Source organism: Natator depressus, chromosome 28 (genome assembly GCF_965152275.1).
Source record: "Natator depressus isolate rNatDep1 chromosome 28, rNatDep2.hap1, whole genome shotgun sequence".
In the NCBI taxonomy this organism is placed as follows: Eukaryota; Metazoa; Chordata; order Testudines; family Cheloniidae; genus Natator; species Natator depressus.
The window spans coordinates 1,991,559-2,059,680 of record NC_134261.1 but is presented as its reverse complement, the minus strand read 5'-3'; the positions used below and the strand labels follow the sequence as shown (position 1 = coordinate 2,059,680).

Here is a 68,122-nt window from a genome sequence, read left to right as displayed (position 1 = left end):
CCTGCTCTAACACGAAAGACCCCACTCCCCTCCCGGAGCCGGGGAGAGAACCCAGAAGTCCTGGCTCCCAGCCCCCCCTGCTCTAATCCACCAGTCCCCATTCCCCATCCAGAGCCGGGGAGAGAACCCAGGAGTCCTGGCTCCCAGCCCCCTTTCTAACCATTTGACCCTGCTCCCTTTGCCCATGAGTGTCCGGGAAGGGGGCAGAGCCGGCCGCGGGCATGACAGGAGAGGGAAGATTTGGGGGTCCCCCCTTTCCTCTGACCCGTGGGGGGGAGGTGTCACCCCGTCCCCCAACCCCTCACCCCTGTCAGTCCCTGGTCCCCTCCCTGCAGCCGGGACTGGGCGCGATTCCGCCCTCCGCCGCTAGGGGGCGCTTGATCCCTACCCGCCGCACAATGCACCTGCCAAGCCAAGGCGGCCCCCGCTGATGGGGAGGGGGGCTCGGGCCTCGGGGGCGGGGGGGCGCAGCTGGCCCCGGGGCTGCCGGGACTGGGCCGGTTCCAAGAGCAAACAACCAGCGCTAAGAAAAGCAGCTGGTTACCTGGGAGCCGGAGGGCACGTCACAGCCTCCCCCCGCCCCCCGGCTGTCCCCATGGAACCCAGGAGTCCTGGCTCCCACACCAGCCCCCACTTCCCTCCCAGAGCCGGGGAGAGAACCCAGGAGTCCTGGCTCCCAGCCCCCCCTGCTCTAACCACCAGCCCCCACTCCCCTCCCAGAGCAGGGGAGAGAACCCAGGAGTCCTGGCTCCCAGCCCCCCCTGCTCTAACCCACCAGCCCCCGCTCCCCTCCCAGAGCTTTGTGGAAAAACCATCACCTAGACTCTCAGGGCCTGAACTGGTATCTGTAGGCAACACAGCGTCCCCAGGGGAGTGACTCCAGATTGACACCTGGGTGAGTGTGGGGGAACCGGCCCCATTGGAGTGACTGCGGAGCGACTCCCGCTTGGCACCGGGGTTAGTGCGGGGGAACCGGCCCCAGTGAAGTGATTCCCGATTGGCATAATGGGGTTAGCGAGGGGGAACCGGCCGCAGTGGAGTGATTCCGGAGCGACTCCCGCTTGGCACCGGGGTCAATGGGGGGAACCGGCACCAGTGGAGTGACTCCCGCTTGGCACTGGGGCTATTGAGGGGGAACCGGCCCCAGTGGAGTGACTCCGGAGTGACTCCTGATTGGCATAGGGGTTAGCGAGGGGGAACCGGCCCCAGTGGAGTGACTCCGGAGCGACTCCCGCTTGGCACCGGGGTCAATGGGGGGAACCGGCACCAGTGGAGTGACTCCCGCTTGGCACTGGGGCTAGTGAGGGGGAACCGGCCCCAATGGTGTGACTCCGGAGTGACTCCTAATTGGCGTAGGGGTTAGCGAGGGGGAACCGGCCCCAGTCGAGTGACTCCCGCTTGGCACTGGGGCTAGTGAGAGGGAACTGGCCCCAGTGGAGTGACTCCCGCTTGGCACTGGGGCTAGTGAGAGGGAACTGGCCCCAGTGGAGTGACTCCCGCTTGGCACTGGGGCTAGCGAGGGGGAACCGGCCCCAGTGGTGTGACTCCAGAGTGACTCCTGATTGGCATAGGGGTTGGCGAGGGGGAGCCGGCCCCAGTGCAGGGACTCTGGAGTGACTCCCGCTTCGCACTGGGGTTAGCGAGGGGGAACCGGCCCCAGTGGAGTGACTCCGGAGTGACTCCTGATTGGCATAGGGGTTAGCGAGGGGGAACTGGTCCCAGTGGAAAGAAAAGGAGGACTAGTGGCACCTTAGAGACTAACCAATTTATTTGAGCATGAGCTTTCGTGAGCTACAGCTCACTTCAACACTTCATCACGAAAGCTCATGCTCAAATACATTGGTTAGTCTCTAAGGTGCCACAAGTCCTCCTTTTCTTTTTGCGAATACAGACTAACACGGCTGCTACTCTGAAAACTGGTCCCAGTGGAGTGACTCCTGGTTTACACCAGAGAGTATCAGCTCCGGTCCCAGGCTGGGGCACGCTCTGTTTGTCTTTCCCAGCCCTGTGGGACTGCCCTTCAGCCCCAGGCCTCGGGGCCAGACCTCCCGCAATCCGGATCTGGTGCGAGGAATCCAGAGCGGGCTGGGCCCGGGGGAGGCGGCTCCAGCCCCAGCCTGCCGGTGACCCGGGCGCAGGGCGGCAGGTGAGGTGCTGGGATCCAGCTGGTTTTATTCCTCTCGTCCGGCCTCTGCTCCCGGCGCCGTGGGTCCAACCAAGCCGGCCCCGTCCGGTGCGAGGCCCTCCCCCTGCAGACCCCACTCCCCTCCCAGAGCCGGGGAGAGAACCCAGGAGTCCTGGCTCCCAGGGCGCCCCCTCCCCCACGTGCTCTAACCACCTGACCCTACTCCACTGCCAGAGCTGGGAGAGAACCCAGGAGTCCTGGCTCCCAGCCCCCCCTGCTCTGACCCACCAGACCCCACTCCCTTCCCAGAGCTGGGGAGAGAACCCAGGAGTCCTGGCTCCCAGCACCCCCTGCTCTAACCACCAGCCCCCACTCCACTCCCACAGCTGGGGAGAGAACCCAGGAGTCCTGGCTCCCAGCCCCTCCTGCTCTGACCCACCAGACCCCACTCCCCTCCTCCCTGCCCCGGCTGACCCATGGCAGAGACAGACTGGACTTTACCCCACTTAATCCAGAGGCCGCTGGGCCCGTCCCTTGGACACACACCCAGGGTTGCGTCATTGGGCCGTTTATTGTGGCTTTGTTGTTCAGGGTTTTCTTGGTGTGTGTTTGTGTGTGAGGGGGTCCCCTGGGTCTATGGGAACCACCTGCCGGGCCCTGTGTGGGGTGCTGGCCTGTATGACCACAGCCCCCCACCATCGGGGTGTCCCCACTGCCTAACAGTGACCCCCAAATTCCTCCAGTATGCTGAATTTCTTCTGCCATATCCACACAAAAAGCCAGAAAGCCCCCCCCAAATTCATTCCGCTCTTCCCCCAAAGTCACCCAGACCCCCCCCGAACCCTCACCCAACCTATTCCTCTGAGCCTGCCCCCAAACTCACCCACAACCCTCCACCCACAGCCAACACTCTCAGTCCCCCAAGCCTTCCCCCGCGAACTCACCCAGCCCCCCAAACACTTCCCCCAATCTATCCCTCTGAACCTGCCCCCAAACTCACCCAGTGACCCCCCAAAACCTCCTCCAAACTCACCCCCAACTTTCCCCCACAGCCAACCCTCCTTTGTCTCCTGAGCCTTCCCCCCAAACTTGTCCCAACCCCCCCAGAACCATCCCCCCAATTCACCCCCAGTCCCCCAAACCTTTCCCCCCCAGGGACCCCTGAAAACCTGTTCCCAAAACTTGCTCCTTTCTCTCCCCCCGCAAACGTACCCCCCCAACCCATGGTCCATCCCCCCCAATCTTGCTCCCAGGCTGACCCTTCACCCCCTTAAAATTTAGCCCCACCAAGATGTTAAGTGAATTCCCCCCAGCCCCCCAACATCCCTCCCAACTCAGGCCAGCGCCTCTCCCCCAAAACTGCAGCGGAACCCCCCCAAAACTGCCCCCCAAACTCCCGCCAACCCTTCTGGCCTTTCCACCCAAACCCTGAGTCAACCCCAACCCCGCACTCCAAATCTTCAGCTGAAACCCCTCAAAATGTGACGCCCCCCCCAACAACACCACCGACCTTCCCGACCCTTCAGCCCCCAATCTGAATCTCGCCCCCTTTAACCTCCCAAAACCCAGAGCAAACCCCCAGGCCCTGGACCCCAAAACTTCAGCAGCATCCCCCAGCCCCCGGTCCCTTGTCAGCTGCGTGCCCGGCCCATGTACCGGGAATCTAGGCCAAACTTGTTTGTCCCGGAGGAATGCGACTGATCCAGGCGGGCCCGTCTTCCTCCATAAACCAGCTATTTCCAGCCGGCTGAATCACACCGGCGGGGAGGGGGGTGCGGTGTCGCTTGTGTGGGTCGGGGTTGTGGGGCCGGAGCCGGCCCTTCCCGGGGAGCCGGCCGCGGGGCGGGTACTCATGGAAAAGATGAGTCGCCTTCAGGCAGCCTCTCATTAGCCCAGTTTCGCAGGTGGGGAAACCGAGGCACGGGGAAACGGTGAGAGGTGGCCAAGGTTATGCAGCTGAGTCAGGGCGGAGCTGGGATTAGAAACCAGGAGTCCAGGCTCCCAGGCCTGCTGCTCTACCCACCAGACCCCACTCGCCTCCCAGAGCCGGGGGGAGAACCCAGGAGTCCTGGCTCCCAGCCCCCCCTGCTCTGACCCACCAGACCCCACCCCACTCCCCTCCCGGAGCCAGGGAGAGAGCCCAGGAGTTCTGGCTCCCAGCCCCCCTGCTCTACCGACTAGCCCCCACTCCCCTCCCATAGCCAGGGAGAGAACCCAGGAGTCCTGGTGCCCAACCCCCACCATTACATCACATAGCTCAGCGTAGGATGGGCTGACCCAGTTCCCCCCTGTCCCCAGGAGTGAACCCAAAGCCACCTACAGGGCAGGTGAGTTTCCTCCCCACACAACCGGGTCAAATGCCGAGTGGCTGATTCCCCGTGACTCAGACCAGCCGGCGCTCGTCCCGCCCCCCCTTGCTGGGTGCCGCAGCGGCTCATGAGGGACCACCATGGGGTTTAGAAGGCACCCTCTGGGCCCACTCCCTTCTTGGAGACAGGATAGAACCCAGGCGTCCTGGCTCCCAGCCCCCCCGCTCCCCTCCAACCACGAGCCCCGACAGCTGTGTTTTATCATGTAACCCAGATTCCTGGGTTCTGTCTCCTCCTCCCCCATATCATGGACATCTACCTTCTATCCCCTCCCTCCGGATGCCTGGGTCCTTTCCCTCCCCTGCACCCACACTTCCAGATCTGGGGCTCTGCACCCCGCTCTGGGTACTTTGCCTTTCTCCTTCACCTCCCCGGATGCCTGGGTTTGTCGCCCCCCTCCCCACCCCTCTCCTGGACACCGGGGTCCTATGCCCCCACCCCCTGCAGAGATGGGGGTGGCTGGGGAGGGATACACCCTGCGCAGTTTGGGTGCCTGGCAAACGGGCCTTCCTGACCCCTTCCCTGGTGGAGCAGGGTGCATGGGCATGAAAGCCATGGTGCTCCAATCCCCCTCGATCCCGTGCCGGGTTGGGGGGTTCCCAGTGGGAGCCAGGACTCCTGGGTTCTCTCCCCAGCTCTGGGAGGGGAGTGGGGGCTAGTGGTTAGAGTGGGGGGGCTGGGAGCCAGGACTCCTGGGTTCTCTCCCCAGCTCTGGGAGGGGAGTGGGGACTGGTGGGTCAGAGCAGGGGGGGCTGGGAGCCAGGACTCCCGGGTTCTCTCCCCAGCTCCGGGAGGGGAGTGGGGGCCATGGGGGGCTGTGGGGGGAAGGCCGGGGAGGAGGGAAGGGGACAGAGGAAGATGAGGGTGCATTTGCCCCATGACTACGCAACAGCAGGCTGGACCAGTTCAACCAGTTTGGTACCACGAAGTGGGGGGCTCAGCAGTTCCTGGATTCTTCAGCCGGGTTTGCCCCGACCTTCTCCCGTGGGGGGCCTAACACCCCATAGATTCCCCTCTGTACCAGCCCCCCACTTCCATACCACCTTAGCTCCCATCCATTTCCACACACAAAGGCTGGGAGCCAGGACTCCTGGGTTCTCTCCCCGGCTCTGGGAGGGGAGTGGGGACTGGTGGGTTAGAGCAGGGGGGGCTGGGGGCCAGGACTCCTGGGTTCTCTCCCGGCTCTGGGAGGGGAGTGGGGGCTGGTGGGTTAGAGCAGGGGGGGCTGGGAGCCAGGACTCCTGGGTTCTCTCCCTGGCTCTGGGAGGGGAGTGGGGGCTGGTGGGTTAGAGCAGGGTGGGGCTGGGAGCCAGGACTCCTGGGTTCTCTCCCTGGCTCTGGGAGGGGAGTGGGGGCTGGTGGGTTATAGCGGTGGGGCTGGGAGCCAGGACTCCTGGGTTCTCTCCCTGGCTCTGGGAGGGGAGTGGGGGCTGGTGGGTTAGAGCAGTGGGGCTGGGGGCCAGGACTCCTGGGTTCTCTCCCCAGCTCTGGGAGGAGAGTGGGGACTGGTGGGTTAGAGCAAGGGGGGCTGGGAGCCAGGACTCCTGGGTTCTCTCCATGGCTCTGGGAGGGCAGTGGGGGCTGGGGGTTAGAGCAGGGGGGGCTGGGAGCCAGGACTCCTGGGTTCTCTCCCTGGATCTGGGAGGGGAGTGGGGGTGTCAGAGTTAACTCCCTCCCTGACCTTAATGATAAACCTTTGCCCCAGTTTCACCTTTCCTCAGGCCACGCCTCCTAGCAGACAAGGCCACACCCCTTCCCTAGGCCTCGCCCAGACACCTTAAGGCCCCGCCCTCTGAGCAGAAGGAGCCCCATGTCCTCTGGCGGTTCCCCAACCCCCCCCCCAGCTCGCACGGGCGTCCGCACCCCGAATGGGAGATGGGGGGCGAGCGGTGGCTTCGTTCTGGGGGAGGGGGGACCCTGGCGCAGAGGTGGAGGGGTCGCTTGCGACGGTCCCGGCCACGCTATGGGGTCCCTGGTGAAATCTAAGGGGAGGCCCTGGATGGAGGCCAGGGGAGCCGTTCCGCTCCGTGGGTCGCGTCCTTCAGGGCTGAATGGGCCCCGTGTGTCCCGGCCCCCCGATCTTATCGGCCCGGCTCTGTCCGCACCTGCTCGTTAGCCGGCAGCTGGCCACGGGCCGGGCCTCAAGGACAGACCCGGGGTGAGCCCGGGGTCAGGGCTGGGGGGGCTCGGACCCCGCCGGGGGGTGCGGGGGGGGTCCTGGGCCCAGGGCCGGGGGGCGCTGGCACCACAAACTGTGCTGTTCGGCACGGCCAAATGGTTCATCCACGCAGCCCCACACGCAGCCCCCCCTCCACCCAGCCCCCCCATCCTCCCAGCCCCCCCCCATCCGCCTGTCCATCCACCCAGCCCCACACGCAGCCCCCCCATCCACCTGTCCATCCACCCAGCCCCACACACAGCCCCCCTCCACCCAGCCCCCCATCCTCCCAGCCCTCCCTCCATCTGCCTGTCCATCCACCCAGTCCCACACGCAGCCCCCCCATCTGCCGAGCTCCCCATCCTCCCAGCCCCCACTCCATTCAGCCCCCCCATCCGCCTGTCCATCCGCCCAGCCCCCCCTCTGCCCAGCCTCCCCTCCATCCGCCTGTCCATCCACCCAGCCCCACACGCAGCCCCCCCTCTGCCCAGCACCCCCTCCATCAGCCCGTCCATCCACCCAGCCCCACACGCAGCCCCCCATCCTCCGAGCCACCCTTCATCCATCCATCCACCCACCCAGCCCCACACCCAGCCCCCCTTCCTCCCAGCTCCCACTTCATCCATCCACAGTCCATCCACCCAGCCCCACATGCAGCCCCCCATCTGCCGAGCCCCCCTCCATCCGTCCGTCCATCCGCCCAGCGCCCCCTCTGCCCAGCCCCCTCTCCATCCACCCAGCCCCATACGCAGCCTCCCCTCCGCCCAGCCCCCACTCCACTCAGCCCCCCCATCCACCTGTCCATCCACCCAGCCCCACACACAGCGCCCCTCCGCCCAGCCCCCCATCCTCCCAGCCCCCACTCCACTCAGCCCCCCCTCCATCCGCCCGTCCATCCACCCAGCCCCACACGCAGCCCCCCATCCTCCCAGCCCCCCTTCATCCATCCATCCATCCACCCAGACCCAGACCCAGCCCCCCATCCTCCCAGCTCCCACTTCATCCATCCACAATCCATCCACCTCCACCCAGCCCCACATGCAGCCCCCCATCTGCCCAGCCCCCCTCCATGCACACACAATCCATCCACCCACCCCACACACAGCCCTGCATCCATCTGTCCATCCATCTGTGCCCAGATGCCGCCATCCATCCATCTGTCCCCCCACCCAAACCTCCATTCACCCAGCCCCATACGCAACCCTCCATCCATGTGTCCATCCATCCGCTCCCCCACGCAGCCCCGGGGCCAGCCCTAGACAGTTTCCTGGCCCTGCCCACACCCTTCCATACGTCCCGAATCTGTTCCCTGGAGTTGCTTCGGATTTCCAGTGGGCCTATTGCTGGCTGGTGGACGGTGGTGTGACTCCGGACGTGTGTGTGAGATGGGGGGTATTACACCCCCTGTTTCCTCCCCACCCCCCCCGGATTAGAGGAGCTGCCCCTGGCTCGCTGACGCCGCGGCGCTCGCTACAGGTAACGTGCACCTGGCCCTGGACATGGCCGCTCCAGGTGACACACCCCAGCTCAGCACGACGAGGTGACCCCAGAGCCAGGGCGGTGGGGTCACAGCAGCTTTGCAGCGCGGGATGGAGCGCGGGATGTAACGCTGGGTAGCTACCCACCCCGCCACCCCCCCATCTCCGGGCAGAGCCCTTCATCCATCCATCCGCCCACTGACCCATCCATCCATCCCTTCATCCACCCACCCACACATCCATCCATCCATCCGCCCACTGACCCATCCATCCATCCCTTTGTCCACCCACCCACCCACACATCCATCCATCCACCCACCCACCCACTGACCCATCCATCCATCCCTTCGTCCATCCACCCACCCACCCACCAATCCATCCACCCACCCACCCACTGACTCATCCATCCATCCATCCATCCCTCCACCCACCCACCCACCCACTGACCCATCCATCCATCCCTTCATCCATTCACCCACCCACCAATCCATCCATCCATCCATCCGCCCACCGACCCATCCATCAGTCCCTTCGTCCACCCACCCATCCATCCGTCCATCCCTGGGCAGAGCCCTTCGTCCACCCGTCCACCCACCCACTGACTCATCCATCCATCCCTTCATCTACCCACCCACCCATCCTTCCGTCCCTGGGCAGAACCCTGCGTCCACCCACCCACCCATCCATCCATCCCTTCGTCCACCCACACATCCATCAATCCATCCATCCATCCAACCATCCACCCACCCACCCACTGACCCATTCATCCATCCCTTCATCCATCCACTCACCCACCCACCAATCCATCCATCTGCCCACTGACCCATCCATCCGTCCCTTCGTCCACCCACCCATCCATCTGTCCATCCCTGGGCAGAGCCCTTCGTCCACTCATCCACCCACCCACCCACCCACCCACTGACTCATCCATCCCTCATCTCTACCCACCCACCCATCCCGCCATCCGTGGGCAGAACCCTGCATCCACCCACCCACCCATCCCCCAATCCCCAGACAGAGCCCTTCCTCCATCCACCCATGCATCAATCCATCCACCCACCCACTGACCCATCCATCCATCCCTTCGTCCGTCCACCCATCCATCCGTCCGTCCCCAGACAGAGCCCTTCGTCCACCCACCCACCTATCCATCCATCCTGTCATCCACTCACTGACCCATCCATCCATCCATTCACCTCTTCATCCATCCATCCATCCATTCATACACCCATCCATCCCTTCGTCCACCCACCCATGCATCCATCCATCCATCCCTTCGTCCACCCACCCACCCATCACCCCCACCCCTTCATGCACTCACACATCCATCCATCAATCCATCCCTTCATCTATCTATCTATCTATCTATCTATCTATCTATCTATCTATCTATCTATCTAACTATCCCCATCCACCTCATCTATCTCTCTATCTATCTATCTATCCCTCCCCGCCACCTGTCCCAGGGGTGGGACCCACCACAGGGGATATCCCCCTTTCCCTGGGGGGCAGGGGGGAGGGGAGACTCCCCCCACCTCGTCTCTTGAAGCCCCGCCCCGGGCCGGCCGCAAAACCTGAATGAGCCGCCCCGCCCCCTGGGCGGGCTCATTTGCATATGCATGAGCGCCCGGTGGGGCGGGGCCTGGGGAGGGCTGAGCGGAATAAAATACCCCCCCACCCCTCACCACCCCCCCTACACGCTGCCTTGCTCTGCTCACCATCAGCTGCGGAGCCGGCGCTGGGGCAGCATCTCCCGGGTGTAGCTACGTATCCAGCGCCCCCCCCGCCAGCCGCCTGCCCCCCCCAGCTCCTTCCTCCGCCAGGGGATCTAGGGTTCCTTGCTCCAGCCCCCCCAGTTCTGCAGCGCCCCCCCCCACCATGGCTATCGAGAAGGAGAAGAAAACCTGCGGGCAAGTCATGGCGGAGTGGCGAGAAGCCATCTGGAACCCGCGCACCCGCCAATTTATGGGGCGCACCGGCAGCAGCTGGGGTATGTGGCTGGCCTGGGGGGGGGGCCGGCTCTGGGGCAGAGCCGCGGGGGGTGGTGATTGGCGTGTTAGCCTTTGAAAAGCAGGAGAAGTGTGGGGTTTTTTTTGGGGGGGGGCGCTGAGCTAGGGGGAGAAGTGGGGTGTCGTTACCTAATGCCCTTAAAAGGAGGGGGGAGCTTGATCTAGGGGGAGAAGTTGGGGTGTCGCTAGCAGGAGCTCTTAAAAGGAGGAGGACGGGGGGTGGTTAATATGGGGGAAATTTGGGGTGTCGTTAGCAGGTGCCCTTAAAAGGAGGGGACGAGGGGTGGTTAATATGGGTGAAATTTGGGGTGTCGTTAGCAGGTGCCCTTAAAAGGAAGGGGCCGGGGGGAGGTTAAGATGGGGGAAATTTGGGGTGTCATTAGCAGGTGCCCTTAACCCTCCCCAATCCCCCCTCCTATCTAGGGGCAATAACCGGGGGTGTCAGGAGCAGGTTGTCAGGGGGGCTTATTGGGGTGTCCTTGAAGAGTCCGGAAAGGAGGTGGATTTGGGGGGGGCTGTTTGGGGGCACAGTTCTCTGGGAGGATGGGCGTCATGACCCAAATCTCTGTAGAAAGTGGAGTTATTGGGTGATCCCTGGGGTGTATTTTTTTGGGGGGGCTATGTGCCTTAAAGTGGGGGGGATTATTGGGAGGGGCTAGGATTGAAGCCCTTCTCATAATGTTTTGGGGTGTTTCATGGGGCGGGTAAATGAACCCATCACATGGGGGGGTGAAGGAGAAAAATTGGGGGGGCTATGTTCCCCGTCTCCCTCAAAGAAAATCGGTTGCCCTTATCTATGCAGTACTAGGGGGGGCTGTGGTGATGGGGGGGAAGAGAAGGGGGCTGGCCTCTGAGATTGGTGTGGGGCAGAGACAGGGCTATATGTGGGGCAGGGGCTGGGGGGGCGGGTAATGCCCCCCCATGCCCTGTCTCTATCAATCCCCCCCCCGAGTTTCACAGTGCTGCGGTGGACAGGGCTGGGAAAAGTAGGTCAGCTTTCTGTAGGAGCTGGGTGAGTCTTAGCCCCCCCCCTCGCCCCCCGATCTGTCAACACAGCCCCTGCCCCATGCCGAGGGGGACTTGGAAGGGGGGGGATCACCCCCCCCATCTGGCATTAGCCCTCTCCCTCCAAAATTAGCACTCTTATACTCCCCCCTCCTACCCCCCCCCAGATTTTGCCCCTCTGTCCAGTCCCTCCCGCTCCCCCCCACACTTTGCAGGCCCCCCCTTTTCCTCCTGCACGTACCCCCCTGTGGCCTGACACCACTGCCCCCCCATCTATGGGAGTGGGAAGGGGTTGGATAGAAGGAGGGAACCCAGCTATGGGGGAGGCAGGGGGAGCTGTATGGAGGGGGGGCCCCCAGAACAGGGACCCCCCCACCCTGTCTGGATTAATTGCCCTTTTCTTTGTCCAAGGGTTTTTTTAAGTGTGTGTGTGGGGCGGGGGGGGGGAGTAGGCTGGGGATTCACCATTAATCCCGGCTTAGATTCACTGCAGAAGGCAGCGTCCCCCCTCCCTTCACTGCAGCAGGCCGGGGGGGAGGGGGGCTGGCGGTGACACTTGTTGGGGGGGGGCTGGGTTCCCATCTCGCTCTGGCTGGGGGATAATGTCTTGGCTTGTTGCATTGCGGAGAAGCTGGCGGCCTGGCGGACCGGATTGGGCTGGTGGAGAGCGGGGGTGTGGTGGGGGGGAGAGATCTGGGGGGGCAGTGGGGGGAGAGGACTTAGAGCAGGGAGGTCGGGGTGGGAGGAGGAGTGGGGAGGGACTGGCAGGGAGCTGGAGGGGGAGCTGTTGGAGTGGGGGAATATGAGGGGCTTTTGGGGGGATATGGGGGGCTGGTGAAAAAGGGGGGATGTGGGGGGTAGGTGGTGGAGTGGGGGGAGCTGGGGGTCAGGTAGATGTGGTGGAGTGGGGAGGCTGGGGGGATGTGGGGGGCAGGCGGCAGAGTGGGGAGATGGGAATGGAGGGGGGGCTGACTGAGCTTGTAGGGGGTGGGGGGGCTGGGAAGCGTGGTGGGGGAGGCTCTGGGGAGGGGGCTGGCAGAGGGCAAGATGTGGGGGGCCCCACTGGTACTTGCGTGTGACCTGCCTCTACCAGTCCTTGGGCTTAGGGGCTTTGAGCCGGCCTCTGTGCTAGCCAAGGGCTTTGTTTGTGGGGCTGGGGGGAACCCCTCTACCCTGCCGCCCTCCCCGGAAGCGCTGGGGTTAGGGTGGGGGCAGGGGGGTAGCTAGGAATATTGCACTGATTGCAGTGGGGGTTACTCCGGATTGACACCCAGGAGTAGCCGGGAGCGGTGGGTCATTCCCTGCAACCCATAAGGCATTAGAGATCGATGGGATTGCTCTAGATTTACACTGGGTAGTAGCTGGGTGCAATGCACTGCTCTGATTGCCCCCCTTGCATTTGGGTTACTCCAGATTGACACCTGGAGCAGATTACTCCGGATTGACACCTGGAGCAAAGCATTGCTCTGATCCCCCTTGTCTTTGGGTTACTCTGGATTTACACCTGGGAGCAACGGATCACTCTCTGATCTCCGCTGCCTTTGGAGTGACATTGCTTACTCTGGATTTACACCTCTAAGTAGAGGGGCTATGCTTTGCTTACAGTCACCTTTTGGGTTGCACTAGGGTTACTACAGGTTTACACCTGTTCATCTGGATTTACATCCCTCCCATGCTCGGGTGCTCCAGAGGGGCTGGGAAGTTGGGTTAGGTGCATTTCCATCAAGGAGTAGTTGCAGGCTGAGGGGGCCAGTTCTGTGTAGACAGACACCTGTAGATTTACAGAAGGGTTACTCTGGATTTACAATGGGAATAACCAAGGGCAGCTCTCCCATGCCTCCAATTTCAAGTTTGCAGCTGGGTTACTCAGGATTTGCACCAGGAAGGAGCAGAGGGGTCAATCACTATCCCTGTTAGGTTTACACTGGGGTTACACCAGGTTTACACCAAGCTGTAGGCCAGACCTACTCTGTTCTCCCTCACTTTCGGGTTTGCTCCTGGGGGAGCACAGGGGCTAATCTCCATCCCTTTTAGGTTTACACCAGGGTTACTCTGGGTTTACACCAAGGAGTAGCTGTGGACTAGAGGAGTTGATGGCCAACCCCTTTAGGTTTACAATGGTATTAATCTGGGTTTAAACCAGGGAATAGCTGGGGAGTAGAGGGGCTGATGGCCACCCCCTTTAGGTTTACACCAGGATTATTCTGGGTTTACACCAGGGAGTAGCTGTGGAGTAGAAGAGCTGATGGCCAACCCCTTTAGGTTTACACTGGTATTAATCTGGGTTTAAACCAGGGAATAACTGGGGAGTAGAGAGGCTGATGGCCACCCCCTTTAGGTTTACACCGGGGTTACTCTGGGTTTACACCTGGGAGTAGCTCAGAGCTACTCTGTTCTCTCACCTTTGGGTTTCCTCCTGCGCTCCTTGGGGCATGTCTCCCTAGGAGACACGCCGACCTGCGAGCCCTGAGGGCAGAGCGGTGTTGCTGGCTAGCCTTGGGGCTGTGCTGGGGATCAGGGGAGGGGAGTGTTGGGGGTGGGGATCAGGGGATCTCCGTCTCCCCCAGGGCTTTTCCCGTGTCCTGATTCCCTCCCTTCCCAATCCATGGGGCTCTGTGCAGGGGTCCCTGGAACGGCCCCAGAGTTCATTCTGCAGGGACACGTGGTCTAGGTAAAGTGTGGGGCGGTACTATTTAGGGGTATATGGGGGGGGTTGGGTCTGAGGGTATTGGGGGTATCTGGAGACTTGGAGGGCTTTTGAGAAAGGGATGGATCTGGGGTGTGGGGAGGGGTGCATGGGGGTACCCTGGCAGGGGGTGCAGTGTGGGAAGGGTAGATCTGGGGGTGCAGGGGAGGGATGTTGGGGTACCCTGGCTGGGGGGCAGTGAGTGGAGGGGTGCATCTGGGGCTGCAGGGGTTGGGGTGGATCTGAGGGGGAAGATTGAGGGATCTGGCCCCTTCCCCCCCATTTAGTCTGGGGAGGGGTCCCCAATTGGCTGAACCCCCCACACCCAGGCACCCAGCAGAGGGGAGTGCAGACCCCTGTGTCTGGAGGGTAAGCCATCTGCCCCCCACTTCCTTTGTGAGCTGGGGGACACATCCAAATTCCCCCCTGGGAACCCCCTATTTGGGGGGGTATGTGCCCAACCCCCTCCCTCCTGCACAAGGTTTGTCGGGGGGCAGGGGGGTTAGGCCATGTGTTGGGGGGAGGGGTAACTTCCCCCCCCCAATTCCCTTTATCTCCTGTCTAATTAACGGGAACAGGGCCAGCATGGGAATGTGGGGGGGGGGCGCATTGGGCCTCCCAGCCTAGGTGCTGGACGAAGGGGGGCTGCAGCCTGAGGAGGGGGGCAGGTGTGTGTGTGGGAGCTGTTGGCTTGTGGGGCAGAGTGGAAGGGGTCCGGGTGTCCACCTGCGGGGGTGGAATAAGATGGGGCGGGGGTGAGATCGAAGACTGAGGTAGGGGAAGTTTGCGGGGGCTGCAGAGGGGCAGGGTTGGGGGGGGTCACAGGAGGGCTCCCCTCTCCCATGTGGGGGCTCTGCTTGACCCCCCCCATTTTGTTCTCCTCTTCCTCCCCCCCCCTCGCCCCCCAGCCATGATCCTGTTCTTCTACCTGGTCTTCTACGGCTTTCTCACGGCGCTTTTCACGCTCACCATGTGGGTCATGCTGCAGACAGTGGACCCCTATATCCCCAAGTACCAGGACCGCCTCTCCGTGCCCGGTAAGGCCTCGTGCATAGGGGGGGGCACCCGGGGGGGGCAGCGTGCCCCGCTGCGCCTGCATTTTCCGTCGCTCGCATGCCCACTTGCCACCCCCACCTCCGGCCTGGGTTCCTTGGCCACGGCCCCCGGCTGGGGCCGTTGTGGGAGGGCGGGCCCGGGGGCACCCTCTTGGGCACCCCCCCCTTATTTTTATTTTGCAAGCGCGCGTGTGCGGGCCACGCACGCCTCTCCCAGCGGATCCTTCTCATCGCGGGCGCCCGGCTGCATTGGCACGATCAGGGTGGGAGGGGCGGCGCTGGGACGGCTAGTACTGCCCCCCTAAAGTAGAGCCCCCCCTACATCTCTCCCCCCTGTCCCCCCCCCCCAGGGATGATGATCCGCCCCAAAACAGACGCCCTGGACGTGACTTTTAACGTCAGCAACACTGAGACCTGGGACCATCACGTCAAGATGCTGAATGACTTCCTGGAGCGTGAGTTGGGATGGGGCAAACGGGGGGGGGGTCCCCCCAGATTAACCCCCATTGGGGTGGGAAGGGGGTTGGGATGGGGATGGTGGCTTCTAGATCTGGGGTCCCCCTGGGCCGCGGGGCGGCTGTGGGGGAGAAGAGGGGGGTGTCTGAGCACAGGGAGAAGGGGGGGGAGACATTTGGAGGGGCAATTGGGGGTGGGAGAAGGGGCAGGTGGGGCACGCAGGGGGGCTGGATCTTGGGGGATGTGGAGGTATGGAGGAGCAGATTTGGGGGTGAGAAGGGGGAGGGGGATTTTGGGCATGGGGCAGGGGTAGATTTAAAAAAAAATTTTTTTTTTTTTTTTGGAGGGGTTGTTTGGATGTGTGGGAGGAGAGAGCCAGATTTTTGGGGGGGGGTCGTGGCCCCCACCCCACTGGAGACCCCAACGTGCTTAGCTGTTGCCGACCCAGGTCCCCCCTCCCTCCCCGGCATTGCATCTGCCCCCTTCAAACCGCCCCCCTCCCCGCCACATCATGCATTAGCTCAGTTGTGCCTGACGGACCTGGAGGGGGGGGGTGTCTGTAGCCATGGCTGCCTGGGCCAAGGGAGGACGCCAGTGAATGGCAGACTGCAGGTGAAAGGCAGACCGCTGCTGCCCCCTGGTGGCAGTCAGCAGAGCCCACAACTTTCCCCAGCCGGACGTTGTTAACCTGCGGAACTCCCTGCCACTGGATTCTCCTCAGTGCTGTAACTCTGGTAGCTCCTTGGCACTCACCTGCTAACTTCCCCCCTCTCCCCCCCAGCCTACAACGACTCCATCCAGGTGGCCACCAACGACGCTTGCCGCCCGGGCCGCTACAATGAGCAGCCGGATAATGGGGTGCTGAATTACCCCAAGCGGGCCTGCCAGTTTAACCGCACGGCGCTGGGCGCCTGCTCCGGGCTCAACGACCCCACCCACTACGGCTACGCCGACGGCCGGCCCTGCATCCTCATCAAGATGAACCGGGTAAGTGGGGCCGGCGGGGGGCAGCCCGGCCTGGGGTTTGTGCCCCCCAAATTTTGGGGGTTCTCCCCTGCACTTTTTGTGACCCCCCCCCTTCCTCCTTCCAGGTCATCAACTTCTTCGCGGGGGCCAACCAGACCATGAACGTCACCTGTGCTGCCAAGGTGAGCCCCCCTACCCCCCACCCCGCTGCCCCCCACTTCCATCACCCCCTTTTCTCTCTGTTAACTCGTCTTCCTTGTCTCTCTCCGGCTCCTCCCGCCCACAGACGCCCACTTCCAAACTCCAGGCGGTAAGGGACGTGTCCGGGCAACGGGGAACCCCCACCCCTCAGGTGGGGGTGTCTGGGGGGGTCCCCAAAATATATACAGCCCTCCCTCCAGCTTATAGCACTCCCATCCCCATCCCATAGGACCTGGGGGAGCAGCTGGTTGGTTGAATGGGTCCCCATGACTCGTATCCTGAGGTGAGATGACTTCTGGTTGCACCCCTATTTTAGATGCCCCCCCAAATTCACCTTAGCCCTGCCTCTCCCAGCCCCAGAGCAGTAAATGGCTTTGCTGATCCCCACCAAACCGGCACCCCGAGTTGAGCAGATTCTCCCAACTGCACCCCGATTCGAGCTGCCCCCCCCCAAATTCCCTGGCTACCGACGTCTCTTCTCGCTACCTCTCCCTCTCGGCCACTTATTCACTCATTTCATCTCGCTCTCCTCCGCCTTCCGGGCAGCTGAACCCCGAGATGGAGCGCGCAGTAAGGACAGGAAATGGGGGGGGCTCCAGGCTCAGTGGTGGGGGTGGACAGGTGGCTAGGAAAATGAAGGGGGGGACATGCCGGGGGGGGAGTTTAGGGGTGTGGGGGGCTCTGAGGATGGGGGTGGGAAGCTGCGGGGCAGGCAGGGTGGATGGGGGGGCTAAGGCTGGGGGGATGATGGAGCTGGGAGAGGGGTTTTTTTGCAGGCGGGGGGGAGAGGGGAAGACCCCAATGGGAACGCGCAAGGGGATAGGGTTGTGGGGGACAGCTGGAGGGGTTCTGGGTAACCCCTGACCTCTCTCTCTCTCCTTCCCCCCCCCCACCAGAAAGAGGAGGACGCGCAGAAGCTGGGGGAGATGGTCATGTTCCCCCCCAATGGTCACATCGACCTCATGTACTTCCCCTACTATGGCAAGAAAGTCCATGTGAGTAATGTGGGGGGGGGGCTGGTCTCAGCTGGGGGGCTGTGCAGGACTGGAGGGTCCCTGATCTCTGCTGGGGGAGGGGAGTGGGGGCTGGTGGGTTGGAGCAGGGCAGGCTGGGAGCCAGGACTCCTGGGTTCTCTTCCCCGGCTCTGGAAGGGGATTGGGGGGGCTGGTGGGTTAGAGAAGGGGGGCTGGGAGCCAGGACTCCTGGGTTCTCTCCCCAGCTCTGGGAGGAGAGGGGGGGTCAGGTGGTCAGAGCAGGGCAGGCTGGGAGCCAGGACTCCTGGGTTCTCTCCCCGGCTCTGGACGGGGAGTGGGGTCCTATCCTCGGTTCCTGACCCACCGCCCTCCCCGCTTTAGGTGAACTACACACAGCCCATCGTGGCCGTCAAGTTCCTGAGCCTGGAGGCCAACACGGACCACAACGTGGAGTGTAAAATCAACGCCGCGAACATCGCCACCACCGACGAGCGGGACAAGTTCGCCGGCCGCGTGGCCTTCAAGATCCGGGTCAACAGGGACTGAGCCCCGCCTCCCCTCCCTTCCCCCCCCCCAACTTTCCCGGGGCTCCACCCCCAAATGGGCAGGGCTTAATGGAGGAGGAGGGGCCAGTTTCGTAAGGGGAGGAGCCCCTGGTACATCCTGGGAGGGGCTTGATGGAGGAGGGACCCCCTGGGATTTGATTTGATTTTGGGGTTGGGGGGGGGGTTGCTCTTGAAATCGTCCTGCCGAAAATCCTAGGATGACTAACCTGGCTCTTAGGCTGTTTTAGTGACCTTCCCCGTGGCGCACCCCCCCACCCAAAAACGTGCTGATTACACTGAAGGGTCTGGTACCACCCTACACCCCCGCACCCCCAAAACCTTTGGAATGCTACGTCGCTTTGATCTCTTCTAATGCCCTTCCCCCCCTTTTTTGGGGGGGGCAGCTCAGAGCCTGTGACACCCCCCCCTTCCCCTGCCCTTTGAAATCCCATTGAGATGTTTCCTAATATAATAATAAATGTATATAGATATTTTTTATATATATATATTAAAAATTTAAGGTACGGCCGAGACCTCTATTCTCCCCCCCGCCTCGTGTACCCCCCCAACCTGCACACTTCTGCCTGCTCCCCGTTTTCCAGCCCCTCCTCCCCCCCCCCCGCACCCCTACAGGAGCCATTGAGATTTGGTGTGTGGTCTTGAGCTGGCGGCCATTTTGTTTCCCTGACCGAGTAGGTGCCGGGGGTTGAGTTGAGGAAGGTAGGCCGGGAATGGGAACGACCCCAGGACCGTGGCCACCCGTACGGCGGCCACTGTCCTGGTAGGTTAGAAAACAAAATGGCTGAACAGCGGCGGCCCTATTGTGGGATAGCAGCCGTTGTCCGTGTCTCTTGGGAATCAAAATGGCCGCCATTCCGTCGCCAACGACGTGGCTGCCGTTGTCCGTGTAGACCGGGAATCAAAATGGCCGCCATTCCGTAGCCACCATTGTCTGTGTAGACCGGGAATCAAAATGGCCGCCATTCCATACCCAATGACATGGCCGTTGTCTGTGTGGACCGGGAATCAAAATGGCTGGACAATAGCTGCGGAATGTCAGCCATTTTGACCCCCTGCCCTGGAAAAGGGACATGGCGGCCATTGTCTGGGTAGGCCTGGAATCAAAATGGCTGCCGTTGGCTGTGGAAAAGTGGCCATTTTGTTTCTTAGCCTCTGCGGCAAAAAGTCTGGCCAACTTGACTGGGGCACATGGGCCAGGAAAGAAAAATGGCCGCCATTTTCGGCCTATGTTTGGCTCTGTCTGTGAAGAAACAAAATGGCCGCTGTAGTCAAAGGCTTGACCTAGCCTCTGAGGGATGGGCAGGCACCATTTTGAATCTTGGTATTCATGGCCAAAAGCTTGGGAGTGGAATGGTGGCCATCTTGGATTCCTGGCCTACAGAGCTGAGGCCACCATATTGGGCTGTAACCTTTCTAGCACCTTCTGAGTCGTACCCCGGCTCTCTACCCCTGTGACCCCTTTCCTCATCTTAGGGTCTGTCTTCCTCTTTTAATGTACAGTTATTTTTAATCTGTCTTTTCGCTTCACGCGGCATATGCACTGAGACAAGACTTGCCCCCCCACCCCCGCCTCCAGCATCCTGGGAAATCCCTTGCATCCCCTTAACTCTGCCCTAGAAACAGCTGATGCCAACTTTGCCTGTAATAGATTCCTGCCTGGTCTCTCGTCTTTTCTGCTGCTGTCTGTAAACCACGAGAGAAACCATTCCCTTTCATTTGGAACTGGAAGTAATTTTTAAAAAAATAATTAAATCCCTCTTTTCTCCCAGCCCATTTTCCTGGTGCTGCGTCCTTGAGATCACTGTATGAATGAAATAACTTAACTCCTTTTTGCTTTTTAACCTTTTTTTATTATGCTGGCTCGTTTTTATTTGCAGAATTATTTAATTGCCTGTATCGGATCTACTGTAAAAGATGAGGAGAAATAAAAAACAAACCACCCTTAAAAACTATAGATGGTAACCGTGTTTAATTTTCAACGTGGAACGTTTTATGGCCGGTGGAACTCACCGCAACAAGGTACGGATATAAAAGCCCATGTGCACTTAAGTTGGAGCCCAGTGTAATTTGTCCCTTGCTAGGGAGGCAGTGCGGCCTAGTTGAGGCCTCGTCCTGGATCTGTGACTAGGCAAGTCACTTTCAGTCTACGTGCCTCAGTTTCTCCATTACCATCCTGGAGCCCCTTTTGTAAAAGCACTTTGAGATCGGCTGTTAAGCGGAGCGAGGGATCGCAAAATTAAAATAATTAAGAACTTATGGTGCTCGCGTCTGTTACCAGAGTCTCTGGGCACTTTGTGGTCTTTAAATTGGTTTGTCTTCCCGTGAGGTAGGGAGGATACAAACCCCATTGGACAGAGGGACTAATCATTTTTAGCCTTTCCATACCTCAGTTTCCCCCAAGAGCCAGACTGGAGCCACTGTGGTTTCCCCCGGCAGCTTTTCCTCCCCCCAACACATAAATTGCTGGGGAAAATATTGGAGATCCCACCGCTCCCACCAATGTCCCCGGCACAAGAGTCAGAAGATGTGCTGTAACTAATGGGGGGGGGGGGGGGGAGAGGCAGATCTTTGGGTAGGGGTGGGGCTGCAACACTGATGGGGGAGGGGCCTTCTGTGGCAAAGGGTGGGGACAGCACATAGGGGGCGGGGAAACACAGGAGAAGGGTGTGTGTCTTGTTCTTCTCATTATGGCCTTTTCTGAGCGCCAGGGTGCCCTCATGCAGAGGGAGGGGGATGCTGTCTTGTTCTTCCACACGATGCAGGGGCTGGGAGCCAGGACTCCTGGGTTCTCTCCCTGGCTCTGCGTGGGAGGGGGGGAGGTTACTGCAGGACCAGGGACAGATCCCGTGGTGGGGGTGGGGGGAATGGACATCCCAGGGGGCCCCCTCCTATCTATTTCCCAAGACCCTGTTTTTTTTGGGGGGGGAGGGCTTCCCCCAGCATCCTGGGAAGAATTTTCTCCCCTAGTAACCTACATAATTTTTTCCCCTCGGGTGAATTTAATCCCCCCCCCCCCCCCCCACTCACAATTACTGCATCTGGGCCAGGCCTGACAGATTGTCCTGCGTTAATCTTCCTGCCCTGCTCAATCCCTCGCAAGGGGCGGAATGGGGCTGGACTGGGTGGGGTGGGGCTGGATCCAAGGGGTGGGGTCCTGGAGCTGGGGGTCCTGCCCCCCCCCCGTGCGGGAAAGGGATCTGCTTTACTCCTGTAGCCCCCTGGTGCTGCATGGAAACCGAGTGAGAGACTGTCCCTAAGGCGGGGGCTGAGAGCCTGGACTCCTGGGTTCTTGCCAGGGCTCTGGGAGGGGAGTGGGGGCTAGTGGTTGAGGGGGGGGGCTGGGAGCCAGGACTCCTGGGTTCTCTCACCGGTGCTGGGAGGGGAGTGGGGGCTGGTGGGTTAGAGCAGGGGGGCTGGGAGCCAGGTCTGGGAGGGGAGTGGGGGCTAGTGGTTGGGGTGGTGGGGGGGACTGGACTCCTAGCACTCAGCCCCACTGTGCCCGGGGGCCCTGACTCCCCAACCTCTGGGGTTGGCTGGTGCCACACACTGTGGGAGCGCATTGTGCCCATGGCGAGGGGGAGGGACGCAGCCTCATGTGCCCCCGGCACTACCCCTGGATGGACGCCCAGCCTGCCGCCCCCTCCGCCTGCCCTGTCCTCGCCCCCCCCAAAACCTCCCCCCTCTGCCTGCCCAGCCCCCCCCCAGCTCCTTTCCCCCACGGCTCCCCTCCCCGCAGGTACCCCAGAGCCCGTCCAGCCTCCCCCCTGCCCCCCAGTCTGGCTCTGCCCCTCCCCCCGTCTGCCTGGAGGGGGCCCCCTCTCCCCAGCTGGTGGATCAATGGGGTGTGAAGTGCCCTAATTCCCAGTCGATACCGATCCATAGACGGACGGACCGACAGGCCCGCAGGGAGCTCAGGCTCCAGGGAGTCACAGCGCACACCACACACCTGGGCTGGACACACACACACACACACACACACACAGGTCCTGGGTGACACACACACACACCGGTCCCTGGTCACACACACAGATACAATGCGAGACACACGCGCGCGCGTGTCCCTGGTCACACACACAGACACACTGTGATACGCTCACACACACTGCAACACACACACACTGCGACACATACACAAACCCACAGCAACACAACCACAGTGGATACATCCCCCCCCCCGCACACCCTCTGCACCACGTATACACACAACCACACTGGACACACACACACACACACACACACAATCACAATGGATTTCCACACTCTTCACAACCTCAGTGGATACACACTCAAAACCACAATAACCGGACACACACACACACAGGGCCAGGGCCAGGGGAACAGAGCGTTCCGGGCCAGCAGCAAAGGGGGGGGCTACTTGGGGGGGGGCTGGCACGGAGCCCAGCTCATCAGTATGTGGGTCATGGCCCCTCCACGCAGGGGGCTCCCTGGCTCACTCCCTCCCCTCCCCCAATCCCCTCAGCCCTCTCTGCCCCCCTCCCACCCACTAGCCCCGCCATGGCCCCCAATCTCCCCAGCCCCCCCCTTGGCTCCTCCCCTCATAAGCTCCCCATTGCCCCCTCCCTACCCCTAATCCCCCCAGTCCCCTGTGTTCCCCCCACACCCTCCCTGCCCACCAACCCCCCCCATCCCAGCAGTCCCCCTGTGGCTCCTCCCCCCATGAGCTCCCTGTCAGGCCCCCAACTTCCCCTGCTCCCCCCCCACTCCTCACTGTCGTCACCCCCACCTCCTTTGCACCCCCTTCCCAAATCCCCCCCCCACCAAGAACCACAGTGTGTGTGTGTGTGTTTGTGTGTGTGTGGACACGGTTTCATCTCCCCCCCCCCCCCATGGGAGCCATTTCCTAAACAGCCTCACCCCCCCTCTTCTGCGACCCCCCCCCCCGCAGGAGCAGCCCCCACCCCCGGCTCTGCAGTGCCTGAAGGGTTGACCCAGGCCAGCAGGCTAAGCCCCTGGAAGGCCAGAGGAAGTGCAAAAGGCAGAAGCTTATGGGATTTCGTGGGATGGGGGGAGATCGAGCTTGGAGTGGGGGCAGGGGATTTTGTGTCTCCCCCCTGCCCTGTGCAGCTGCTGCCTCCCACCCCCCAGGTGGGCAGCGGTGGGGGGGCAGGATCCCCAAGGCCTCAGCCCCAGCTGCGGCTGGGTCCAGGGCAGGTGCGGGGTAGAACAGGGGTTGCAACAATGTGGAGGTGGGGAGGGGCTGAGCCCAGCCTGGACAGAGGGGGGGAAGGGGTTTGGGGGGGCAGAGCTGGCTTGATGGGAGGGGGGGTCGTGGGGGCAGATGGCTGGAGGGAGGGTGCATGTGGGGCTGGCCCATTGCTCCCCCCATCCAGCCAATCCATGCCCTGGACACCCCACCATCCCTGCTGGCAATGGAGGAGCCCCATCCCACCCCTCTTGTGGGGGGGGTCATTTGCTGATTAAGTCCCAGCCTGCCCCCTGCCCAGGCCAGCCAGCCGGGGCCTCAAACAGGCCAAGCCCGGCTGCGGGGCAGCGGCGGGGGGGAACGTTGTTGCCCCATAGACCACAGAGCCGTGGGGGGGCTCAGGCTGCCGGGGGCCAGCGGCACCTCCCAGTCGCTTTCATTATGCCCCCCCATAACCTCTCTGAGCTCAGTCCCCTGAATGGGGGGACTGCAGCTGAACCCCACCCAGTGTCCGTCCCCCCCCCCCCCCCCGGCACAAGCACGGTTGCCTCATAGACAATTAGTTGCAACAGTGTCATTCTGGAGGTCAACATTGCATCAAGACCCACAGAGTACCATCTTTGGGAGGGGAGTGGGGGCTAATGGTAAGAGCAGGGGGGGTGGAATGCTGGGAGCTAGGACTCCTGGGTTCTCTCCCCAGCTCTAGGAGGGGAGTGGGGGCTAGTGGTTAGAGCAGGGGGGACTGCTGGGAGCCAGGACTCCTAGGTTCTATCTCCTGTGGGAGGCTGAGACAGCAGCTGGGGGAGAGGCATAGCTCTGAGCCCCCCCCCTCCACCCCCCACCCCGGCATCTTGTCTCCGCGCCACCTGGTGGCAGCAGTAGGATCCGGCTCAAGGTCAGTGGAAGGGGACGGAGGAAATTTCCAGTCCCCTCCTGGCGGAGATGAGGACTTGGCAGGCGCTGGGGGTCGGGAAGGCGGGGGAGAGGAGCTGCGGGGGGGGGGGGGATTGAGCTCATTCATCCCTTGCGCCCCCCCACACAAAGTGTGATGCGGGGCCTCAACCCAGCTGGCCAAGCGGTTCCATCACCCCATTCAGCCTGTGCCATGGGGGGGGGCGGTGTTTGTACTGGTGCCCCCGCCCCCCCACAGAGACAAGCTCATTAAGTCTGTGCCTACAGATGGGGTGGGGGGGAGCTGTCCCTGCTCTGAAAGAGGTCGGGGTCAGATATCTGCCCCCTCCCTGCCCCAGGGGCACCTCTCCATCACCCAGCCCTTCCCCGCCCACTCAGGCCCTTGAAAACATGCCCCCTCCCCCACACAACTGTGGGGGGGGGCATGTCCCTGCTTTGAAGAGGATGCTATACAGGGACACAATGGCAGCTCCAACAGCCCCCCACTCCCCATTCATAAAGCCAGGTCCCTGTGTTGAATGGGGCGGGGAGAGAGGGGGGAGCAGTGGTGCGGTGCTGCCCCCCTGTGGCGAATCGGGGAACGACAGGGGGCAAAAAACAAGGTATAGGCGGGGGAGGGAGCTTGGGAAACAGGTGGGCTCCCGCAGGCCCCCCCCCCGCTACCCCAACCTCTGCCCCCCCATTTCCTGGCCCTTCCCACCAGAGCCCGTCACTGCTGCACCCGGTGGTCTCAGAACCCCCGGGAGGCAGGAGGGGGGAGCCAGGGTCCCCCCCCCTTTTGTCTAATGGACCCCCTCAGATAAGGGCATCCGTGGGCCAGCCCCAGCCCATGGGGAAGAAGGGCAGGAGAATCGGCTGGGGGGGGGCTCAGGCAGGACACGTCAGCCTGGACAAGTCAACCCAGGGTTTGCCCAACTTGTTCACAAAATCCTCCAGTTTTTGCCCCCCCCAGGGGCGCCAAACCTACCACCAAGCGCCCCTGAAAGGGAACAGGGTTCGCCTCCCATCTCCGCCGCTGCGGACAAGGCCCATTCCGTCTCCCCCAGCCTTCGGCGGCCACGGAGAACCAGTCCCCTGGCCTCTGAGCCGATCTGGAGTCTTCCCCCCGACCCATTTGGGTTTTGTAACGGGGGGGGGGGTGTTTCTAAACCTCGCCTCACTTCCGTTGCTCCTCTCCGGGCTCTCTCCTCCCCCCACCCCCGCCGCAAATCTGCTTCATCCCTCCTTGCTTCTGCTTTCTGGACCAAAATGTCACCCCAAGCCCTTCGCGGACGTTGGGTGTTTTCATGGACTCATCAAAGATCAGGGTTGGAAGGGACCTCAGGGGGTGTCGAGTCCAACCCCCTGCTCGAAGCAGGACCAATCCCAACTAAATCATCCCAGCCAGGGCTTTGTCAAGCCTGACCTTAAAAACTTCTACGGAAGGAGATTCCACCACCTCCCTGGGGAACCCATTCCAGTGTTTCACCACCCTCCTAGTGAAATAGTGTTTCCTAATAGCCAACCTAAACCTCCCACACTGCAACTTCAGACCATTGCTCCTTGTTCTGTCATCTGCCACCGCTGAGACCAGCCGAGCTCCATCCTCTTTGGGACCCCCCTTCAGGTAGTTAGAGGCTCCTATCAAATCCCCCCTCATTCTTCTCTTCTGCAGATTAAACAACCCCAGTTCCCTCAGCCTCTCCTCATAAGTCATGTGCCCCAACCCCTGATCATTTTCGTTGCCCTCCGCTGGACTCTCTCCAATTTGTCCACATCCTTCTTGTAGCGTGGGGCCCCAAACTAGACACAGTACTCCAGATGAGGCCTCACCAGTGTCGAATAGAGGGGAACGATCACGTCCCTCGATCTGCTGGCAATGCCCCTACTTATACATCCCAAAATGCCATTGGCCTTCTTGGCAACAAGGGCACACTGCTGACTCATATCCAGCTTCTCGTCCACTGTCACCCCTAGGTCCTTTTCCGCAGAACTGCTGCCGAGCCATTCGGTCCCTAGTCTGTAGCGGTGCCTGGGATTCTTCTGTCCTAAGAGCAGGACTCTGCACTTGTCCTTGTTGAACCTCATCAGATTTCTTTTGGCCCAATCCTCCAATTTGTCTAGGTCCCTCTGTATCCTATCCCTACCCTCCAGCGTATCTACCTCTCCCCGCAGCTTAGTGTCATCTGCAAACTTGTTGAGGGTGCAGTTAACCCCGTCCTCCAGATCGTTGATAAAGATGTTGAACGAAACCGGCCCCAGGACCGACCCTGTTACTTTTTCAACAGACGTCCAGGTACTTGAAGTCTCTCCATTACTACCAGGTCTTGGGATGTTTCCGTTAGATGGTTATGTGGTGGGGAGCATCTTCGCTGGAGGGTTTCGAAAGGCGGCTGGATGGCTGTCTGTCTTGGATGGCTTAAACCAGCGATGGGCAAACTTTTTGGCCCAAGGGCCACATCTGGGTGTGGAAATTGTATGGCAGGCCATGAATGCTCATGAAATTGGAGGGTTGGGGTGTGGGAGGGGGGTGATGGCTCTGGGGTGGGGCCAGAAATGAGTTCAGGGTGCGGGAGGGGGCTCTGGGCTGGGGCAAGGGGTGTGGGAAGGGGTCCAGGCTCCGCCTGGGGGTGTAGGCTCTGGGGTGGGGCTGGGGAGTTGCGGGTGCAAGAGGGTGCTCTGGGCTGGGATCGAGGGGTTCAGAGGGCGGGAGAGGGATCAGGGCTGGAGCAGGGGGTTGAGGTGCAGGAGGGGGTCAAAGGTGCAGGCTCTGGGTAGCCTTTTCCTCAAGCAGCTCCTGGAAGCAGCGTCATGTTCCCCGGCTCCTACACGGAGACGCCGCCAGGTGGCTCTGCACGCTGCCCCACCCGCAGGCGACGCCCCTGCAGCTCCCATTGGCCATGGTTCTCGGCCAATGGGAGCTGCAGGGGCAGCACTTGGGGTGGGGGCAGCATGTGGAGCCCCCTGGCTGCCCCTATTCGTAGGAGCCCTGTGGCGCTCTGTTAAAATGCCTCACCCACCTAATCTTTCTTAATCGGTGGGCTACCGGAGACCTCACCTCCTAGTTGATTCGTTGACACCAGAACTGGACCCCGGGCTCCAGCCGCAGGCCGAATCCAGAGGTAAAATAACCTTCCTGCTCCAGATTCTTGTCGACACGTCGCCTCTCGCGCCGAATCACCAAGATGGGGGTTAGTGACCCCTCCCCACCATCCGTGGGCCGCCCGGGTTTCCTCCCAGGGCACCGAGAGTTAATCCCGCCGGGGCCTAAGACCCGGATCCCAACTGGCACCGCGCCCCGCTCGAGGCCGAGCCCCCCCGCAGCTAACTGGCCCTTGACCCCACCCCCCCCACCCTCACACACAGGGAGGGGGAGGCGGTGGCTAAGAAAGAGTTGGATTTATTGTATAAAAAGTTGATATAAAAGTTTGCCGGCAGGGGCGGGGGCACAGAGCAGCGCAGGGGCGGGGTCATGGGACCAGGGGGCGGGGTCACAGGACCAGGGGGCGGGGTCCTCAGTATGATGGGAACAAATCTTCCCGCCCCGCCCCCGTCCTGAGAAGTGAGGGCCGGGGGAAGGAACCGTCAGGCTGACCCTGCCCCCCTGGGGAGATAGGGACTTTGTAAAAAGCTGGCAGTGGAAACTAGCTTAGTGCAAGACAGGATGGGGGGGGGTCCGGAGGGGGGGATTATTCAGAATCCTCCTCCTTCACCAGCAGCCTCTTTCCGCTCCGAGGCAGCAGCCCGTCCCCCGGCTCCTTCCGGGTCTTCAGCAACCTGCCCCGGGGAGAGAAGGAAGAGATTCAGAGCTGGGGAGAGAACCCAGGAGTCCTGGCTCCCAGCCCCCCCTGCTCTAACCACCAGCCCCCGCTCCCCTCCCAGAGCCGGGGAGAGAACCCAGGAGTCCTGGCTCCCAGCCCCCCCTGCTCTAACCACCAGCCCCCGCTCCCCTCCCAGAGCCGGGGAGAGAACCCAGGAGTCCTGGCTCCCAGCCCCCCCTGCTCTAACCACCAGCCCCCGCTCCCCTCCCAGAGCCGGGGAGAGAACCCAGGTGTCCTGGCTCCCAGCGCCCCCTGCTCTAACCACCAGCCCCCACTCCCCTCCCAGAGCCGGGAGAGAACCCAGGCGTCCTGGCTCCCAGCCCCCCCTGCTCTAACCACCAGCCCCCACTGCCCTCCCAGAGCCGGGGAGAGAACCCAGGAGTCCGGGCTCCCAGCCCCCCCTGCTCTAACCACCAGCCCCCGCTCCCCTCCCAGAGCCGGGGAGAGAACCCAGGAGTCCTGGCTCCCAGCCCCCCCTGCTCTAACCACCAGCCCCCGCTCCCCTCCCAGAGCCGGGGAGAGAACCCAGGAGTCCTGGCTCCCAGCCCCCCCTGCTCTAACCACCAGCCCCCGCTCCCCTCCCAGAGCCAGGGAGAGAACCCAGGAGTCCGGGCTCCCAGCCCCCCCTGCTCTAACCACCAGCCCCCGCTCCCCTCCCAGAGCCGGGGAGAGAACCCAGGAGTCCTGGCTCCCAGCCCCCCCTGCTCTAACCACCAGCCCCCGCTCCCCTCCCAGAGCCGGGGAGAGCACCCTGCAGGTCCCACGCCCAAGGGTGTAACTAGACTCTGTTCCTTTACCAGCAGGGACCCCGCTGTTAGGGGTCAAGCCAGGCTCCTCCCTCTTTCCATGAAGAGCGGGGGGAACCTCCCCTGGGGCACCGAGCCCCCCGGCCTGAGAGGACCCTAAGCCCCTCTCCCCCTTTGCAGCTAGGCCCCGCCTCCTTCCATCAGAGGGGGGAGCTTCCTTTGGTACAGCTAGGCCCAACCCCCCCAGGAGGCAGGCCGGCTCCCTCCCTTCCCAGCCAGGGCCCCGCCCCCTTTCCACCTGGAGGGTGTGGGGTTCCGGTGACTCTCCGGCTCCCCCTGCTGCTTGGCGGCCACCATCTCCAGGGCGTCATTGATTTCCTTCAGCATCATGTACCGTTTGCGCCCGTGAACCTGGTGGGGGGGAGAGAAAGAAAGAGGCCAGGGGGAGGGTCAGACTCCCCTCCCCCACAGGACAGGCCAACCCCCCTCCAGTGCCCTCCAATCCCAGATCCCCTCAAATTGCATACAGGATGGATGGACCCCACTCCCCTGCCAGAGCTGGGGATAGAACCCAGGAGTCCTGGCTCTTAGCCCTCCCTGCTCTAACCACTAGAGCCCACTCCGCTCCCAGAGCCAGGGAGAGAAGCCAGGAGTCCTGAACCCCCAATTTCCCCACCAGGACTCACCTCGAGGAGGAAGACCTCTTTCTCGGGGGACACCACCCGCTTCTTGGGGTTCTCAGCTGTTTCCATGCTGGCCTGGAGAGCTGCCGGGGGTAGGAAAAGCACATGTCAAGCCCTTCACCCTTTGGGAAAGTCAAGCTGCCCTATTCTGGGGAATAAGTATTGAACGAGCTTCAGAAAGTTAAAGCTTTATAACTGCCAAAACCCCCAAATTGTCCTCAGCGCCGGTCAAAAATATTACCAAGTAAATATCCTCAATCCTACTCTCAACAGATCGCAAGAGCATCCATCCTGCTGGAGAATTTATTTGTGTTTGATTGAAGAATATTGACTTTAGTTTGCCTATCTGCCAATTTCTACTGTTGATGGAAATATTTGGTCATTGGCTTGCGTGGGCGAGGCGAATGGACGTTTACTGACATTTCCCGAAAAAACTTTAATCCTTCCAAGCCCATAAATAGATTAGAAAGGCAGAAGAACGGATCATTGACGGTTGTAGGAGAAGTGTGATCAATGGCTCCGACCGACGGAAGAATGGATCATTGATGGTTGTAGGAGAACTGTGATCAATGGGTCCGACCGACAGAAGAATGGATCATTGATGGTTGTAGGAGAAGTGTGATCAATGGCTCCGTCCGACGGAAGAATGGATCATTGATGGTTGTACGAGAAGTGTGATCAATGGGTCCGACCAACAGAAGAATGGATCATTGATGGTTGTAGGAGAAGTGTGATCAATGGGTCCGACCAACAGAAGAATGGATCATTGATGGTTGTAAGACAAGTGTGATCAATGGCTCCGACCGACGGAAGAATGGATCATTGATGGTGGTAGGAGAAGTGTGATCAATGGGTCCGACCGACGGAAGAATGGATCATTGATGGTTATCGGTAAATGGAATAAAAAATCTTGGTGAAATTTCTATTATTCCCAGGTGGAATTGTTAAGCACTAATGCACGTCAGACTGGCCAATCAAGTTGGGTCGATTTCAGCTTTGACGTCTAGCTGGTGCTGAATTAAGGACATTGACTCCCATTTGGGTAAGTCCCTATTGGCCCCACCCCCTCAGGGGCCCCACCCTCTTGGCCCCTCCCTTCACACTCACCTTTGGCTCCACCCCCTGAGAACCTCACACTTCCCCTTCCACCTGCCCGCTCAGATCCCCACCCCAAACTCCTTTCAGTTCCTGGGCCCGCCTCCGCACTCACCCCTCTTGGCTCTGGCCCCTTTGAGGGTCCCGGCCCCGCTAAGGACCCTGCCGGTCAATTTCTTTTGGAAATTCTCCTCCTCTGTCCTGCGGTCCCGTCCGGGGCAGGCGCAGACTCGAACCTCGAAACATCGGCGCCCCAGGAGCTGCCCGCTGCACCAGAAGGGTAGAGAACGGACATTAGACACAGACAGGAACCCAAGAGTCCTGGATCCCAGCCCTCCCCTCTCCAATCTCACTCCCCTCCTGAAGCTGGGGATATAACCCAGGAGTCCTGGCTCCATAGCACCCCCCGAATCTCACTCCCCTCCTGGAGCTGGGGATAGAAGCCAGGACTCCTGGCTCCCAACCCAACAGCTCCCCAATGCCTCGTGGCTGAATGGGGGTACACAGGTTGTGGGGAGTGGTCAGTTCTCTCCCAAGTGCTGGTCCCTGAGGGGAGGCAACTCCAGCCCCGGCAGGGGGCTACGAGGCGGGGGCCCATGGAGGGCTGGTTGGGGGGCACTTACTGCTTGCCCTCCAGAGTGATGATGGCCAGGATGGGGCGCCGGTTCATGCCCCCCATGCAGGAACTGTTGCACATGAAGTTATACAGCACGGTGGTGCAGTCAGACCCCACCTGCAGGGCAGAGAGGGAATTGCAATGATACCAGGGGCCCCTAGAGGGGACAGGCCCTGTGCCCCATTCCCCACCCCCCTGAGCCAGCCAGTCCCCGCCCTGGGGCCAGATGGGAGCCAGTGCCCCCTGGAGGGGACAGGCCCCATGTCCAGGTACCTGGGGCGTCTCGTAGGGCACCGTGACACTCTGGCGCTTGGTGTTTTCATCGTCGTGGTAATGTGCCTGCTGGTTCCCCTCGATCCGGATCAGATGGCGGGCTGGGGCGACCCCTGTCACAAGAGACGAGGGGGCAACTCAAGGGGGGACACCTCTGGGCCCCATATCCCCACTCCCTAACATCCAGCCTTCTCCTCCGGCAGATCAGAGCCAGTACTCCCCATCCCAAGATCCCTTCAGCTGGGTTTCACACACATACACCCCTGCAGCAGGGAGTTCCACAGGTCATCACCCTCCCCAGCCATGCCCCTCACCATCGCTGTACTCCATGCAGCGCTCGTGGTGGGGGCAGCGTCTCACCACCTCGGCCACGTGCTCCGATTTCTTGTAGACGGCCGTGGCCCGGACGATGGAACCGGGCGGGGGCTGGCTGGCCATCTTGATCTGCACGGGGCAGGTCTTCGCCAGCTGGCAGAAGAGCTTGTTCAGCTCCGGGGAGTACTGTGGGGGTACAGAGACGGGGGTCAGCAGGGGGTGCTTTCCCCTGGCAGGCAGGGCTGGCCCCAGGGCAGCACTAGGGGGCGCGGTGGGGCAGGGGGCTCAGCAGGGGATGCCCTCCCCTGGCAGGCAAGGCTGGCCCCAGGGCGGCGCTAGGGGGCGCTGTGGGGCAGGGAGCAGGGTGGGGGCTCATTTGGGTTGCTTGCCCCCCAGTCCTCCCTGGAATGCTGCTTCCCCCAGCCAGGTCCGTACGGTGCAGGTGACAGACTTGGCGGTCCCCGACTGCTGGAAGGTCAGCTCGAATCCATGCTCCCCAGCGTAATCCTCGGTGGAGGGGACGGTGGAAGAGGTGGGTGGTGGCTCCGGGGCCGGCCCGGGGAGCTCCCAGCCCTCATCGCTCCCCCCAGCCTGTGGGAGCAGGAGGGAGGGGTCTGCCGAGTCAGACAGGCCCAGGCCCAGGTCCGGGTCCGGGAGGCTCTGTGGGGGAGACATGGTGAGCGAAGGGTTAATGCCACAGCCCAGGCTCCCCCCAGACCCCCAACCGACCTCAGCCCCCCACAGAATCCTCTGCCCCCTCCCTCAACCCTGCCTTCTACCTCGGATCCAGCCAGCCCCACGGCCTCCCGGCCCCCAGCCCCTCACCATACCCCTGCTGTTCCCCCATGTCCCACTGCACCCATAGTCCCCCCACTGCTCTCCAGCCCCCTGAGTCCACCCTGGTGGGTTAGACCATGGGGGCTGGGAGCCAGGACTCCTGGGTTCTCTCCCCGGCTCTGGGAGGGGAGTGTGGCCAAGGGGGTGGGGGCGTGGCTGAGAGACAGGACTCCTGGGTTCTATTCCCCACTGGCCCCCAGCACTTACAAACAGCTCCTGGTTCTCCGGTGCTGTGGGATCCACATTGGTGGGCTGCAGCCTATTGAGAGAGACAAGAAAGGTAAAAATTTGTGTGTGTGGGGGGATCCCAGCTGTCCCCTCCGCCCCCCGCACCATGCAAGCGGAACCCAGCTCTTCTCTGCCCCTCTCTCAGCTCACCACACCTAAATTACCAGGGGTTTGGGGCATGCAGGGGCAGGTATTGAGAAGGGAAAGGGGGACGATTATGTTAGGGAAGGTGGGGTGAAGCCCGGGGGAGGAGGGGGGGGGCTAACAATCTGGGTGGAGGGGGCAAGGAGCGAGGGGGGTCCCCCCGACACTTACATCATGCTCCACCAATCGGAGAAGCTCTCCTGGCTCAGGGGTGGCTCCAGCCCGGGGTCCAACATCGGCTCCATTCTAGCTGTTCCCTAGAGGTAGGGTGACAATCAGAGAGAAGGGTTAAGGTGAAATTGAAAGTTGGGGTGAAATTAGAGATAAGGGTTAAGTTGAAATTAGAGATAATAATGGTTAAGGTGAAATCAGAGGTAAGGGTTAGGATGAAATTGAAGGTTAGGGTGAAATCAGAGAAAAGGGTTAAGGTGAAATTAGAGATAAGGGTTAAGGTGAAATTGGAGGTTGAAGTTAGGGTGAAATCAGAGATAAGGGTTAGGGTGAAATTGAAAGTTAGGGTGAAATTAAAGATTAGGGTTAGGATAAAATTGAAGGTTAGGGTAAAATCAGAGCTAAGGGTTAGGGTGAAATTAGAGATAATAATGGTTAGGGTGAAATCAGAGGTAAGGGTTAAAGTGAAATTGAAGGTTAGGGTTCGGGTGAAATCAGAGATAAGGGTTAAGGTGAAATTAGAGATAAGGGTTCGGGTAAAATCAGAGATAAAGGTTAGGGTGAAATTGAAAGTTAGGGTGAAATTAGAGATAAGGGTTCGGGTGAAATTGAAGGTTAGAGTTAAGGTGAAATTAGAGATAAGGGTTAGGGTGAAGGAAAGGGCGGGTGAGAGGGGTCAGGGTTTGGAGAGGGGTAGCAGGGTTCGAGTTACCCCTCTTGTTCCTAGAGGTATGAATCTGGCTGGATTAAACACACATTTTGTACACCCAGCTTCCGAAGTCGCTCTGTAGGCCGGCCCCGGCCCCCTCTCTATTTCCCGCTCTGCCAATCTCCTGCCTGACGCAGTGTCACACAACCATCCAGACCCATCGAGAAAAACTCCGCACAGCGTCGGGCCCAGATCCCTGCAGGACCCCGCTTGGGAAGCCCCCCCAATTTGAGCATGCATCCGCCGGGGTCCAGGTCTGTCCGCCGGGGAGCGCTATTCATAACGGCGTTGTGCTATTTTGAATCCCAACTCCAGTTACCTTTACGAACCTGACTTTCAAAAGGTTTGTTTGACAAGGCCCATTTCCCATAAAGCCCCATTGACAGGCTTTAATTATATCTCTAGCCCTTCCTCAACTGAATCCCGTAGCAGCTGACGGGCCTACATCCGGGGCATCCCCCTTTCAGCACAACATCAGCACTATTCTGGAATTTCCCCGGCCTTGCAAGATTTATTATGTATTAACATTGGCGAGCCAGAGACCTGCCTCGGCCAACTCGATGGGAACTCTTGGATACCAGTTATCCCGGTCTGCTGATTTAACAATGTTGATCTGGAGTGGATGATGCTTAATATCAAATAACCTCCTTGGTTAGTAACAGGCCAGAAAGTACCTCATCAGCCTCATGTGACATGGATATATCATCCTGCTCCTTCCCAAACACAGAACACCAATGTTTATTGATCACTTTGCCCGTTTTTGCATCATTAACTGTTTTACTCTTTGCATCTAGCTTTACTCTTTGCATCTACAATTTCTTCTGCTCCTAATATATACTTTAAAACACTCCTTATTGTCCTTCACCCTGCCAGCTTTTTTCTTCTCATGTCTTTAGCTTCCCTTAGCAATTTCCTACACGTCATAACTTCTAATTGATTGCAATCTATTCCCCCCCTTTTTTCCCATTTGTTGTACGTTGCTTTTGTTTATTTCTAACGGCTGCCTTCATAGCTGACACAGGTTGGACATTTAGCCAAAATTATTTCTATCTCTTGCTGGCAGCTTTTGTGGATTTTTAAAGAACTCCCAATTCTCATATTTCTGTCTACACTTTTCCTCCCAGCTCAGAATTTTCCTCCGCTTTGGGAAACTAGCAGTATTAAGTGTGCATCTTACTGATGAGGAGCATCATTTGTTTGCCCATATCGAATGTAACCAGGTCACAAACATGGGTCCCTAGGCACTCGCCAGCTTCCAGGCCAGAGATTAATTCATCTTTATTCATCATAGCGAAGTCCAAAATAGAGACGCCTCGTGGTGGGTGCAATACTGCTTGTGTTAGAAAAATACCGGCTAGTGGTTAGAGCAGGGGGGCTGGGAGCCAGGACTCCTGGGTTCTATTCATGGCTCTGGGAGGGGAGTGGGGTCTGATGGTTAGAGCGGGGGGGGGGGCATGGAAGTGAAAGGCTCTGCTACTTTCCCCTCCCACATCAGAGTGGGGTTTGGCGCAGACGCAGGGGGAGCCGCGCACCGGGCTGGGGACTGGGCCTTTGTGCACAGGAACATGGGGCTGGAAGGGACCTGGGGGGTCACTGAGTCCCCTTTCCCTCCCCTGCTCCTCCCTCTTTCCCCCACACTCCTCCCTCGCCTCCCCTGCTCCTCCCCCTTTCCCCCCACTCCTCCCACCCCCTCCCCCACCTGGTTCCCACCCTCTCCCTGCCTGTCTCCCCCACTCCTCCCTCCCCTCCCCTGCTCCTCCCCCTGTCCCCCCAGTCCTCCCACCCTCGCCTGCCTACCCCCCCACTCCTCCCTCCCCCACCTGGTTCCCACCCTCTCCCTGCCTGTCTCCCCCACTCCTTCCTCCCCTCACTTGCTCCTTCCCCCTCCCCCTGCCCCCCACTTCTCCCTTCCTCGTTTGCCCCCCCCGACTCCTCCCCTGCCTGTCCCCCCTCTTCCCTCCCCCACCTCCCCACCCTCTCCTGCCTGTGCCCCCCACTCCTCCCTCCCCCGCCTCCCTTCCCTCACCCCACTGCTCCCCCACTCCTCCCTCCCCCTGCCTGTCCCCCCTCTCTTCCCTCGACCCATTGCCCCACCCACTCCTGCTTGTCGCCCCGCCCACTCGACGTTCTCAGAACGTTCCAGGCAGCCCCAGGGAGGGAGAGGCACAGGGCGGGCCATACCATTCCTGCCGGAGAGGGGGACGACGCCTTCACGACCCTCCCAATAGCTCAAGGTTTAACGCACACACATCCCGCCCTTGGGCACGGAGCTTGGGTGGGGAGCCCCCCTCCCCTTCCCGCTATGTGCCTGGCGCCTTCAACCCTGTGAACATCCTCCCCGCACACACACTTTGTCTGCCCCCCCCCGTTTCGCATAATGGTGCCTTCCAATGGCAAGGGTAAGAGAGGGCAGGCGGGCCCTACCATTCTAGAAACGGGGAAGGGGTGTGTGTGTTTGAAAAGGTTCAAATCCTTTCAAATTGGGGGGGGGGACAGACCCATCCCTCATGGAATACAGACAGACAACAAGCGGGGAGGGGGACTGCTCAGGACGGGGGGAACAAGGCCCCCCCCCTTAAAAATATAGCGCTCCCGCTCCATTAAGACACAATGGGCTGGTCCAGGATGAACCAAGACTAGAATGGAGGAAGGGGGGGGAGCCAAAGTCCTTCCTGGCTGAGACACGCCCCCTCCCCTCTCGGGAGAAACCAAAATAGCCCCAGAGAGAGAGGCTGGCGCTGCATGGTTTAGCCTTTTCTGCTGCCCTCCCCCATGCACCCCCCCACTGCTCCAGCCAGGTCCCCTATGCGCCCCCATCCCATTGCCCCACCCCCAGCCTGGTCCCCAAGCACCCCCCACTGCTCCAGCCAGGTCCCCTATGCACCCCCATCCCATTGCCCCATCCCCAGCCAGGCCCCCAAGCACCCCCCACTGCTCCAGCCAGGGCTCCATGCAGCCCCCAGTTCCCCAGACAGACACCCCCCCAAGTAATCCCCCCCGTGCACTGCCCTGTCCAGGCCCCTCCTGCGTCCCCTCAAAATGTAGACACCCCCCACCCCCCTGGTTTGCCAGGGACCCGCACACCCCACTCTTCATCAGGCCAAGATTCTGCACAAACCCTCCACCTCATTTAAGATGCTCCCTCCTTACCCCCCCCCCCGCCCCAGGATTCCATATCCCTCCCCCCACACCTCCCCACCCCCACCCACACACTTGGGGGTCCCCCTCGGGGGACACCTCTCCACCCTCATGGGCTACGGAGATGACCTGCCAGCCTCTGGATGTGCCCCCCATCCCCCAGGCCCTACAGAAAAACTGGACAGTGGGTGGCAAGATTGTTTTCATTGTTTCCTTGTCTCCCCGCTCCCTGGACTGTCTGTTCTCTGTCTCTTGTCCGACACTTAGACTGGGGGGGGGCGGCAGGGAGCGTCTCTGTGTTCTGGATTCGTACAGCACCTGGCGCGGTCGGGGCCCGGTCCAAGACTGGGCCTAACGCAGGCCCTGTCACGATACAAATAAGGAGGAAGAATTAATCATCGGCCCAAGTCCTCCGGTCACCTTCCAGGATGGCCGGGGCAGGGGGCTTGGCAGGAGATTCCCTCCCTTTCCCTCCGCTATCTCCCCCACCCTGATCTCGATGTTCAGGGGGGGCCGAACCCCGCAGATCGCAGCGTTCCAGGGGTCAGGACCCCCGCGGATCAGAACGTTGCGTTGGAACCCTGTGGAGCCGGAAGTTCCACAGATCAGGACACCCCCCCGCCTCGCCCCCCGGCAGATCTCAACATTCCATGGCCAGAACCCCGCCACCCCGATGTGCCATGGGCCGAGTCTATTCCCTGCCCCCCAATGGATCTTCATGTTCAACGGATCGGAACCCTCAGTGGATCTCAACGTTCCAGGGACCAGAACCCCACGGACCTCAAAGTTCCATAGACCGGAACCCCACGGACCTCAACGTTCCATGGACCGGAACCCCGCGGATCTCAGCGTTCCAGGGACCGGAACCCCGCGGATCGCAACGTTCCGTGGACCGGAACCCCGCAGATCTCAGCGTTCCAGGGACCGGAACCCCGCGGATCGCAACGTTCCGTGGACTGGAACCCTGCGGATCTCAGCGTTCCGGGGACCGGAACCCCGCGGATCTCAGCGTTCCAGGGAATGGAACACCATGGAGCTCAATGCTCCATGGATCAGAACCCTCAATGGATCTCAACGTTTAATGGATCAGAACCCCTCAAGATCTTGGTATTCCACGGACCGGAACCCTATGGATCTCGACATTCCACAGACCGGAACCCCACGGATCTCGACGTTCCACGGACCGGAACCCCGCGGATCTCAACATTCCACAGACCGGAACCCCGCGGATCTCGATGTTCCACGGACCGGAACCCCGCGGATCTCGATGTAACACGGACCCAACCCTCGCAGAGCTCAGTGCTCCACGGATCAGAACCCTCAGTGGGGAACCTCAACGTTCTAGGGGCCGGAACCCCACGGATCTCAACATTCCACGGGCTGGAACCCCGCGGATCTCAACATTCCACCGATCGGAACCCTGCGGATCTCAACATTCCATGGGCAGGAACCCTGCGGGTCTCAACATTCCACCGATCGGAACCTCGCAGATCTCAACGTTCTACCGACCGGTCCCCCGCGGATCTCAGCGCCCCCGGGGTACTCCGCCTCCCCCCTTTTGAGCCGGAGCCAGACCAGAAGTGTTTTCATGACTCAGACCCTGATTCATAACCTCACAGCTTCACCCAAGCCCGGTCTCGGCTCAGCTCTCGGGCCAACTTCACGGCCTCCCCCCGCCCCGTGCCTGACTCCAGCCGGGCGGGGGAGGGGGGCGCCCGCCATCATCGCCACCCCGCACCGAGCCCCCTCCCAGCCCCCCAAAAGTCACCTCCGCGGAGATCTCCACTCCAGTCTCTCTCCCGGGCACTTTGCATCCACATGCACGAGTTGGGGATTTCCCGGCGGCCCAGGATGCATTGTGCCGCTGCCTTGGCCACGTGATCGTGGGCACGGTGAGGCCGTGGCCGCCATCTTTACTGTGGACAAAAAAAAAAGGAAAAGTGGCTGGGCCGTGCTGGTTTCTGGGAGCCAGGACTCCTGGGTTCTGTCCCCGGCTCTGGGAGGGGAGTAGGGGCTGGTGGGATAGAGCCGGGGGGGCTGGGAGCCAGGACTCCTGGGTTCTCTCCCCGGCTCCGGGAGGGGAGTGGGGGCTGGTGGGTTAGAGCCGGGGGTGGGGCTGGGGGCCAGGACTCCTGGGTTCTCTCCCCGGCTCTGGGAGGGGACTGGGGGCTGGTGGGTTAGAGCTGGGGGGGGCTGGGACTCCTCCACCCCAGTGGGAATTATCCACAGGCCGGAGGTAGCTCTCAGAGCTCTGATTCCCTGGTATGGGGCAGGGGGCCTTGTTACCACCCCAGCTGCCAGTGGCGTCTCAGGACCCAGCGGCAGGGGGTGGGAATAAGGGGTTCACGCGGGATCTTTCACCCCGGCATGGTGCCCTGCTCGCTTGTCTTCCCGCCCCCAGCATGTGGTTTCATCTGAGCCGCCGGCTTCCCGGACTTGGGAATTCCCCCGCATCCGGCTCAGGAGCCAGATCCTGATCTTGTGGGGAGGGAGCGGGGGCCTGGACGGCTGTAAATCCCTGCGCTGCATAGATCGCAGGTGGCAGGCTGGAAGGCCACACCCAGCCCCATCGCCCGCTGGCCCCGGGTGGCCATGGAGTGTGTCGTCTGCCGGCCCAGAGCACCGACTGCGACCACATCATGGCCATGATCCACGTGAGCTGCTGTGGGGCTGGGGTGGGGGCTGCTGGGGACATCAGGATGCCAGGATTCCCTTCCTGAGTGACTTTGCTCCCCTGGAAATGTTCTGTGCCTCAGTTTCCCCAGAGGCGGCGAAGCATCCGTGCTCTGTTAATTCATCAATGCCTTGCCCGATCCGTCCGTCCCTACACAGCCAATCTTATCTCTCCATCCCCAGACAACAACCCACAGTGTTAGGGTCCCCCCGCCCACCCTGAGTCTCGCTCATTCCCGGGGTCTCTGTGTCACGGAGTCCTCAGGTGATGCTCTGGAACTGCTCCCTACAAAGCCAGGCAGGACTCTGGGGAAGTCTCCTCTCTATGAGCAGCCTGTCTCCAGGACACACAACTTCCACCTTCCTGGGCCTGACCTCGGAGCATCCAGCATCCTCTGCCCCTCCGTGCACTTCCCCCAGCGAGTCCGCTCAGGCGGGGTCCTGGGGCAGCCAGAGGGTCCTGCCCCCCAACTCCGCAGTCAAACGGGACTCTCAGCCAGCCAGCAAAACAGAGGTTTATTAGACGACAGGAACATGGTCTAACACAGAGCTTGTAGGTGCAGAGAACAGGACCCCTCAGCTGGGTCCATTTTGGCAGGGGGCAGTGAGCCAGACAACCACGTCTGCCCTTCACTCCATGTCCCAGCCAGCCCCAAACTGAAACTCTCTCCAGCCCCTCCTCCTCTGGGCTTTGTCCCTTTCTGGGGCCAGGAGGTCACCGGATTCCTTTGTTCTCCACCCCCTTTAGCTCTCACCTTGCAGGGGGGAAGGGCCCAGGCCATCAGCTGCCAGGAAACAGGGTGTCGGCCATTCTCTGTGTCCAGACCCCTTCACACACCTGCCCTCCAGGGCTCTGCAATGATCATACACCCTTATCCCACCCCCTAGATACTTAAGAACGGCCTAGGGGAAACTGGGGCACCCCCACACTATTCAGAGGAAACATTAAGAACAGTTCTGCTTCCTCACGCTCTGGCTCTGTTTGTTCCCCCCAGGAGATTGCCGAATATCATAACCTGCTGGACGAGGTGACAATCAACTCCCAGGGTGAGCCAGACAGTGGGGGGCCAGGTGTGGGGAGGGGACACCCCCAAACTCAGCCTGATCCCCTCCAACTCACTTTGACCTCCCAACCTTCCCTAGAAACCTCCCCCAAATTCACCCCTCTGGCTCCCTTCTGGCCTTCCCCCCAAACTTCCCCCAAACTCCCAGTTTTCCCCAATCTCATCCCTGACCCCCCCCCCAATCCTTCCCACCACCACCCCAAACTCCTCCCCACACCTGTTGTCTGTCTGCTCCATTTCTCCCTGTAGTGTTGAGGGCTGACGGGTTTGGAGGGGACCCCTTCTACCAATGTCTCGTAGCAGAACTGGCCCCGGAGCAAGAAGACAAGCAAGGTACGTAAATTCATAATCCTCGCTCCGGTGTCAATCAGGAGTCACTCCGGTGTCAATCAGGAATCACTCTACTGGAGTGCACAGGACTGCTTCCCCTCTAGCTCACTCCGGTGTCAATCAGGAGTCATTCTTCTGGAGTTCACATGGCCATTTCCCCTCTTGCTCACTCCGTTGTCAGGCTGGAGTCGATAGGTCCGATTCCCCTCTCGCTCACTCTGGTGTCTATCAGGGGTCACTCCAGTGGAGTCCATGGGGCCAATTCCTGTCTCAGTCGCTCCGGGGTCAATCAAGAGTCACTCCATTGGAGCCAGCCGTCTGGATCCTGAGCTGGTGTGAACCCAGAGTAGTTCTGACTCTGCGGCTTTATCCCCATCTTAAACCAGGTCCAACCCCGCCTCTTGCTGGATCTGGACCTGGACCCCAGCTCCTGTGTGGTGCTCCCCCTGCCCAGTCCATCCCACAGAGGCTGGCCCCTGTTTGATCCCTCTCTCTCCCCCAGGTCACCTGATCGGCTACGCCTTATTCTTCTTTGGCTACAGTATGACCTCCGGCCGCATCGTCTACGTGGAGAATCTATATGTGGTCTCTGAGTTCAGAGGTAGGGTGCCATGCTGCATCCTTTGGGGAATGAGCCACGGCGGGGGAGAGGATGGGGAGCAGGGGGAGGAGGAGGCAAAATCAGCCCCAGTGTGACTCCAGTGAAGTGACTCCTGATTGACTCCAGAATGACTGCTGATTGACTCCTGATTGACTCCGGAGTGGAGTGAACAGCAGGAATCAGCCTTGCAGTCAAGAGAGAAGGAAGAGCTTCTGCTGGTGCGTTTCGTAACTGTTCCAAGAGCCAGGATTGCTCAGCCAAGGGTCAAGACCGCCCGCTCAGGATGACGGCCCCAGAAGACTCCACCCCCTCTGTTCAGGTCATGGCGATAATCTGCACCGCCGAGTCCATCAATGGTTAACGAGCCAGGTAACAGGGATGTGGAAAACAAAGCAGGGGAAATGTGACTCGCCCAGTAGGATAGCTGTGTCCTCTTAATGTGAACTAACGCTGTCAATCCAGAGGCACTCCCCTGGCGTTCACAGAGCCGGGTCCCCTGTTGCTCAATCTGGAGTCAATCAGGAGTCACTCCGCTGGCATTCACAGGTCTGGTTCCCCTCTTGCTCAATCTGGAGTCAATCAGGAGTCACTCCGCTGGCGTTCACAGGGCCGGTTCCCCTGTCGCTCAATCTGGAGTCAATCAGGAGTCACTCCGCTGGCGTTCACAGGGCCGGTTCCCCTGTCGCTCAATCTGGAGTCAATCAGGAGTCACTCCGCTGGCGTTCACAGGGCCATTTCCCCTCTTGGTCAATCCGGAGTCAATCAGGAGTCACTCCGCTGGCGTTCACAGGGCTGGTTCCCCTCTCATTCACCCCTGTTTTGAGGACGGAGAGAAGGGGAGGAGACTATGGATGCTGATTGTGGGGGGGAGGGCAGTGCCCACATGGACCCGAACGAACTGTAACCCCCTTTGCCGGGCTTTGGCTCCCTAGGCCGGGGGATTGGGAAGAAGCTGCTGAGTGAAATGGCTAAGGTAAGATTTTACCCCCTCTCCCTCTGCCCCACCCCCCAGGTTCTCCCCCCAGCCCTCAGCCAACCCCAGTGAGGGGGGGAGGGATAGCTCAGTGGGGGGAGGGATAGCTCAGTGGTTTGAACATTGGCCTGCTAAACCCAGGGTTGTGAGTTCAATCCTTGAGGGGGCCATTTAGGGATCTAGGGCAAAAACTGGGGATCGGTCCTGCTTTGAGCAGGGGGTTGGACTAGATACCTCCTGAGGTCCCTTCCAGCCCTGATAGTCTATGATTCTATGAGGGGAGGGGATTGGCACTCGGGATTTGGGCTGGAGTATCAGGTGATCAGGCACAAACCCCGCCCCCTTCTCCTTCACCCCACCCACCCCATCCCAGAGGGGGTGGGGTGGCCCCCCACTGGGGTCAGCAGCGGGCCCCGGGGGACATGCTCTCAAGGTGCCACTCTCAGTAAAGCTGGATTAGGGGAGTCTGGGATGGATTAATATGTCTGGATTGGGAGTAGGGGCAAATAGAGTTACCCTGTATTGGTGTAGATTAAGAAGTCTGGATTGGGATTGAAGGTAGGTTGGGGATAGATTAAGTGGTATGGATTGGGATTGGGGCAGACTGGTATAGATTAAGCAGTCAGTATTGGTATTGGGGTAGATTGGTGATGTATTAAAGAGCCTGGGTTGGGATTAGGGGCAGATTAGGGATAGATTAAACACTGTGGATTGTGTTTAGGGGTAGGTTGGGGTTAGATTAATCAGTCTGGATTGGGATTGAGGATAGGTTGGGGATTGATTATGTGGTTTGGATTGGGATTAGGGGTAGACTTGTATGGATTAAGCAGTCTGGATTGGGATTGGGGTAAATTGGGGACAGATTAAAGAGTCTGGATTGGGTTTTAGGGTCAGATTGGGAATAGAGTAAGAGGTCTGGTTTGGGATTCAGGCTAGATAATGTCGAGTTAAATAAAATGGACTGAATTAGAATTGGGGTTAGGTTTAGTTAAACACAATCTGGATTAATATTAGGATGTGATTTGTTTTCTTGATTTGGATTATGGATAGTTAGATAAAGGTACCCTGGGTTCAGAATATATTTGTATAGCTGTGTCATGGATTCAAATGTCCTGCCCATTCTTGGCCCTGCATAGTCCCTGGGGGGAGACCCCCTTCAGGGCGACAGCCCTTCTTGGCGGTCCACTCTCTCTCAGGGTTTAGCCCCCCACCTCCTGGAATCACACCTCTCTGAGCCTTACCACGCCTGTCTCTCACCGTGGGCCCCCTCAGGGAGTCCCCCTCGCTCTGGACCCCGAGACCTCCACTCCCAAACCCTCTTCTCTGGACCGGAGCGACTCTCAGCCAACGTAAAACAGGAGGGTTTATTGAGCGTCTGAACCCAGCACAGGGCCCTCGGGCCGAGCAACCCCCATCTCCAGGCTGTTGTCTGGGGGTCCCGGCAACCACATACCCTCTCTCACCACCTTGTTAAACTGAGGCGCTCCAAAAATCCCCAATTTCGTCACAAGCTGTAGTCGGGATTTGGGTGACAGGACTCAATAGGTATAAGGGATTGAGAGTGGATTAAGTGGAGAGTGGATTAAGGCTAGTGTTATCTGGGGGAATCTGGATTAGGGTTAGAGGAGGAGTCAGCGTCAAGTGGAGAGGGTGGAATCTGGATTAGGGTTAGAGGTCGAGTAAGGATTAGGTTTAGATGGTGGAATCTGAATTAGGATAGGAACACAATGAGTCTGGATTAGGATTAGAGGGCAGAATCATTTGGTCTTGGTTGAGTGTAGGACTTTGGATATCTGGATTAGGATTAGGGTTAGATTGGTATCTAGATTTGGATTAGGAGGGCCTGGATTGGGATTATGATTAAACGGGGCTGGATTAGGTTGGTGAGATTTGTCCATGCATGGATGCGCCTTCCCTCTGACCCGTCTACTCCCCAGTGCGCTGACCCGCTCCTCTCCCATCGCGGCAGGTGATGCTGGCCCGGGGCTGCACCGAGATGACGTTCACGGTGGCGGCGTGGAACAGCCAGGCCCTGGCGTGGTACTGGCACCTCGGGGCCCAGGACAAGACGGAGGCGAGCGACTGGCACTGCTTCGAGCTGGGGGCCGAGGCCCTGCGCAGGCTGGCAGGGGACGGACGGTGATCTGGGGCCATGGGGAGCCGGGCTGGATACGGCCACTGGTGCCAAGCAGGGGCCACGGAGCTAAACCAGCCGGAGCCCTCCGGGCCCCATGGAGTCCTGCATCTGCACCCCACAGCCCTCCATCCTTCCATCCCTCCTTCCCCTACAGCCCTCCATCCATCCAGCCCTCCTTCCATCCCCCATAGCCCTCCATCCCGCCCTCCTTCCATCCCTCCGTCCATCCCACACAGCCCTCCATCCCTCCGTCCATCCCACACAGCCCTCCATCCATCCAGCCCTCCTTCCATCTCCCATAGCCCTCCATCCCGCCCTCCTTCCATCCCTCCGTCCATCCCACACAGCCCTCCATCCCTCCGTCCATCCCACACAGCCCTCCATCCCTCCAGCCCTCCTTCCATCTCCCATAGCCCTCCATCCCTCCGTCCATCCCACACAGCCCTCCATCCCTCCGTCCATCCCACACAGCCCTCCATCCATCCAGCCCTCCTTCCATCCCACACAGCCCTCCATCCCTCCTTCCATCCCTCCTTCCATCCCACACAGCCCTCCATCCCTCCTTCCATCCCACACAGCCCTCCCACACAGCCTTCCATCCCACACAGCCCTCCATCCCTCCTTCCATCCATCCCACACAGCCCTCCATCCCTCCTTCCATCCATCCCTCCTTCGCACACAGCCCTCCATCCCTCCTTCCATCCCACACAGCCCTCCATCCATCCCTCCTTCCATCCCACACAGCCCTCCGTCCCTCCTTCCGTCCTTCCATCCGTCCTTCCATCCCTCCTTCCATCCCTCCATCCCACACAGCCCTCCATCCATCCATCCCTCCTTCTGTCCCCCATAGCCCTCCATCCATCTATCCATTCCTCCTTCCCCTACAGCCCTCCATCCATCCCCCACAGCCCATCCTTCCTCCATCCATTCATCCCTCCCTCTATCCATCCATCCATCCCACACAGCCCTTCCTCTGTCCATCCATCTACCATATCCCTCCATCCATCCATCCCACACAGCCCTTCCTCGATCCATCCATCTCCCGTATCCCTCCCTCCCTCCCTCCCTCCCTCCATCCATCCCACACAGCCCTTCCTCCAGCCATCCATCTATCTCTCCCAAGCGCCCTCCATCCCTCCACACCCCGCCCTCCAGCCCCAGTACAGCCAGGCGACGAAGTGGCTGCCGACACCAATAAACACGGGCCGACTGGGGCTGGGACGAAGGCCTCTTGTCTCAGCACCTCGCAGCGCGGGGACCCTGGGCGGTGTGCGAACGCAGACGGGGGGACCACCATGGGCACCCCCGGGAGTGTCGTCAGCTCCCCCGTGTGAGAGATGGGGAACCTGAAACGAACCACTAGCCCCCATTCCCCTCCCAGAGCCGGGGAGAGAACCCAGGAGTCCTAGCTCCCAGTCCCCCCCTGCTCTAACCACTAGCCCCCACTCCCCTCCCAGAGCCGGGGAGAGAACCCAGGAGTCCTGGCTCCCAGCCCCCCCCGTCCCATTGTCGCTGGTGTGACGCAGTCCCTGCAGGGATGGTGGCTGGGAGACCCATTAGCAGTGGGGGGCGGTGGGAGCAGTGGTGGGGGGGCACAGCTGGTGCTGAGCTCTGACAGCCTGGCGGGGGGAGTCTGCAGCCCCCCTGCCTGCAGCATCTCTCCAGCTTCTGGTGTGAGCAGGTCACAGGTGCCAGCTCTGATCCATCACCACTGGGGGGGGGGAGGGTGAAGGGGGGGCCTTGCATCTCTCTCTCCTCTGCGCACCTTTTCCTTTCTCTAGTGCCGGGGAGGGCCCCCTCTCCAGCATACTGATCGGGGCCCCTACCCCATTTCCGTCCCAGAGCCGAGGAGAGAACCCAGGAGTGCTGGCTCCCAGACCCCTGTTCTAACCACTAGACCCCACGCCCCTCCCAGGGCGGGTCCCGGAGGACACTTCAGCAAAGACCCCCACTCATCTCAGTGCGCGGATTCCTGTTCTGTTCAGCCGCAGACAGACTGGGGGGGAAGGGATGTGACTTCATCACCCTGCCCCCCCCACCCCCCTCCAAGGACCGCCCTGCTGGGAGAAATTAAGGAAAAACTCATCATGTTTAATAGTCAGCAGCTGAAAGGTCAGGGGGGGTGGGGGGCGCCCCTGGCTGGGCCGAGGCCCGTTAACCCTCCCAGCACCAGAATCGAGGGTGTTGAAAGGGGGGGGCAGTGAGGGGTCACCCGCCATGGGGGGGTGTCACGGCGTGCCCGGGCCATGCTCTGGAACTGCTCCCTACAAAACCAGGCAGGACTGCGGGGACCCTCCTCTCTCGGAGCCGACTGTCCCCGGGGCAAAATGCTTCCCCAGCTTCCACCTTCCTGGGGCTGACCTCGGAGCATCCAGCCTCCCCTGCCCTGCTGTCCGCCCGGGTGGGGCTCCTTGGGGGGGCCCTGCCCCCCAACTCTGCAGTCAGACGTGACTCTCAGCCGGCCAGTAAAACAGAAGGCTTATTAGTCGACAGGGACACGGTCCAAAAGGAGCCTCACACTCTCCCTCTAGGGCTCTGCAACAATCACACCCCCTTATCCCACCACCTAGAGACTTAAGAAGTGCCTAGGGGGAAACTGAGGCACCCCTAGAGTATTCAGAGGAAACATTAAGAACAGCCCCACTTCGTCACATCTCTCCCCGCTTCGAGACCGAACTGAGCGGGGTCACTTCAGCCGGTGACCTGGGGAAGTTCAAACCCACCATGGATGCCCCAGCATCTCTCCCGTTCCTTGGTGGGAGTTGCACCAGGCCCTTCCTGTTTCACGCCCTCCCTTAGGTCGGGCGTGCCTGTTGGCACTCGCAGGCGGCACGTGCCCTTTTGCCACCCCAAAACCCCTGGGGTTCACACTCAGATCGGGTCTTCTCCCAGCGCTCCAGTCTGGAGGGCTGCGATTCGGGCTCTCTGGGTGACGAGCCCCCATCTTGACCTTGGCCAGCTCTGGGCTTTGGCAGCCGCTCCCCACCTTGTGGCCCAGGTATGACACCTCTGCCATCCCCACCTTGCACCTTCCAGCTTTTACCCTCGGTCCTGCCTCCTTGGGGCAGCCCAGCCCTCTTCACCGGGGACACGTGTTCCTCCCAGGTCTGGCTAAAGACCCAGATGTCGTCAATGGACGCCAGGGCCAAGTTCTCCACCCCCCCTCAGCTTGTCTAGAATCTCACCGGGCCTAGGCCTGGAGTAGGCATCGGACACGGTGATGGCATTAAGCTTCTGATAGTCCCCACAGAATCGGATCGACCCGTCTTTCTTGGGGACCAGCCCCACGGGTGAGGCCCATGGGCTGTTGAACAGCTGGATCACCTCTAAAGCCAGCTTGACCTTGACCTCTCTCTCCAGGCTCTGGGCTGTTTTCCCAGTGACTCTGAACGGGGGACACCTGATGGGAGGACTGGCTCCCACTTCAGGGAAGAGATCCCCCCGGGGGGTCTTCCCCCTTCTCCTCCCAATCGTCCCTTATCAGGTCCCCTCACTCTCGTCCCATACAGCAGCTCCAAAGGGAAGAACCTGGTGGATTCCTGGGGCACTTCCCCGAATTGCAGGTGGGGCAGGTCCTTGTCCCCATCCTGCAGATAAATCCTCAGCATCATCAAACTCTCTCCACCAGCCCGTTGGACTGAGGGTGATCTGCAGAGGCCCAGCTGGGCCAGACCCCCCATTTCTCCCACCAGCCCCGGAGCAGGGCTGACAGGACAGTGGACCCCTGGTCTGTAAGGACCTCGCTGGGGACCCCCTGCCATGGTGTCTGCCTCGGTGGAGGACAGAGCCCCCGCCTCTGGGTCGCGAGATCCATCACCACCAGGACGTATTTCCTGGCTGAGGGGCTCCACTGTGTCCATAGCCACCTTCTGGAAAGGGTCCTCTATGATGGTCAGGAATCTCAAGGGGGCTTCACCCTTATCCCGGGACTTCCCCACCCTCAGGCCGGGGTCGCCGGACCCGCGTCTGCGTCACAGACTCCGGGCCAGTCAAAGTTCTCTGGATCCCCTGGTGTCCCGAGAGAGGGACATCACGGGCCAGGTGCGATAGCTGGTGGTGATTCTTCTGGGGCACCATCAGCCGCCTCCTGATCCCCCACAGTTCTGCTTCCCCTTGGGGAGCCCCTTCCCGGTACAGGAACCCCTTCTCCCACGGGAATCTGTCCCTGCAGCCTTCCCCAAGGGGCTTTGCAGCGCTGCGGCCAGCAAGTTCCCTCAGCTTCTTCCCCCTGTCAGCCAGGTCATCTGCGTTTTCACTGACCATTTCCATCTCAGTTCATTGGTTCCCTGGATTCAAATTCAAACCCTCGGCCGTTACAGGAGCAGGGCCGGGATCCTGTCCCAAAGAGAGACAGTCACCCCCAACAGGGTCTCACAGCCGATGTCCTGGAGCACCCCAACGACCAGCCAGCCCCACCCCTCCTGGGTCTGCACAGGGATCTAGGCCCTAGGCAGGGCGAGGGGCTTCGTCCCTGGGACCCTCACCCAGCTCACACAGCCCCTCAGCATCTGGTGGGGCTGCACCATCCGGGGCCTGACACCAGTTCTCTCTGTCCCAGGGTCTTGCCGTCCCAGGGTCTTGCCACCCCAGGAATGGCTCCCCATCGACCATCATCTTCCGCTCCCACTGGGGGTCCGAGGGGCCGGGCCCCAGGAAACTCCACACAGACATATAGGTTGGGGTCAGGAGTGGGAGCCTGTCCACCGCCCCACCCATCTGGCTGACGGAGTCTATGGCCTTGGGACCCAGCAAGGGAGCTAGACACCGGGGCTTTTCCGCAGGGTCCCCCTGGTTCAAATCTCCAGCCTGCTCAAAGGCAGTGAGGTGGGCATCCACATCCCCCCACTCCTTAACCAGGGGCAGCAATTTACTCTCGAGGTTCCCTGCAGAACTGGCCCCCCGGGGTCTATCCCCACTCACCCCGGGGAGGTCCCCTAGGCCTCTCCGCTCCCCCACCGCCAGTTCATGCTGCTCCTTCTCCTGCAGCTCTTTCTCAGGCTCTCACTGTCTCTCACAGTCCTCTTGCTCTCTCGGACTCAGCTCCAATCCCGTCCGTCTCCGATCCCCCGATGGGGAACCCGATCGTGAACACCCCCGTCTGGTCGGGGACAGGAGTCTTGGGGATGCCTGGCTCCCACTCCAGCTGCTCCCAGATCTTGTAGCCCCATTTGGGGTCAGGAATCTGTTCCTTAGAGCGGTCAACCTCCTCCAGCTGCACGATAAACTGTGCTTTGCTGAACTTTCCAATGCATAATCCTCTCTTTCTGCACAGGGTTACAATGTCCTTCTTCAGGAGACGGTGACAGGCCATCACTCCGCTCTTCCCAAGTTGCTGTGGACTCACAGGCCTGTGTGCTCTCAGCTCCCCACGGTTTCCAGGGAGAACCCCTCATGTGCCAGCCCTGCTCGAGGTCACCACCTCTTTGCCAGGGTCGAGCGGCAGACTCCCCCGCCCCTGAGACTGCTCATCGCAGTCCCCAGGGGGACCCCATTATTGCAATAGTCTTTCTCGCTGGTCACACACTCCCAGGGGTTAAGCGTAGCTCCTTTGCCCCCTGAAACTGCCCCACTCTGAGCCTTCAGCACGCCTGGTCCTCATTAGCCCCCCTTCGTTTTACTGCTCCCCAGTTGCTTACTGCCGGATGCTCGGTCCATGGGGTGCAGTACATCCCACCGCTGCCACCAGTTGTCACGGAGTCCCCGGGCGATGCTCTGGATCTGCTGCCTACGAGGCCAGGCAGGACTCCGGGGCAGTCTCCTCTCGGGGAGCAGCCTGTCTCCAGGGCAAGAAGCTCACCCGGCTTCCCCCTTCCTGGGTCTGACCTTGGAGCATTCAGCCTCCTCTGCCCCTCCGTGCGCTTCCCCCAGCGAGTCTGCCCGGGCAGGGTCCTGGGGAAGCCAGAGGGTCCTGCCCCCCTGTTAGGGGGCTTATTCCTTCACCCACTTACTTCCCTGGTCCTTCTCGCATGAACAGAGAGCAACAATCCCCCAAGTCCAAAGGTGCAAACAATTCGATGTTTATTGGGGTGAAGTTCCAGCAAGCATGATTCCAGTTTCCTTCCTTAGTGTCCCCCTTCCCAGCTCTGACAGCACAGAGCCTTACACCTGGTCCCTGTTCCCATTCCCCCCTTAGCAAAACATGATTCCAATTTCCCCACCCCCCTTCCCTGTCCCCATTTCCCCCTTTAGCAAAACGTGATTCCAATTTCCCCATTCCCTGTCCCCATTTCCCACCCCCCCACTTCCTGAATGACTGCAGACTGTATAGTAAAACTTGAGTTCTGCTTAGCTATACCTTAACTAATCATTTTCCTGAAATTTAACTAACCAATTTAACTAACTAGCTCAGTGGTTTGAGCATGGCCTGCTAAACCCAGGGTTGTGAGTTCAATCCTTGAGGGGGCCATTTAGGGATCTGGGGCAAAAATTGGGGATTGGTCCTGCATTGAGCAGGGGGTTGGACTAGATGACCTCCTGAGGTCTCTTCCAACCCTGATATTCTATGAATTGTAACATAATTATGTAACCAATTATATCCTACCGCCTTAATTACTTTACACCCAGCAAAATTCATTATACAGCGGACAGGAACAATCACAGAACCAGACAGAGATGATGCCGACAAACAGTGGCAAAGTGGGAATTATAATGACAAAACAATACCGAAGTGGGGATTTCACATCCCAGCTATTGACAAGGGAGTTCTTGGCAGGCAGGATGCTATCAAACTTAAGTTTCCTTTTACATCTTCGAGGCACTTCCCTTTCTCTGGAGGCGATGGGCATTATCAGGACAGGAGTGTATTCCTAACGGCCCAATAGGACCTTCTTTCAATGTGACTAGTTCGGGATGTGAGGAGGTGACCAGTCGCTTCCCAGCTTGTGGCTCCCTCTGTTGCTTAGCCAAAGATCTTAGGGCCTCAGACTGTCGTGGTAAGAGAAGGCCCTTACACCGGCAGACCGTGATTTTGATTCTTCCTTTTATACCCCTAACTAGCCAAGTGATAAGAACACGCCTAAATTCTTAGCGTACAGGCCTTTACCGACAGGCCTGAATAGCTATATCCGAACACCCCCCAACTCCGCAGTCAGACGTGACTCTCAGCCAGCCAGGAAAACAGAAGGTTTATTAGACGACAGGGACATGGTCTAAAACAGAGCTTGCAGGTGCAGAGAACGGGACCCCTCAGTCAGGTCCATCTTCGGGGGGCAGGGAGGCCAGAGCCCCATCTGGCCCTCCCTCCGTTTCCCCAGCCCGCTCTCCACCCCAGCTCTCTCCAGCCATCTCCCCCGGTCAGGAGGCCACCTGATCCCTTTGTTCTCCAACCCCTTCAGCTGGCACCTTTGCAGAGGAGAGGGCCCGGGCCATCACTTGCCAGGAGACAGGGTGTCGGCCGTTTTCTGTGCAGACCCCTGCACACACCTGCCCTCTAGGGCTCTGCGACGATCATACACCCTTATCCCGCCACCTAGATACTTAAGAACTGCCTAGGGGAAACTGAGGCACCCACCCAGTCTTCAGAGAAACCATTAAGAACATTCCCACTTCGTCACAGTGGGGGAGAGAGCAAAGCTGGTTCCATAAAGGGCCCTGCGAAACCCCACTCAAAACTGGGGAGAGAACCCAGGAGTCCTGGCTCCCAGCCCCCCCCCACTCTAACCCACCAGCCTCCACTACCCACCCAGAGCGACAATGGTGTGTGTGGGGGGGGCTGGGAGCCAGGACTCCTGGGTTCTCTCCCTGGCTCTGGGAGGGGAGTGGGGGCTGGTGGTTAGAACAGGGCGTGGCTGGGACTCCCCCACCCCAGTGGGAATTATCCACAGGCCGGAGGTAGCTCTCAGAGCTCTGATTCCCCGGTGGAAGGGGGGGGTACCCCCGTTACCACCCCAGCTACCAGTGGCTTATCAGGACCCGGCGGCGGGGGGCGGAAATAAGGGGTTCACACGGGATCTTTCAACCCTGGCACGGTGCCCAGCTCGCTTGTCTTCCCATCCCCCAGCGTGTGGTTTGATCCGAGCCGCCAGGTTCCCAGACTTGGGAATCCCCCCCCCCCCCCCCCCGCACCACCCAAATCCAGCTCGGCAGCCAGATCCCGCCCAGCTGGGGAGCGGGCGGGGGGGAAGGGCGTGGACGGCTGTAAATCCCTGCGCTGCATAGATCGCAGGTGGCAGGCTGGAAGGCCACACCCAGCCCCATCGCCCGCCGGCCCCGGGTGGCCATGGAGTGCGTCGTCCGCCCGGCCCAGAGCACCGACTGCGACCACGTCATGGGCATGATCCGCGTGAGCTGCCGTGGGGCAGGGGCGGGGGGCGGCTGGGGGCTGCTGGGGGCATCAGGAAGCCGGGGTTCCCTTCCTGAGTGACTTTGCCCCGCCCGGAAATGTTCTGTGCCTCAGTTTCCCCAGAGGCGGAGAACAGTCCGTGCTCTGTTAATTCATCAATGCCTTGCCCCATCCGTCCGTTCCTACATGGCTAATCTTATCTCTCCATCCCCAGACAACACCCCACAGTCTGTCTATCTAGCCCCACAGTGTTGGGGTTTCCCCCACCCACCCTGAGTCTTGCTCGTTCCCGGGGTCTCTGACTCTGTTTGTTCCCCCCAGGAGATTGCCGAATATCATAACCTGCTGGACGAGGTGACAATCAACTCCCAGGGTGAGCCAGACAGTGGGGGGCTGCATGTGGGGAGGGGACACCCCCAAACTCAGCCTGATCCCCCCAACTCACTTTGACCTCCCAACCTTCCCTGGAAACCTCCCCCAAATTCACCCCTCTGGCCCCCTTCTGGCCTTCCCCCCCAAACTTCCCCCGAACTCCCAGTTTTCCCCAATCTCATCCCTGACCCCCCCCCAATCCTTCCCACCACCACTCCAAACTCCTCCCCACACCTGTTGTCTGTCTGCTCCATTTCTCCCTGTAGTGTTGAGGGCTGACGGGTTTGGAGGGGACCCCTTCTACCAATGTCTCGTAGCAGAACTGGCCCCGGAGCAAGAAGACAAGCAAGGTACGTAAATTCATAATCCTCGCTCTGGTGTCAATCAGGAGTCACTCCGGTGTCAATCAGGAATCACTCTACTGGAGTGCACAGGACTGCTTCCCCTCTAGCTCACTCCGGTGTCAATCAGGAGTCATTCTTCTGGAGTTCACATGGCCATTTCCCCTCTTGCTCACTCCGTTGTCAGGCTGGAGTCGATAGGTCCGATTCCCCTCTCGCTCACTCTGGTGTCTATCAGGAGTCACTCCAGTGGAGTCCATGGGGCCAATTCCTGTCTCAGTCGCTCCGGGGTCAATCAAGAGTCACTCCATTGGAGCCAGCGATCTGGATCCTGAGCTGGTGTGAACCCAGAGTAGTTCTGACTCTGTGGCTTTATCCCCATCTTAAACCAGGTCCAACCCCGCCTCTCGCTGGATCTGGACCTGGACCCCAGCTCCTGTGTGGTGCCCCCCCTCCCCCAAGTCCATCCCTACCCCACAGTGGCTGGCCCCTGTTTGATCCCTCTCTCTCCCCCAGGTCACCTAATCGGCTACGCCTTATTCTTCTTTGGCTACAGTGTGAACACCGGCCGCATTGTCTACTTGGAGAATCTATATGTGGTCTCTGAGTTCAGAGGTAGGGTGCCACGCTGCTTCCTTTGGGGAGTGAGCCACGGCAGGGGAGAGGATCGGGAGCAGGGGGAGTGAGAGGCAAAATCAGCCCCAGTGTGACTCCAGTGGAGTGACTCCTGATTGACTCCAGAGTGACTCCTGATTGACTCTGGAGTGAAGTGAACAGCAGGAATCAACTTTGCAGTCAAGAGAGAAGGAAGAATTTCAGCCGGTGAGCTTTGTAACTGTTTGTTCCAGAAGCCAGGATTGCTCAGCCAAGGGTCAAGGCCGCCCGCTCAGGATGATGGCCCCAGAAGGCTCCACCCCGTCTGTTCAGATCATGGCGATAATCTGCACCGCCGAGTCTGTCAATGATTAACAAGCCAGGCAACAGGGATGTGGAAAACAAAGCGGGGGGGAATATGACGTCTCCCAGTTAAAGAAGTCTGGGCTAGATGAATGGACTGTACGGTGGGTAGAAAGCTGGCTAGATCATCGGGCTCAATGGGGAGTGATCAATGGCTCCATGTCTAGTTGGCAGCCGGTATCAAGCGGAGAGCCCCAGGGGTCGGTCCTGGGGGTGGTTTTGTTCTATATCTTCATAAATGATCAGGAGAACGGCGTGGATTGCACCCTCAGCAAGTTCACAGATGACACTAAACTGGGAGGAGAGGTAGATACGCTGGAGGGCAGGGATAGGATACAGAGGGACCTAGACAAATTAGAGGATTGGGCCAAAAGAAATCTGATGAGGTTCAACAAGGACAAGTGCAGAGTCCTGCACTTAGGACAGGAGAATCCAATGCACCACTACAGACTAGGGACCGAATGGCTCGGCAGCAGTTCTGCAGAAAAGGACCTAGGGGTGACAGTGGACGAGAAGCTGGATATGAGTCAGCAGTGTGCCCTTGTTGCCAAGAAGGCCAACGGCATTTTGGGATGTATATGTAGGGGCATTGCCAGCAGATCGAGGGACATGATCGTTCCCCTCTATTCGACATTGGTGAGGCCTCATCTGGAGTACTGTGTCCAGTTTTGGGGCCACATATGACAAGAAGGATGGGGAAAAACTGGAAAGCGTCCAGCGGAAGGCAATGAAAATGATTAGGGGACTGGAACACATGACTTACGAGGAGAGGCTGAGGGAACTGGGGATGTTTAGTCTGCAGAAGAGAAGAGTGAGGGGGGATTTGATCGCAGCCTTCAACTACCTGAAGGGGGGTCCCAAAGAGGATGGAGCTCGGCTGGTCTCAGCGGTGGCAGATGACAGAACAAGGAGCAATGGTCTCATGTTGCCGTGGGGGAGGTCTAGGTTGGATATTAGGAAACACTATTTCACGAGGAGGGTGGTGAAGCACTGGAATGGGTTCCCCAGGGAGGTGGTGGAATCTCCATCCTTAGAGGTTTTCAAGGCCCGGCTTGACAAAGCCCTGGCTGGGATGATTTAGTTGGGGTTGGTCCTGCTTTGAGCAGGGGCTTGGACTAGACACCTCCTGAGGTCCCTTCCAACCCAGATCTTCTATGATAGCTGTGTCCTCTTAATGTGAACTAACGCTGTCAATCCGGAGTCACTCCACTGGCGTTCACAGGTCCAGTTTCCCTCTCGCTCAATCCAGAGTCAATCCGGAGTTACTCTGCGGGCGTTCACAGGGCTGGTTTCCCTCTCATTCATGCCGGTTTTGCGGGGGAGAGAAGGGGAGGAGACTATGGATGCTGATTGTGGGGGGGAGGGCAGTGCCCATCTGGACCCAAACGAGCTGTAACCCCCCTTTGCCGTTCTTTGGCTCCCTAGGCTGGGGGATCGGGAAGAAGCTGCTGAGTGAAATGGCTAAGGTAAGATTTTACCCCCTCTCCCTCTGCCCCACCCCCCAGGTTCTCCCCCCAGCCAACCCCGATGAGGGGAGGGGATTGGCACAAGGGATTTGGGCTGGAGTGTCAGGTGATCAGGCACAAACCCCGCCCCCTTCTCCTTCACCCCACCCACCCCATCCCAGAGGGGGTGGGGCGGCCCCCCACTGGGGTCAGCAGCTGGCCCCGCGGGACATGCTTTCAAGGTTTCACTCTCAGTAGAGCTGGATTAGGCAGTCTGGGATGGATTAATATGTCTGGATTGGGATTAGGGGCAAATAGAGTTACCCTGTATTGGTGTAGATTAAGAAGTCTGGATTGGGATTGAAGGTAGGTTGGGGATAGATTAAGTGGTATGGATTGGGATTGGGGCAGACTGGTATAGATTAAGCAGTCAGTATTGGTATTAGGTGTAGATTGGTGATATATTAAAGAGCCTGGGTTGGGATTAGGGGCAGATTAGGGATAGATTAAACACTGTGGATTGTGTTTAGGGGTAGGTTGGGGTTAGATTAATCAGTCTGGATTGGGATTGAGGATAGGTTGGGGAGAGATTAATCATTCCGGTATGGGATTGAGGGTAGATTAGGGATAGATTAAGGAATCTGGATTGGTACCAGGGTAGATTGGGGTAGACTAAAGAGTCTGTATTGGGAGTATGGGTTGATTGGGAATAGATTAATCAATCTGGATTGGGATTAGGGGTCGATTGGTGATAGATTAATCAGTCAGGGTTGGGATTAGGGGTAGATTGGGGATAGATTAAACCATCTGGATTGGGATTAGGGGTTGAATGGGAATAGATTAAACACTCTGGATTGTGATAGACTGGGGATAGATTGTGGAGTCTGGATTGGGATTAGAGTCGGACCATGGATAGATTAAGCAGTCTGGATTGCTGTTAGGGGTAGACTGCGGATAGAGTAAGAAGTCTGGTTTGGGATTTGGGCTAGATAATGTCGGGTTAAATAAAATGGACTGAATTAGAATTGGGTTTACGTTTAGATAAACACAGTCTGGATTAATATTAGGATGTGATTTGTTTTCTTGATTGGATTACGACTAGTTAGATAAAGGAACCCTGGGTTCGGAATATATTTATATAGCCGTGTCATGGACTCATGCCCACTCTTGGCCCCGTGCGGTCCCTGTGGGGGACCCCCTTTAGGGCGACAGCCCTTCTCGGGGCTCCACTCTCTCTCAGGGGTGCCACCTCTCCGAGCCATAGCATGCCTTGTCTCTCGCTGTGGGCCACCCCAGGGAGTCCCCTCGCTCTGGACCCCCGGGGACTCCACTCCCAGAGGGAATGGTGACCCCCTGTTCTCTAGACCAGAGCGACTCCCAGCCACCGAAAAACAGGAGGGTTTATTGAGCGTCTGAACCCAGCACAGGAAACTCTCCAGGTCCTCGGGCCTAGCAACCCCCATCTCTAGGCTGTTGTCTGGAGGTCCCGGCAACCACATACCCTCTCTCACCACCTTGTTAAACTGAGGCGCTCCAAAAATCCCCAATTTCGTCACAAGCTGTAGGCGTGATTTGGATGACAGGGCTCGGTAAGAAACTAATCTGGATTGGTATAAGGGATAGAGAGTGGATTAAGAGGAGAGTGGATTAAGGCTAGTGTTATCTGGGGGAATCTGGATAAGGTGGAGAGGGTGGAATCTGGATTAGGGTTAGAGGTCAAGTAAGGATTAGGTTTAGATGGTGGAATCTGGATTAGGGTAAGGAGACAATGAGTCTGGATTAGGATTAGAGGGCAGAATCAACTAGGACAGGTTGAGTGTAGGATTTGGGACACCTGTATTAGGATTAGGGTTAGATTGGATTTGGATTAGGAGGGTCTGGATTAGGACTAGACAGTGCTGGATTAGGAGAAATCACCCATGCTGGTCTGTATCAGGATTAGATCAATGTGGATTAGGATTAGCAGGGACTGGATTATGAGAAATTTTACATTCTGGTTTGGATTAGGATTATCTGGGACTGGATTAGGTTGGTGGGATTAGTCCATGCATGGATGCGCCTTCCCTCTGACCCAGAGCCAGGCCCCCAGTCTCCTCCCCCATGCGGTGACCCGCCCCTCCCCGTCGCGGCAGGTGGTGCTGGCCCGGGGCTGCACCGAGATGACGTTCACGGTGGTGGCGTGGAACAGCCAGGCCCTGGCGTGGTACTGGCACCTCGGGGCCCAGGACAAGACGGAGGCGAGCGACTGGCACTGCTTCGAGCTGGGGGCCGAGGCCCTGCGCAGGCTGGCAGGGGACGGACGGTGATCTGGGGCCATGGGGAGCCGGGCTGGGGCCACGGAGCTAAACCAGCCAGAGCCCTCCGGGCCTCACAGTGTCCTGTGTCTGCCCCCCACAGCCCTCCATCGCTCCCTCCATCCCACACAGCCCTCCATCCATCCCTCCATTCCCCATAGCCCTCCAGCCATCCCTCCATCCATCCAGCCCTCCTTCCATCCCTCCATCCCCCATAGCCCTCCAGCCATCCATCCCTCCATCCCCCACAGCCCTCCCTCCATCTACCCATCCCTCCATCACCCATAGCCCTCCATCCATCCATCCCTCCCTCCATCCCCACAGCCCTCCTTCCATCCCTCCATCCCACACAGCCCTCCATCCATCCATCCCCCACAGCCCTCCTTCCATCCCTCCATCTGTCCCTCCATCTGTCCCTCCATCCCCCACAGCCCTCCATCCATCCAGCCCTCCTTCCATCCCTCCATTCCCCATAGCCCTCCAGCCATCCCTCCATCCCACACAGCCCTCCAGCCATCCAGCCCTCCTTCCATCCCTCCATCCCCCATAGCCCTCCAGCCATCCCTCCATCCCACACAGCCCTCTATCCATCCATCCCTCCATCCCCCACAGCCCTCCCTCCATCTACCCATCCCTCCATCACCCATAGCCCTCCATCCATCCATCTTTCCCTCCATCCCACACAGCCCTCCATCCATCCAGCCCTCCTTCCATCCCTCCATCCCCCACAGCCCTCCCTCCATCTACCCATCCCTCCATCACCCATAGCCCTCCATCCATCCCTCCCTCCATCCCCCACAGCCCTCCTTCCATCCCTCCATCCCACACAGCCCTCCATCCATCCATCCATCCCTCCCTCCATCCCCTACAGCCCTCCATCCCTCCCTCCCTCCTTCCATCCCTCCATCCCCTATAGCCCTCCATCCCACACAGCCCTCCATCCATCCATCCCCCACAGCCCTCCTTCCATCCCTCCATCCCACACAGCCCTCCATCCATCCATCCCCCACAGCCCTCCTTCCATCCCTCCATCTGTCCCTCCATCCCCCACAGCCCTCCATCCATCCAGCCCTCCTTCCATCCCTCCATTCCCCATAGCCCTCCAGCCATCCCTCCATCCCACACAGCCCTCTATCCATCCATCCCTCCATCCCCCACAGCCCTCCCTCCATCTACCCATCCCTCATAGAATCATAGAATCATAGAATATCAGGGTTGGAAGGGACCCCAGAAGGTCATCTAGTCCAACCCTCTGCTCGAAGCAGGACCAATTCCCAGTTAAATCACCCCAGCCAGGGCTTTGTCAAGCCTGACCTTAAAAACCTCTAAGGAAGGAGATTCTACCACCTCCCTAGGTAACGCATTCCAGTGTTTCACCACCCTCTTGGTGAAAAAGTTTTTCCTAATATCCAATCTAAACCTCCCCCATTGCAACTTGAGACCATTACTCCTCGTTCTGTCATCTGCTACCATTGAGAACAGTCTAGAACCATCCTCTTTGGAACCCCCTTTCAGGTAGTTGAAAGCAGCTATCAAATCCCCCCTCATTCTTCTCTTCTGCAGACTAAACAATCCCAGCTCCCTCAGCCTCTCCTCATAAGTCATGTGTTCCAGACCCCTAATCATTTTTGTTGCCCTTCGCTGGACTCTCTCCAATTTATCCACCTCCTTCTTGTAGTGTGGGGCCCAAAACTGGACACAGTAGTCCAGATGAGGCCTCACCAATGTCGAATAGAGGGGAACGATCACGTCCCTCGATCTGCTCGCTATGCCCCTACTTATACATCCCAAAATGCCATTGGCCTTCTTGGCAACAAGGGCACACTGCTGACTCATATCCAGCTTCTCGTCCACTGTCACCCCTAGGTCCTTTTCCGCAGAACTGCTGCCGAGCCATTCGGTCCCTAGTCTGTAGCGGTGCATTGGATTCTTCCATCCTAAGTGCAGGACCCTGCACTTATCCTTATTGAACCTCATCAGATTTCTTTTGGCCCAATCCTCCAATTTGTCTAGGTCCCTCTGTATCCTATCCCTCCCCTCCAGCGTATCTACCACTCCTCCCAGTTTAGTATCATCTGCAAATTTGCTGAGAGTGCAATCCACACCATCCTCCAGATCATTTATGAAGATATTGAACAAAACCGGCCCCAGGACCGACCCCTGGGGCACTCCACTTGACACCGGCTGCCAACTAGACATGGAGCCATTGATCACTACCCGTTGAGCCCGACAATCTAGCCAGCTTTCTACCCACCTTATAGTGCATTCATCCAGCCCATACTTCCTTAACTTGCTGACAAGAATACTGTGGGAGACCGTGTCAAAAGCTTTGCTAAAGTCAAGAAACAATACATCCACTGCTTTCCCTTCATCCACAGAACCAGTAATCTCATCATAAAAGGCGATTAGATTAGTCAGGCATGACCTTCCCTTGGTGAATCCATGCTGACTGTTCCTGATCACTTTCCTCTCATGTAAGTGCTTCAGGATTGATTCTTTGAGGACCTGCTCCATGATTTTTCCAGGGACTGAGGTGAGGCTGACTGGCCTGTAGTTCCCAGGATCCTCCTTCTTCCCTTTTTTAAAGATTGGCACTACATTAGCCTTTTTCCAGTCATCCGGGACTTCCCCCGTTCGCCACGAGTTTTCAAAGATAATGGCCAAGGGCTCTGCAATCACAGCCGCCAATTCCTTCAGCACTCTCGGATGTAACTCGTCCGGCCCCATGGACTTGTGCACGTCCAGCTTTTCTAAATAGTCCCTAACCACCTCTATCTCCACAGAGGGCTGGCCATCTCTTCCCCATTCTGTGATGCCCAGCGCAGCAGTCTGGGAGCTGACCTTGTTAGTGAAAACAGAGGCAAAAAAAGCATTGAGTACATTAGCTTTTTCCACATCCTCTGTCACTAGGTTGCCTCCCTCATTCAGTAAGGGGCCCACACTTTCCTTGGCTTTCTTCTTGTTGCCAACATACCTGAAGAAACCCTTCTTGTTACTCTTGACATCTCTTGCTAGCTGCAGCTCCAGGTGCGATTTGGCCCTCCTGATATCTTTCCTACATGCCCGAGCAATATTTTTATACTCTTCCCTGGTCATATGTCCAACCTTCCACTTCTTGTAAGCTTCTTTTTTATGTTTAAGATCCGCTAGGATTTCACCATTAAGCCAAGCTGGTCGCTTGCCATGTTTACTATTCTTTCGACTCATCGGGATGGTTTGTCCCTGTAACCTCAACAGGGATTCCTTGAAATACAGCCAGCTCTCCTGGACTCCCTTCCCCTTCATGTTAGTCCCCCAGGGGATCCTACCCATCCGTTCCCTGAGGGAGTCGAAGTCTGCTTTCCTGAAGTCCAGGGTCCGTATCCTGCTGCTTACCTTTCTTCCCTGCGTCAGGATCCTGAACTCAACCAACTCATGGTCACTGCCCCCCAGATTCCCATCCACTTTTGCTTCCCCCACTAATTCTACCCGGTTTGTGAGCAGCAGGTCAAGAAAAGCTCCCCCCCCTAGTTGGCTCCCCTAGCACTTGCACCAGGAAATTGTCCCCTACGCTTTCCAAAAACTTCCTGGATTGTCTATGCACCGCTGTATTGCTCTCCCAGCAGATATCAGGAAGATTAAAGTCGCCCATGAGAACCAGGGCATACGATCTAGTAGCTTCTGCGAGTTGCCGGAAGAAAGCCTCATCCACCTCATCCCCCTGGTCCGGTGGTCTATAGCAGACACCCACCACGACATCACCCTTGTTGCTCACACTTCTAAACTTAATCCAGAGACTCTCAGGTTTTTCCGCAGTTTCGTACCGGAGCTCTGAGCAGTCATACTGCTCCCTTACATACAGTGCTACTCCCCCACCTTTTCTGCCCTGCCTGTCCTTCCTGAACAGTTTATAACCATCCATGACAGTACTCCAGTCATGTGAGTTACCCCACCAAGTCTCTGTTATTCCAATCACGTCATAGTTCCCTGACATCACCAGGACCTCCAGTTCTCCCTGCTTGTTTCCAAGGCTTTGTGCATTTGTATATAGGCACTTGAGATAAACTGTTGATCGCCCTCCATCACCCATAGCCCTCCATCCATCCATCCTTCCCTCCATCCCACACAGCCCTCCATCCATCCCTCCTTCCATCCTTCCCCCCCCTTCATCTCCCCCGTCCCTCCCCAGTGCCCTCCATGTCCCCCCCACCCCCGGTGAGTCGAAGCTCTGGGTCCATACAGGCTCCACTCCTCACCAGGCCGGTGGGGCCTGACGATGCGACGAAGCGGCTTGCGACCCCAATAAACATATGCCAGACTGGGGCTGGGACGAAGGCGTCGTCTCTCACCGCCTCGCGGACCCCGGACGGTGTGTGAACGCGGGGGGACGGGGTGGGAGGGAAACACAATGGTCACTCCCAGGATTGCCGTCAGCTCCCCCTGTGAGTGATGTGGAATCTGAAACTAACCACTAGCCCCCACTCCCCTCCCAGAGCCGGGGAGAGAACCCAGGAGTCCTAGCTCCCAGTCCCCCCTGCTCTAACCACTAGCCTCCACTCCCCTCCCAGAGCCAGGGAGAGAACCCAGGAGTCCTGGCTCCCAGCCCCCCCCGCTCTAACCACCAGCTCTCACTCCCCTCCCAGAGCCCGGGAGAGAACCCAGGAGTCCTGGCTCCCAGCCCGCCCTGCTCTAACCACTAGCCCCCACTCCCCTCCCAGAGCCGGGGAGAGAACCCAGGAGTCCTAACTCCCAGTCCCCCCCTGCTCTAACCACTAGCCTCCACTCCCCTCCCAGAGCCGGGGAGAGAACCCAGGAGTCCTAGCTCCCAGTCCCCCCTGCTCTAACCACTAGCCTCCACTCCCCTCCCAGAGCCAGGGAGAGAACCCAGGAGTCCTGGCTCCCAGCCCCCCCCCGCTCTAACCACCAGCTCTCACTCCCCTCCCAGAGCCCGGGAGAGAACCCAGGAGTCCTGGCTCCCAGCCCTCCCTGCTCTAACCACTAGCCCCCACTCCCCTCCCAGAGCCGGGGAGAGAACCCAGGAGTCCTAACTCCCAGTCCCCCCCTGCTCTAACCACTAGCCTCCACTCCCCTCCCAGAGCTGGGGAGAGAACCCAGGAGTCCTGGCTCCCAGCCCCCCCCCGCTCTAACCACTAGCCCCCACTCCCTTCCCAGAGCCGGGGAGAGAACCCAGGAGTCCTGGCTCCCAGCCCCCCCCCCCCATTGTCACTGGTGTGACTCAGTCCCTGCAGGGATGGTGGCTGGGAGACCCATTAGCAGTGGCAGGGGGGGGGGGCACAGTGTGAGCAGGTCACAGGCGCCAGCTCTGATCCATCATTGCTGGGTGAAGGGGGGGGGGCCTTTCATCTCTCTCCTCTGCGTAGCTTTCCTTTCTCCAGCGCTGGGGAGGGCCCCCTCTCCAGCCTATTGATCGGGGCCCCTACCCCACTCCCCTCCCAGAGCCGGGGAGAGAACTCAGGAGTCCTGGCTCCCAGCCCCTCCTGCTCTAACCCACCAGACCCCATTCCCCTCCCAGAGCCAGGGAGAGAACCCAGGAGTCCTGGCTCCCAGCCCCTCCTGCTCTAACCCACCTTACCCTACACCCCTCCCAAAGCCGGGAGAGAACCCAGGAGTCCTGGCTCCCAGCCCCTCCTGCTCTAACCCACCAGACCCCACTCCCCTCCCAGAGCCAGGGAGAGAACCCAGGAGTCCTGGCTCCCAGCCCCTCCTGCTCTAACCCACCTTACCCCACTCCCCTCCCAGAGCTGGGAGAGAACCCAGAAGTCCTGGCTCCCAGCCCCCCCTGCTGTAACCCACCAGACCCCATTCCCCTCCCAGAGCCAGGGAGAGAACCCAGGAGTCCTGGCTCCCAGCCCCTCCTGCTCTAACCCACCCGACCCCGCTCCCCTCCCAGAGCTGGGAAAGAACCCAGGAGTCCTGGCTCCCAGCCCCCCTGCTCTAACCCCCAGCCCCCACTCCCCTCCCAGAGCTGGGGAGAGAACCCAGGAGTCCTGGCTCCCAGCCCCCACTGTTCTAAACCACCCGACCCCACTCCCCTCCCAGAGCCGGGGAGAGAACCCAGGAGTCCTGGCTCCCAGCCCCTCCTGCTCTAACCCACCCGACCCCACTCCCCTCCCAGAGCCAGGGAGAGAACCCAGGAGTCCTGGTTCCCAGGCCCCCCCCGCTCTAACTCAACATTGTGGCGGGGGGGTGTCTGTCTGCAGAGAATGGGGTAAATTGAAGGGTCCCTCGCTGGGAGTGGCCCCTCCCTTCTGTCCAGCCCCTGCCCCCTGAGTTAGGTTTAGGGGGTCCCGGGGAGGTGGACACTTCGGCCAAGACCCCCCACTCATGTCACTGCGCAGATTCCTATTCTGTTTAGCTGCAGACAAACTGGGGGGGGGGGGAAACGGACTGTGAGTTCATCACCCTGCCCCCCCCTGAATCCCCCTGGCTGGGAGAAATTAAGGAAAAACTCATCATGTTTAATCATCAACAGCCAAAAGGGCGGGGGCGGGGGCGGGGGGGGGGAGCCCCCAGCTGGGCCAAGGCCCGTTAACCCTCCCAGCGCCATAAACAAGAGCGTTGAAAGGGGGAGGGCAGTGAGGGGACCACTCCCCACGGGGGGAAAGAGAGCGAAGCTGGTTCCATAAAGGTCCCCGCGAGACCCCACTCAAAGCTGGGGAGAGAACCCAGGAGTCCTGGCTGCCAGCCCCCCACTCTAGTTCCTAGATCCCACTCCCCTCCCAGAGCTGGGTTCTCTCCCCAGCTCTGGGAGGGGAGCAGGGGCTGGTGGGTTAGAGGAGGGTGGGGCTGGGAGCCAGGACTCCTGGGTTCTCTCCCTGGCTCCGGGAGGGGAAGGGGGGCTAGTGGTTAGAGCGGGGGGGAGTTGGGAGCCAGGACTCCTGCGTTCTCTCCCCAGCTCTGGGAGGGGAGGGGGCGCTAGTGGTTAGAGCAGGGGGCCTGGGAGCCAGGACTCCTGGGTTCTCCTCACAGCTCACCCTGGCGGGAACAGACAGAACCATAGAGACCGTGGGTGGAGGAAACACACAAACAGATTTTATTGGGAATTGATCATGGCATAGCAGGACCCCCCTAAGCACCAAGGGAGGGGGCGGCAGAGCACCCCGCAGGGGCTGGGACCCCCAGGGGGCGGGGCTGGGACCCCCAGGGGGCGGGGCTAGCAGGAGGTGAGGGTTTTCCAGTAGAAGCTCTTGCAGCCGGCTTTTCGCTCCCGGGGGGTCGTGGGGGGCCGGTGCCAGCGGGGGGCCGCATCCTGGGGAGACAGCTCAGCGCGCAGGAGTCCGGAGACGGCTTTTAGCACCACGGCCCGGGACAGCGCCTGGGGGTGGGGGGAGGGAAGAGAGACCAAGAGTCACCCCGGCCCCACCCCACTCACAGAGAGAACCCAGGAGTCCGGGATCCCAGCCCCCCCCCCCCCGCTCTAACCACCAGCCCCCGCTCCCCTCCCACAGCCAGGGAGAGAACCCAGGAGGCCTGATTCACCCCCCATCCCTGGCTCTACCCCACTTCCCTCCCCTTCCTGTAACCCCTAAGTCTCCCTGAATTAATCTCTCTCCTGACTGGGGGGTAACCAAAACAGCGCTCAGAGCCCCCCTGTTCTCAGATATGCAGACCCCAGCTCTATACCCAGGGCGAGTTCTGGGAGGGAGAAGAGAGCTAAAGGGGCTGGGTTGGGGGGCTTCTGGGAGAAATGGCGGGCAGCGGAGACTGCCCAGCCCATCCCCAGGACTCCCATCAGGGTCCACCCTGCTCAGGAAACGGGGTGTCCCCATCTGACCTCCCCTGCCTTGGGCATCAGTCTCCCTTCTTTAGGATCTCTGCCTTCAACACCCCATCCATGCCACCCCCCCATCCGCGCAGCCCCCCATCTCTGTAGCCCTCCCAGGACACCCTCAATCTACACAGCACCTCCATCTCTATAGCCCCTCAGGGCACCTCCTCAAACTCTGCAGCCCCCCCGTCACCCCAGGGGACCCCAATTTCTGCACACACCCCTCTCTATGCAAAAAAATCTAACCACGCCCAATTTCTGCAGAGGACCCATGGCACCCCAAAACTCCCCCCAGGGCACCCCTAATTTCTGGACAGCCCCCCCATACACCCAGGACACTTCAAACCCCCAAACTCCCCAGGGGTGCACCCCCATTATGCAACACCCCTCACTTTCCCCAGGGCCCTGGAATTTCACCACAGTCCCCCCATGACATCTGAGGTGCCCCCTGGACGATGCAGTACCCCAACCCTGCAGAGCACCCCAATTTCTACACAGCAACAAAACTCCATCCCCCCAATCTGTGCAGCACCTCCAAACTCCTTCAGGCCCCCCAATCTATACAGTACCCCAACCACCCTCCTGGAGCACCCTAAACCCTATATAGACCCCCAAGCTCTGCAGTACCCCCTAAACTCCAGCATGAGTCCCCCCATCCCTCCTCAATCTCTACAGGACCCCCCCTAGCCCCCCAATCCCTGCAGCTCCCCCCAATTCCCCCTTCCCCCCAGGGGCACTCTGACCATACCCTACCCCCCATCTCACCTGGCTCCCCAGGCGGGGGGCATGGAGCCGGGGGGCGCCGGCCGGCGCGGGGGTCCCAGGGCGCAGCGCAGAGCTGGCGAGGAGAAAGAGGAGGAAGAAAAGCGGGGACCCCATGGTGCCGAGGCTCGCCCCCAAAACCAGCTGCCTGACACCAAGCTGGGAAGCAGACAGAACTTGTGTGCGACCAGCCCCCCCCCCAGCCCTGCCTCTTATATGCACCCCCCCCCCAAGAGAGTGGGGGGGCAGCCCAGCCAATGAGCCGCTAGGGGGTGCAGGGGAGGGGGTGGACAGGCAGGGGGTGCTGGGAGGGGGGAGGATGGGAAGAAGGCAGGGGATGGGGAGGGCAGCTGAAAGGGGGAGTGATCAGGGCTTGCTGGGGGGGCAGTTCAAGGGGGGGCATCCCACTTCCCGCAAGGTCCCAGTGGCTGCACCCAGACACCTCCCCCCCCCACACACCCAGACACACACCCCTCGGGGGGGGGGGGCGACCAAGCGAGAGAGACTATCCAGTACTTGCCCCATTCCCCGCCCCCCTGAGCCAGCCAGTCCCCGCCCTGGGGCCGGATGGGAGCCAGCACCCCCTAGAGGGGACAGGCCCCTGCCCCATTCCCCGCCCCCCTGAGCCAGCCAATCCCTGTCGTGGGGCTGGATGGGAGTTGGCGCCCCCTGGAGGGGACAGGCCCCTGCCCCATTCCCTGCCCCCCTGAGCCAGGCAGCTGGGACCTCAGGACCTGCCCGCTCGGCTCACAGGATGGAGGATTTGGGCTTGGCGAGACGTTGGGCCACCTTCAGGGGAAAGACGGGTGGGACCGGCCCTACCCCAGGCTCTGTGGGCTCGAGTCAGCCAGAGGGCAGGCGCCGAGCGCACGCTCAAGTCACCTCGCCACTGACACCGGGTGACAAATGTGCTGACGGGGATGGGGGGGGGGGGAGATGACAAATTCTTGACTTGACCATTGATACGGGGAAAGACACGGAAGATCTCGTCTGCACGGCTGAAGAGGAGCTGACCGTAGGACCGAAAAACAAACTGCCGCTTCGCGACAAGTCCTCACGCCTTGAGAAGAGAACTAAATCCAAACCGGCGTTAATACGCCCGCCCACGGTGCTTTTAAAAAGGCCCGTTTCCCCAAGCGGAAAGCCATGCCGAGCCAAATCAGCCGGGAGGAAACTGATCAGATCAGGAAAACGCCACCGTGCCTTGGGGATTGTAGAAGGACGCTTCGTAAGGTGCCACACTCA

At 59.8% G+C, this 68,122-nt stretch overlaps 4 protein-coding genes and 1 long non-coding RNA gene across 6 annotated transcripts; 4 read left to right on the top strand and 1 right to left on the bottom strand.

Moving 5' to 3' along the window:
* Window positions 1-8,470: 8,470 nt before the first annotated feature.
* Window positions 8,471-8,952, top strand: SPEM3 (SPEM family member 3; the record flags this gene model as incomplete). The annotated part of the gene is made up of 2 exons (XM_074941097.1): window positions 8,471-8,563; window positions 8,788-8,952. Coding segments are annotated over 2 exons (258 nt in total), but the record flags the coding sequence as incomplete, so codon positions are not given.
* A 1,011-nt stretch (window positions 8,953-9,963) lies between these two features.
* Window positions 9,964-18,600, top strand: ATP1B2 (ATPase Na+/K+ transporting subunit beta 2). Its single transcript, XM_074941506.1, has 7 exons — window positions 9,964-10,120; window positions 14,739-14,867; window positions 15,236-15,340; window positions 16,123-16,328; window positions 16,433-16,489; window positions 17,405-17,503; window positions 17,864-18,600. The coding sequence occupies exons 1-7, from the start codon at window positions 10,009-10,011 to the stop codon at window positions 18,026-18,028; spliced, it is 873 nt and encodes a 290-aa protein (XP_074797607.1). The 5' UTR covers window positions 9,964-10,008; the 3' UTR covers window positions 18,029-18,600.
* Window positions 18,601-26,286: 7,686 nt separating this feature from the next.
* On the top strand, window positions 26,287-30,242 carry LOC141979034 (uncharacterized). The gene is made up of 3 exons (XR_012636467.1): window positions 26,287-26,399; window positions 27,155-27,225; window positions 29,627-30,242. It is a non-coding gene; the product is annotated as an uncharacterized LOC141979034 (long non-coding RNA).
* TP53 (tumor protein p53) lies at window positions 27,586-41,199 on the bottom strand. Of its 2 annotated transcripts, none has more exons than XM_074941502.1 (12): window positions 40,834-41,199; window positions 38,648-38,795; window positions 33,033-33,118; window positions 32,697-32,748; window positions 32,088-32,312; window positions 31,652-31,838; window positions 31,338-31,450; window positions 31,072-31,181; window positions 30,564-30,715; window positions 29,357-29,436; window positions 28,969-29,081; window positions 27,586-27,880 (listed from the first exon to the last, which is right to left on the bottom strand). In XM_074941502.1, the coding sequence occupies exons 1-12, from the start codon at window positions 40,851-40,853 to the stop codon at window positions 27,793-27,795; spliced, it is 1,374 nt and encodes a 457-aa protein (XP_074797603.1). In that variant the 5' UTR covers window positions 40,854-41,199; the 3' UTR covers window positions 27,586-27,792. The 2 variants fall into 2 exon arrangements, with proteins under 2 accessions (XP_074797603.1, XP_074797604.1); XM_074941503.1 differs by lacking the exon at window positions 40,834-41,199 and adding an exon at window positions 39,928-39,952.
* On the top strand, window positions 39,197-58,557 carry LOC141979033 (thialysine N-epsilon-acetyltransferase-like). Its single transcript, XM_074941507.1, has 11 exons — window positions 39,197-39,533; window positions 40,548-40,599; window positions 40,866-40,949; window positions 41,449-41,547; window positions 42,480-42,520; window positions 44,490-44,594; window positions 53,260-53,311; window positions 53,577-53,660; window positions 54,168-54,266; window positions 56,034-56,074; window positions 58,186-58,557. Exons 1-11 carry the CDS (start codon window positions 39,519-39,521, stop codon window positions 58,357-58,359), a joined length of 846 nt encoding a protein of 281 aa, XP_074797608.1. The 5' UTR covers window positions 39,197-39,518; the 3' UTR covers window positions 58,360-58,557.
* The last annotated feature ends 9,565 nt before the right edge of the window (window positions 58,558-68,122 follow it).

Coding starts and splice junctions, on each gene's coding strand:
- ATP1B2 (XM_074941506.1), top strand. CDS start 10,009: ATGGCTATCGAGAAGGAGAAGAAAACCTGCGGGCAAGTCATGGCGGAG. Junction 14,868..15,235: donor GGACCGCCTCTCCGTGCCCG/GTAAGGCCTCGT, acceptor CCCCCCCCCCAG/GGATGATGATCCGCCCCAAA. Junction 17,504..17,863: donor ACTATGGCAAGAAAGTCCAT/GTGAGTAATGTG, acceptor TCCCCGCTTTAG/GTGAACTACACACAGCCCAT.
- LOC141979033 (XM_074941507.1), top strand. Junction 40,950..41,448: donor GGAGCAAGAAGACAAGCAAG/GTACGTAAATTC, acceptor TCTCTCCCCCAG/GTCACCTGATCGGCTACGCC. Junction 56,075..58,185: donor TGCTGAGTGAAATGGCTAAG/GTAAGATTTTAC, acceptor CCGTCGCGGCAG/GTGGTGCTGGCCCGGGGCTG.
- TP53 (XM_074941502.1), bottom strand. CDS start 40,853: ATGGAGCAGACAGACAACAG. Junction 33,119..38,647: donor GAGTGGAGATCTCCGCGGAG/GTGACTTTTGGG, acceptor CCCTACCTCTAG/GGAACAGCTAGAATGGAGCC. Junction 31,451..31,651: donor CTGCATGGAGTACAGCGATG/GTGAGGGGCATG, acceptor CTCTTGTGACAG/GGGTCGCCCCAGCCCGCCAT.